Source organism: Rhinoderma darwinii, chromosome 5 (genome assembly GCF_050947455.1).
Source record: "Rhinoderma darwinii isolate aRhiDar2 chromosome 5, aRhiDar2.hap1, whole genome shotgun sequence".
NCBI lineage: Eukaryota > Metazoa > Chordata > Amphibia > Anura > Rhinodermatidae > Rhinoderma > Rhinoderma darwinii.
Window position 1 is genome coordinate 252,049,844 of NC_134691.1, and position 72,089 is coordinate 252,121,932.

The window sequence follows — 72,089 nt, forward strand, 5'->3', positions numbered from 1 at the left end:
TAAAAAAAAAGATGTGCTAGCCGATTTAGGTTTTCTAGAAGTAGAAAGTAGTGCCATTTGTGCTTCTTTCTTTCGATTCATCCTATTTATTTCGTTATCAGTGGATGAGTAGTCGCCGCTGATATTAGATTTATAATTCATTTTCGTTTGCCTAGTAAATCTCCGATCTTCTGCCCAGTAGTAGACTCTATTATGTTGATAATCAAAGGCGTCCCTCTCAAATTTATTTAATTTGTTCTGTAATATTAAGCTTTTCAATTTATCAATAGATTTTTTAAGGTAAGAAAATCAAGTTCATTATGTCCCTACTTGACCTTGTTTTAATTAAAAACTACTTCCGATTCGATAAAGATTATTATCTCAAGCTACAAGGCACCTCTAAGGGGCCTTCTGCCGTTCCAGGACATAGTCATATTTTTAGGACTTCCTTTGAATCCTTATTAATTTCTGAAAGCCAGTTCAATGAACCTATAGGATTATGGTTTTGTTACGTCGATTATGTGTTCCTAATGTGAAATGGTACCACAGACAGTCTTAATATATTTATCTCTTACATTAATGAATGTTTTAATCTCATCAAATTTTCACCCGAATATAATACCAGCAAAATTCATTATCTTGATATAGAAATTAATAAAACTGATTACAATGAATTAATCACTACACTATATAAGAAACCTACTGACAGGAACAACTTATTAAGAAGGGATAGTGCTCATGCCCCGCAAACTTTTAAAGGTATCCCCAAAGGCCAAATTATTCGTGCTCGTCGCATTTGCAGTACTGATGAAGAATATCATAAACATATAAATAGAATTATTGATAAATTCTCTGAAAGAGGTTATCAAAAAATTAAATGGTTAAAATAGGGTCTGAGATTAGATCATAATACAGAGATCTACAAAAACGAAAAAATAAAAATAAAGATAGTGAACAACAACCGCTATTTATCTTCACATATGATAGCCATTTCAACCTCATTAAAACTACAAAAAACAACAAATACTGGGATATGATGAGATATGACCCCAAATATTGTGTACTGTTTCGTGATAAACCCAGATTCGTTTATCGCAAAGGTAAATCATTATCCAATCAGCTTGTACGAGTTGACATAAAGAAGAAGCAGATTAACAAACAAGCCTTGTTAAACACGCCTAAAAATGGAACATACCCCTGCATGTCATGCCCAAACTGTAGCTCTATCATCAAAGGAGACTATAGTAACCACCCAACAAAAGGTCATAAAATTTATCACAAAGGATACTATATTTGCAATTGCAAATATGCTATCTATTTGTTAAAATATCCTTGCGGCAAAGTTTATGTCGGTCAGACGATGCAGTTGGTTAAAAGACGCCCAAAGAACATCAATCCGAAATTAAAACCTTCGGGCAAAAAACGAAAGAACAAATACTAACACCAGCTACCACATTAACTCCTTAATGACCGCCCACCGTCTTTTGACGTTAGGCGGTGTAGGTCCCCAGCCTAAAACAACGTATTTTGGCGTCGCTGTAGTTGAGGCTGATGAACGCTCGTGTGAGCGCTCATCCTCTAAGCAGGAGCTGTAACTAACAGCTCCTGATCTTAGAGGAGCCTCCTGAATACAGCTGGGGTCGGAAAACATTCTACCCCAGCTGTTTAACCCTTTGATTGCCGCGATCCCTGACCACGGCATGATCAAAGGGAATTCCCCTCTTGATCGCATCACCGGGATTCCGGTGATGCGATCAAACACCGGGGAGTTCCTCTGCAGTCAGCCCCGGGGACCTACAAAGGACCCCAGGGCTGTCTGTTCCATTTGCCTGCTGTTCGGGCACACTATGTGCTGCCCGATCAGCAGCATGTGTTATAGTGACACAGTGTAATGTATTAGCATACTGGAGTATGCTAATACATTACAAGTAAAAAATAAAGTTATAAATAAAGTTATCCCTTAATGGGATTTTAAAAAAAAGTAACAAAAAAAATAAATAAATAAAAAAAGTCCCAAAAAAAGGCATTATTTTGCATAAAATATATTTTATTGCCCCTACACTAAGTAAAAACAAAAAACCTACACATATTAGGTATCTATACGACCATAATAACCTGAAGAATTAATCTAATGGGTTATTTAGTGTGAAACATGACCGGGATAAAAAATAAACAAGAAAAACCATGGCAAGAATCGCTTTTTCCTATATTCACGCCGTAAAAAAAAATAGTTTTTACCCCCAAACTGTGGGGGAAAAAATAAAATTTCTCTCGCATAAAACAAGGCCACGTCAATGAAAAAATAAAAAAGTTATGGCTGCTGAAAAGCAGAGAGGCAAAAACAGATTACACAAATTGTTAAACAAATTTAGCTAGGTCTTTTCAGGCCCGGTCATTAAGGGGTTAAAAATAAAACATGGCGAAACAACGCTAGCTAAGCTATTTTTTTTAATTAAGCATAAAGTCTATGACTTAAAGTGGTGCGTTCTTGAGGAAATCACAGGGAATGATAGTGAACACATCAAGACCAAACTCCTCCAAAGGGAGGTCTATTGGATATACACTCTTAAAAGTATTAATCGAACGGGTATGAATGAAACTTGTAACTTTAACATTTTTCTGTAAATATAACCATCTTTACTCAATTATTAAGTACTATTTATGATTTAACCCCTTCAAGACCAAGCTATTTTTGGCCTTCAGGACCAGACCCATTTTTTCAAATCTGACATGTGTCACTTTATGTGGTAATAACTCTGGAATGCTTTTACCTATCCAAGCGATTATGAGATTGTTTTCTCGTGACATATTGTACTTTAGGTTAGTGAAAAAATTTGGTCGATAAATTTATTGCTTATTTGTGAAAAACACCAAAATTTAGAGAAAATTTGAAGAAATTATGATTTTTCTAATTTTAAATATATCTGCTTGTAAAACAGATAGTAATACCACACAAAATAGTTACTAATTAACATTTCCCATATGTCTACTTTATGTTTGCATCGTTTTTTGAACATTCTTTTATTTTTCTAGGACGTTACAAGACTTAGAACTTTAGCAGCAATTTCTCATATTTTTAAGAACATTTCAAAAGGCTATTTTTTTCAGGGACGAGTTCAGTTCTGAAGTGGTTTTGAGGGCCTTATATATTAGAAACCCCCATAAAACACCCCATTTTGAAAACTTCACCCCTCAAAGTATTCAAAACAGCATTCAGAAAGTGTTTCAACCCTTTAGGCGTTTCACAGGAATTGAAGGAAAGTAGAGGTGAAATTGACAAATTTCATTTTTTTTTACAAAATTCATTTGTAATACATTTTTTTCTGTAACACAGAAGGTTTTACCTGAGAAATGCAACTCAATATTTATTGCCCAGATTCTGCAGTTTTTAGAAATGTCCCGCATGTGGCCCTAGTGTGATAATGGACTGAAACACAGGCCTCAGAAGCAAAGGAGCACCTAGAGGATTTTGGGGCCTCCATTTTTTAGAATATATTTTAGGCACCATGTCAGGTTTGAAGAGGTCTTGTGGTGCCAAAACAGTGGAAACCCCCAAAAGTGACCCCATTTTTGAAACTACACCCGTCAGGGAATTTATCTAGGGGTATAGTTAGCATTTTGACCCCACAGATTTTCTGCTAAATTTATTCGAATTAGTCTGTGAAAATGAAAATCGACTTTTATTGTGGAAAAACTTAGAATTTTCGAATTTTTACAAGGAATAAAGGAGAAAAAGCACCCCAAAACTTGTAAAGCTACTTCTCCCGATTACGGAAATACCCCACATGTGGTAATAAACTGCTGCTTGGACCCACGGCAGTGCTCAGAAGGGAAGGAGCGCCATTTGGATTTTGGAGCACTGATTTTACTGGAATATTTTTCGGTGCCGTGTCGTGTTTGCAATGCCCTGGAGGGACCTAAACAGGGGAAACCCCCCAAAAATGACTCCATTTTGGAAACTATGCCCCTCAAGGAATTTTTCTAGTGGTATAGTTGGCATTTTGACCACACAGGTTTTTTGCTGAATTTATTAGAATTATTCTGTGAAGATGAAAATAGACTTTTTTTCTGAAAAAACATAGAATTTTCTAATTTTTATAAGGAATAAAGGAGAAAAAGCACCTCAACATTTGTAAAGCAATTTCTCCTGATTACGGAAATACCCCATATGTGGTAATAAACTGCTGTTTGGACCCACGGCAGGGCTCAGAGGGGACGGAGCACCATTTGGATTTTGCAGCTCAGATTTTGCTGAATTGGTTTCCGGGGGCCATGTCACATTTGCAGAGCCCCTGAAGTACCAGTATAGTAGAAATTCCCCAGGTGTGATCCCATTTTGGAGACTATACCTATCAAAGAATTAAATTAGAGGTGTAGTGAGCATTTTGAGCCCTCAGGTGTTTTATAGATTTTATTAGAATTGGGGCGTGAAAATGAAAATTTTTTTTTTCCAATAACCTATAGATTTAGCACATAATTTTTCATTTACACAAGCAATACAGGAGAAAAGACACCCCAAAATGTGTGACAAAATTTCTCCTGATTAGGGAAGTACCCCATATGTGGTTGTAAACTGCTATTTGGACATACAGCAAGAGTCTAAACAGAAAAAGCGCAATTTCGTTTTTGGAGATTTTACAAAATTTCTTTTTTACTCCATGTTGCATTGCGTTGAGGTACCAGTACAGTAAAAACCCCCGAAAAGTGACCCCATTTGGGAAACTACACCCCTCAAGGAATTCATCTAGAAGTGTAGTGAGCATTTTAACCCCAAAGGTTTTGTAGAAATTAGTGCACAGTGGATGTTGCAGATTTAAAATTGCCATTTTCCACATATATGCTATTTCAGTGCCCAATGTGTTGTGCCCAGCTTGTACCACCGTAGACACACACCCCATAAATTATTGTTAAGGGGTTCTCCAGAGTACAGTAATACCCCATATGTGGTCATTAACTGCTGTTTGGGCACACTGCCAGGCCCAGAAGGAGCTCCATTTGGCTTTTGGAGCGCAGATTTTGCTTGGTAGTAGTTTTGTTTAGTGTTTTACTGGTGTTTCAGCTTATAATATGGGGGCATATGTAAATTGGGCGGAGTGCATCAGGGTATATGTTAGCTGGGTGGAGTGTATCAGGGTATATGTAAGCTGGGCGGAGTGCATCAGGGTATATGTAATCTGGGCGGAGTACATCAGGGTATATGTAATATGTGAGGAGTACATTAGGGTATATGTAAGCTGGGCGGAGTACATCAGGGTATATGCAATATGTGAGGGGTACATCAGGGTATATGTAAGCTGTGCGGAGTACATCAGGATATATGTAAACTGGGCGGAGTACATCAGGGTATATGTAAGCTATGTGGAGTACATCAGGGTATATGTAAGCTATGTGGAGTACATCAGGGTATATGTAAGCTGTGCGGAGTACATCAGGATATATGTAAACTGGGCGGAGTACATCAGGGTATATGTAAGCTATGTGGAGTACATCAGGGTATATGTAAGCTATGTGGAGTACATCAGGGTATATGTAAGCTGTGCGGAGTACATCAGGATATATGTAAACTGGGCGGAGTACATCAGGGTATATGTAAGCTGGGCGGAGTGCAACAGGTCATAATAGGATGATGTAATAATGGGGAGAATGAATAATAAAATTAATTATCCATGGATAGTGACGTACGCTTTCAACCAATCCTTCATGCACAGGCCGGATTTTTGGGTGTAGGAGTCGCACTTCTAAAGGGTGTCCGTGGTATTGTACAAAATATACGCACTCCAGCATTGTCTAATCTTTGACTTCACTAGCCCCATATGTAGCACAGACCCCAAAATGTCATAGTTTCCGCTGCATTTACAGGGTCTACCAGTGGGGGCTGCAAATGATGACGTGGGGTTTTAGGTGAAGAACTGCTGCACATATAAATTAGTCTGGGTCGGCGTTTTGCATTATTGCGTTCCAAGAGTCATAACTTTTTATTTTTCCGTTGACGAGCTGTGTGAGTGCTTGATTTTCATGTGATGAGCTGTCGTTTTTATTAGTATCATTTTGGGGTAAATGTGATAATGTGATCAGTTTTTATTCAATCCAAAAAACAGAAATTCTCTCGCTGTTTTTTTTTAATCAATTTTTAACGGCGTTCTCTGTGCTGCATAAACAACATGTTTGCTTTATTCTGCGGTTTGATACGATTATGGCAATACCAAATTTATATAGTTTTTATATGTTTTACTACTTTTACACAATAAAAACCCTTTTTATAAATAAAATGTTTTAGTGTCACCATATCCTGAGAGTCATAACTTTTTTATTTTTATGTCGACGGAGCTTTGTGAGGGCTTGTTTTTTGCGTGACACACTGTAGTTTTTATTGGTACCAAGTTTGGGTACATGCGGCTTTTTGATCACTTTTTATTCCATTTTATTGGAAACAACGTGACCAAAAAAGGAAATTCTGGCATTGTTTTTTATTGTATTTTTTTTACGGTTTTCACCCTGCGGGATAAATAATATTATATTTTTATAGGTCACGCCGATACGAACGTGGCGATACCTATTATGTCTAGTTTTTGTCTTTTTTTCCATTTTTTTCTAATTATAAAGGACTTGATCAGGGACACAAGATGATTATTGTTTTTATTACATAAAACTTTTATTTATTTATTTATCTAAAACTTTTTTTAACCTTTTTTTTACTTTTTATTTTACACATACTAGGGGACTGGAAGATCTGATCTTCTGATCCCCTGTACAATACACTGCACTACTTGTGTAGTGCAGTGTATTATAACTGTCATTTTATAACTGACAGTTGAGCCTATTACGTCCTGCCTCGGGCAGGACCTAATAGGCTCCCGTACCTGGCAACCAGGAAGCCATTGCTAGGCTTCCTGGTTGCCATTGCAACCATCAGAAACCCGCGATTTTTCGCGGGGGGCCAACGGGGTACAGAGGGAGCCCCCTCCCTCTGTATCAATCACTTAAATGCCGCTGTCGCTATTGACAGCGGCATTTGAGGGGTTAAATGGCGGCGATCGGACATAACAGTGATCGCCGCTGTTGCAGCGGGATGTCAGCTGTATATTACAGCCGACACCCGCTGAGGATGAAGCGCGCACAGCTCCTGTGCCTGCTTCATCCTCAGGACGTTACTGTACGCCCATTTGCGGGAACGAGCCGCTAAAAAGGACATACAGTAACGCCCATTTGCGGGAAGGGGTTAATATACATTATACTTACTTCGTGGCAACTTTTTATATTGCTATCAACCATTGAATATAAGCTTTGCATCTTTATTAGAGATGAGCGAACTTTTCAAAAGTTCGGTTCGGCTAGTTCGCCGAATTTCACAAAAAAGTTCGATTCGGACCGAACTAGTTCGGACCGAACTTGTCACTTACGTGCGCCGAGCATGCTACTGTCCAGGGTGCTGATAGAGTTAATGGGCTGCACTAACTCTTTCAGCAACCTTGACAGTACATGCTCGGCGCGCGGAAAATACAATTTAAATGTAATAAAAAAATAAAAATTATACGTTCGTACTTACTTTCCTCCTGTCCATCCTCCAGCGATGACGTTTCATCCATTTCGCCGCTGCAGCCAATCACAGGCTGTAGTGGTGGTCACGCACGTCAGGATGACGCTACATCCCACGTGACCGCCTCTGCAGCCAATCACAGGCTGCAGCGGCGACATGGATGAAACGTCATCGCTGGAGGCCGGACAGGAGGAAAGTAAGTATGAACGTATTATTATTTTTTTTGGCATGTATGTATGTTTGCATGTATGTATGTATGTTGTATGTTGTCATGTATGTATGTATATATGTGCATGTATGTTTGCATGTATGTTGGCATGTATGTATATATGTGCATGTGTGTATGTATATTTGCATGTATATATTTGCATGTATGTATGTATGTTTGCATGTAAGTATGTTTGCATGTATGTATGTTTGCATGTATGTATGTTTGCATATATCTATGTTTGCATGAATGTATGTTTGTATGTATGTATGTTTGCATGTATGTATGTTTGCATGTATGTATGTTGTCATGTATGTATGTATGTATGTATGTATGTTGTCATGTATGTATGTATATATGTGCATGTATGTTTGTATGTATATTTGCATGTATATATTTGCATGTATGTATGTTTGCATGTGTGTATGTTTGCATGTATGTATGTATGTATGTATGTATGTATGTTGGCATGTATGTATATATGTGCATGTATATTTGCATGTATATATTTGCATGTATGCATGTATGTTTGCATGAATGTATGTATGTATGTATGTTTGCATTTTATGTATGTTTGAATGTATGTATGTATGTTTGCATGTATGTATGTCGTCATGTATGTATGTTGTCATGTATGTATGTATGTATGTGCATGTTTGTATGTATATTTGCATGTATATATTTGCATGTATGTATGTTTGCATTTATGTATGTTTGCATGAATGTATATTTGCATGTATGTATGTTGTCATGTATGTATGTTGTCATGTATGTTGGCATGTATGTATACATGTTTGTATGTATATTTGCATGTATATATTTGTATGTATGTATGTATGTTTGCATGTATGTATGTTGTCATGTATGTTTGCATGTTTTTATTTTTGCATGTATGTTTATATATATGTGCATGTATGTAATTATGTTTGCATGTATTTATGTTTGCATGTATATTTGTGCATGCTTGTATATATGTATGTATGTATCTTTGCATGTTTGTATGTATGGTTTCATGTGTGTGTGTATGCATGTATGTATGATAGTTTGCATGTATGTATGTGTGTATGTTTGTATATATGTATGTATGTATGTTTGCATGTATGTTTGTTTGTATATATGTCTGTATGGCCATGTATGATACTGTCTGCTGGCGCCCTGTATCTAAGTCAACTTCGTGGCAGGCTTCTTTCTATACATGGTATAACAGTCAGTATCACACATTAACCCCTTAAGGACGCAGCCTAGTTTGGGCCTTAAGGCTCAGAGCCCATTTTTCAAATCTGACATATTTCAATTTATGTGGTAATAACGTCGGAATGCTTAAACCTACCCAAGCGATTCTGAGATTGTTTTCTCGTGACACTTTGGGCTTCATGTTCGTGGTAAAATTTGTTCGATATATTTAGTCTTTATTTGTGAAAAATTGCAAAATTTAGAGAAAATTTACAAAAAATAGCATTTTTCAGAATTTAAATGCATCTGCTTGAAAAACAGACGGTTATACCACCCAAAATAGTTACTAGTTCACATTTCCCATATGTCTACTTTAGATTGTCATAGTTTTTTGAACATTATTTTATTTTTCTTGGACGTTACAAGGCTTAGAACATAAACAGCAATTTCTCATATTCTTAAGAAAATTTCAAAAGCCTTTTTTTGAAGGTACCTCTTGAGTTCTGAAGTGGATATGAGGGGCCTATGTATTAGAAACCCCCATAAAACACCCCATTTTAAAAACTAGACCCCTCAAAGTATTCAAAACAGCATATAGAAAGTTTTTTAACCCTTCAGGCATTTCACAGGAATTAAAGAAAAGTGGAAATTAAATTTTCAAATTTCATTTTTTCTGCTGAATTTCAATTTTATTAAAAACAATTCTGTAACAGAGAAGGTTTTACCAGAGAAATACTACTAAATATGTATTGTCCAGATTCTGCAGTTTTTAGAAATGTCCCACATGTGGCCCTACTGCGCTCGTGGACTAAAACACAAGCCCTAGAAGCAAAGAAGCACCTAGTGCATTTTGAGGCCTCTTTTTTATTAGAATATATTTTAGGCAGCATGCCAGGTTTGAAGAGGTGTTGAGGTATCAAAACAATGGAAACCCACCAGAAGTGACCCCATTTTGGAAATTACACCCCTCAAGGAATTCATTTATGGTTTTTGTTATCATTTTGACCGCACAGTTTTTTCACAGCACCTATTTGAATTGGGCTGTGAAATGAAAAAAATGATATTTTTTCCAATAAGATGTTATTTTTGATCAAAATTTCTTATTTTCACAAGGAACAACATACCCCATTTTATCATGCCCAAACTGTAGCTCTATCATCAAAGGAGACTATAGTAACCACCCAACAAAAGGTCATAAAATTTATCACAAAGGATACTATATTTGCAATTGCAAATATGCTATCTATTTGTTAAAATATCCTTGCGGCAAAGTTTATGTCGGTCAGACGATGCAGTTGGTTAAAAGACGCCCAAAGAACATCAATCCGAAATTAAAACCTTCGGGCAAAAAACGAAAGAACAAATACTAACACCAGCTACCACATTAACTCCTTAATGACCGCCCACCGTCTTTTGACGTTAGGCGGTGTAGGTCCCCAGCCTAAAACAACGTATTTTGGCGTCGCTGTAGTTGAGGCTGATGAACGCTCGTGTGAGCGCTCATCCTCTAAGCAGGAGCTGTAACTAACAGCTCCTGATCTTAGAGGAGCCTCCTGAATACAGCTGGGGTCGGAAAACATTCTACCCCAGCTGTTTAACCCTTTGATTGCCGCGATCCCTGACCACGGCATGATCAAAGGGAATTCCCCTCTTGATCGCATCACCGGGATTCCGGTGATGCGATCAAACACCGGGGAGTTCCTCTGCAGTCAGCCCCGGGGACCTACAAAGGACCCCAGGGCTGTCTGTTCCATTTGCCTGCTGTTCGGGCACACTATGTGCTGCCCGATCAGCAGCATGTGTTATAGTGACACAGTGTAATGTATTAGCATACTGGAGTATGCTAATACATTACAAGTAAAAAATAAAGTTATAAATAAAGTTATCCCTTAATGGGATTTTAAAAAAAAGTAACAAAAAAAATAAATAAATAAAAAAAGTCCCAAAAAAAGGCATTATTTTGCATAAAATATATTTTATTGCCCCTACACTAAGTAAAAACAAAAAACCTACACATATTAGGTATCTATACGACCATAATAACCTGAAGAATTAATCTAATGGGTTATTTAGTGTGAAACATGACCGGGATAAAAAATAAACAAGAAAAACCATGGCAAGAATCGCTTTTTCCTATATTCACGCCGTAAAAAAAAATAGTTTTTACCCCCAAACTGTGGGGGAAAAAATAAAATTTCTCTCGCATAAAACAAGGCCACGTCAATGAAAAAATAAAAAAGTTATGGCTGCTGAAAAGCAGAGAGGCAAAAACAGATTACACAAATTGTTAAACAAATTTAGCTAGGTCTTTTCAGGCCCGGTCATTAAGGGGTTAAAAATAAAACATGGCGAAACAACGCTAGCTAAGCTATTTTTTTTAATTAAGCATAAAGTCTATGACTTAAAGTGGTGCGTTCTTGAGGAAATCACAGGGAATGATAGTGAACACATCAAGACCAAACTCCTCCAAAGGGAGGTCTATTGGATATACACTCTTAAAAGTATTAATCGAACGGGTATGAATGAAACTTGTAACTTTAACATTTTTCTGTAAATATAACCATCTTTACTCAATTATTAAGTACTATTTATGATTTAACCCCTTCAAGACCAAGCTATTTTTGGCCTTCAGGACCAGACCCATTTTTTCAAATCTGACATGTGTCACTTTATGTGGTAATAACTCTGGAATGCTTTTACCTATCCAAGCGATTATGAGATTGTTTTCTCGTGACATATTGTACTTTAGGTTAGTGAAAAAATTTGGTCGATAAATTTATTGCTTATTTGTGAAAAACACCAAAATTTAGAGAAAATTTGAAGAAATTATGATTTTTCTAATTTTAAATATATCTGCTTGTAAAACAGATAGTAATACCACACAAAATAGTTACTAATTAACATTTCCCATATGTCTACTTTATGTTTGCATCGTTTTTTGAACATTCTTTTATTTTTCTAGGACGTTACAAGACTTAGAACTTTAGCAGCAATTTCTCATATTTTTAAGAACATTTCAAAAGGCTATTTTTTTCAGGGACGAGTTCAGTTCTGAAGTGGTTTTGAGGGCCTTATATATTAGAAACCCCCATAAAACACCCCATTTTGAAAACTTCACCCCTCAAAGTATTCAAAACAGCATTCAGAAAGTGTTTCAACCCTTTAGGCGTTTCACAGGAATTGAAGGAAAGTAGAGGTGAAATTGACAAATTTCATTTTTTTTTACAAAATTCATTTGTAATACATTTTTTTCTGTAACACAGAAGGTTTTACCTGAGAAATGCAACTCAATATTTATTGCCCAGATTCTGCAGTTTTTAGAAATGTCCCGCATGTGGCCCTAGTGTGATAATGGACTGAAACACAGGCCTCAGAAGCAAAGGAGCACCTAGAGGATTTTGGGGCCTCCATTTTTTAGAATATATTTTAGGCACCATGTCAGGTTTGAAGAGGTCTTGTGGTGCCAAAACAGTGGAAACCCCCAAAAGTGACCCCATTTTTGAAACTACACCCGTCAGGGAATTTATCTAGGGGTATAGTTAGCATTTTGACCCCACAGATTTTCTGCTAAATTTATTCGAATTAGTCTGTGAAAATGAAAATCGACTTTTATTGTGGAAAAACTTAGAATTTTCGAATTTTTGCAAGGAATAAAGGAGAAAAAGCACCCCAAAACTTGTAAAGCTACTTCTCCCGATTACGGAAATACCCCACATGTGGTAATAAACTGCTGCTTGGACCCACGGCAGTGCTCAGAAGGGAAGGAGCGCCATTTGGATTTTGGAGCACTGATTTTACTGGAATATTTTTCGGTGCCGTGTCGTGTTTGCAATGCCCTGGAGGGACCTAAACAGGGGAAACCCCCCAAAAATGACTCCATTTTGGAAACTATGCCCCTCAAGGAATTTTTCTAGTGGTATAGTTGGCATTTTGACCACACAGGTTTTTTGCTGAATTTATTAGAATTATTCTGTGAAGATGAAAATAGACTTTTTTTCTGAAAAAACATAGAATTTTCTAATTTTTATAAGGAATAAAGGAGAAAAAGCACCTCAACATTTGTAAAGCAATTTCTCCTGATTACGGAAATACCCCATATGTGGTAATAAACTGCTGTTTGGACCCACGGCAGGGCTCAGAGGGGACGGAGCACCATTTGGATTTTGCAGCTCAGATTTTGCTGAATTGGTTTCCGGGGGCCATGTCACATTTGCAGAGCCCCTGAAGTACCAGTATAGTAGAAATTCCCCAGGTGTGATCCCATTTTGGAGACTATACCTATCAAAGAATTAAATTAGAGGTGTAGTGAGCATTTTGAGCCCTCAGGTGTTTTATAGATTTTATTAGAATTGGGGCGTGAAAATGAAAATTTTTTTTTTCCAATAACCTATAGATTTAGCACATAATTTTTCATTTACACAAGCAATACAGGAGAAAAGACACCCCAAAATGTGTGACAAAATTTCTCCTGATTAGGGAAGTACCCCATATGTGGTTGTAAACTGCTATTTGGACATACAGCAAGAGTCTAAACAGAAAAAGCGCAATTTCGTTTTTGGAGATTTTACAAAATTTCTTTTTTACTCCATGTTGCATTGCGTTGAGGTACCAGTACAGTAAAAACCCCCGAAAAGTGACCCCATTTGGGAAACTACACCCCTCAAGGAATTCATCTAGAAGTGTAGTGAGCATTTTAACCCCAAAGGTTTTGTAGAAATTAGTGCACAGTGGATGTTGCAGATTTAAAATTGCCATTTTCCACATATATGCTATTTCAGTGCCCAATGTGTTGTGCCCAGCTTGTACCACCGTAGACACACACCCCATAAATTATTGTTAAGGGGTTCTCCAGAGTACAGTAATACCCCATATGTGGTCATTAACTGCTGTTTGGGCACACTGCCAGGCCCAGAAGGAGTTCCATTTGGCTTTTGGAGCGCAGATTTTGCTTGGTAGTAGTTTTGTTTAGTGTTTTACTGGTGTTTCAGCTTATAATATGGGGGCATATGTAAATTGGGCGGAGTGCATCAGGGTATATGTTAGCTGGGTGGAGTGTATCAGGGTATATGTAAGCTGGGCGGAGTGCATCAGGGTATATGTAATCTGGGCGGAGTACATCAGGGTATATGTAATATGTGAGGAGTACATTAGGGTATATGTAAGCTGGGCGGAGTACATCAGGGTATATGCAATATGTGAGGGGTACATCAGGGTATATGTAAGCTGTGCGGAGTACATCAGGATATATGTAAACTGGGCGGAGTACATCAGGGTATATGTAAGCTATGTGGAGTACATCAGGGTATATGTAAGCTATGTGGAGTACATCAGGGTATATGTAAGCTGTGCGGAGTACATCAGGATATATGTAAACTGGGCGGAGTACATCAGGGTATATGTAAGCTATGTGGAGTACATCAGGGTATATGTAAGCTATGTGGAGTACATCAGGGTATATGTAAGCTGGGCGGAGTGCAACAGGGTATATGTAAGCTATGTGGAGTACATCAGGGTATATGTAAGCTGTGCGGAGTACATCAGGATATATGTAAGCTATGTGGAGTACATCAGGGTATATGTAAGCTGGGCGGAGTGCAACAGGTCATAATAGGATGATGTAATAATGGGGAGAATGAATAATAAAATTAATTATCCATGGATAGTGACGTACGCTTTCAACCAATCCTTCATGCACAGGCCGGATTTTTGGGTGTAGGAGTCGCACTTCTAAAGGGTGTCCGTGGTATTGTACAAAATATACGCACTCCAGCATTGTCTAATCTTTGACTTCACTAGCCCCATATGTAGCACAGACCCCAAAATGTCATAGTTTCCGCTGCATTTACAGGGTCTACCAGTGGGGGCTGCAAATGATGACGTGGGGTTTTAGGTGAAGAACTGCTGCACATATAAATTAGTCTGGGTCGGCGTTTTGCATTATTGCGTTCCAAGAGTCCTAACTTTTTATTTTTCCGTTGACGAGCTGTGTGAGTGCTTGATTTTCATGTGATGAGCTGTCGTTTTTATTAGTATCATTTTGGGGTAAATGTGATAATGTGATCAGTTTTTATTCAATCCAAAAAACAGAAATTCTCTCGCTGTTTTTTTTTAATCAATTTTTAACGGCGTTCTCTGTGCTGCATAAACAACATGTTTGCTTTATTCTGCGGTTTGATACGATTATGGCAATACCAAATTTATATAGTTTTTATATGTTTTACTACTTTTACACAATAAAAACCCTTTTTATAAATAAAATGTTTTAGTGTCACCATATCCTGAGAGTCATAACTTTTTTATTTTTATGTCGACGGAGCTTTGTGAGGGCTTGTTTTTTGCGTGACACACTGTAGTTTTTATTGGTACCAAGTTTGGGTACATGCGGCTTTTTGATCACTTTTTATTCCATTTTATTGGAAACAACGTGACCAAAAAAGGAAATTCTGGCATTGTTTTTTATTGTATTTTTTTTACGGTTTTCACCCTGCGGGATAAATAATATTATATTTTTATAGGTCACGCCGATACGAACGTGGCGATACCTATTATGTCTAGTTTTTGTCTTTTTTTCCATTTTTTTCTAATTATAAAGGACTTGATCAGGGACACAAGATGATTATTGTTTTTATTACATAAAACTTTTATTTATTTATTTATCTAAAACTTTTTTTAACCTTTTTTTTACTTTTTATTTTACACATACTAGGGGACTGGAAGATCTGATCTTCTGATCCCCTGTACAATACACTGCACTACTTGTGTAGTGCAGTGTATTATAACTGTCATTTTATAACTGACAGTTGAGCCTATTACGTCCTGCCTCGGGCAGGACCTAATAGGCTCCCGTACCTGGCAACCAGGAAGCCATTGCTAGGCTTCCTGGTTGCCATTGCAACCATCAGAAACCCGCGATTTTTCGCGGGGGGCCAACGGGGTACAGAGGGAGCCCCCTCCCTCTGTATCAATCACTTAAATGCCGCTGTCGCTATTGACAGCGGCATTTGAGGGGTTAAATGGCGGCGATCGGACATAACAGTGATCGCCGCTGTTGCAGCGGGATGTCAGCTGTATATTACAGCCGACACCCGCTGAGGATGAAGCGCGCACAGCTCCTGTGCCTGCTTCATCCTCAGGACGTTACTGTACGCCCATTTGCGGGAACGAGCCGCTAAAAAGGACATACAGTAACGCCCATTTGCGGGAAGGGGTTAATATACATTATACTTACTTCGTGGCAACTTTTTATATTGCTATCAACCATTGAATATAAGCTTTGCATCTTTATTAGAGATGAGCGAACTTTTCAAAAGTTCGGTTCGGCTAGTTCGCCGAATTTCACAAAAAAGTTAGATTCGGACCGAACTAGTTCGGACCGAACTTGTCACTTACGTGCGCCGAGCATGCTACTGTCCAGGGTGCTGATAGAGTTAATGGGCTGCACTAACTCTTTCAGCAACCTTGACAGTACATGCTCGGCGCGCGGAAAATACAATTTAAATGTAATAAAAAAATAAAAATTATACGTTCGTACTTACTTTCCTCCTGTCCATCCTCCAGCGATGACGTTTCATCCCTTTCGCCGCTGCAGCCAATCACAGGCTGTAGTGGTGGTCACGCACGTCAGGATGACGCTACATCCCACGTGACCGCCTCTGCAGCCAATCACAGGCTGCAGCGGCGACATGGATGAAACGTCATCGCTGGAGGCCGGACAGGAGGAAAGTAAGTATGAACGTATTATTATTTTTTTTGGCATGTATGTATGTTTGCATGTATGTATGTATGTTGTATGTTGTCATGTATGTATGTATATATGTGCATGTATGTTTGCATGTATGTTGGCATGTATGTATATATGTGCATGTGTGTATGTATATTTGCATGTATATATTTGCATGTATGTATGTATGTTTGCATGTAAGTATGTTTGCATGTATGTATGTTTGCATGTATGTATGTTTGCATATATCTATGTTTGCATGAATGTATGTTTGTATGTATGTATGTTTGCATGTATGTATGTTTGCATGTATGTATGTTGTCATGTATGTATGTATGTATGTATGTTGTCATGTATGTATGTATATATGTGCATGTATGTTTGTATGTATATTTGCATGTATATATTTGCATGTATGTATGTTTGCATGTGTGTATGTTTGCATGTATGTATGTATGTATGTATGTTGGCATGTATGTATATATGTGCATGTATATTTGCATGTATATATTTGCATGTATGCATGTATGTTTGCATGAATGTATGTATGTATGTATGTTTGCATTTTATGTATGTTTGAATGTATGTATGTATGTTTGCATGTATGTATGTCGTCATGTATGTATGTTGTCATGTATGTATGTATGTATGTGCATGTTTGTATGTATATTTGCATGTATATATTTGCATGTATGTATGTTTGCATTTATGTATGTTTGCATGAATGTATATTTGCATGTATGTATGTTGTCATGTATGTATGTTGTCATGTATGTTGGCATGTATGTATACATGTTTGTATGTATATTTGCATGTATATATTTGTATGTATGTATGTATGTTTGCATGTATGTATGTATGTATGTATGTATGTTGTCATGTATGTTTGCATGTTTTTATTTTTGCATGTATGTTTATATATATGTGCATGTATGTAATTATGTTTGCATGTATTTATGTTTGCATGTATATTTGTGCATGCTTGTATATATGTATGTATGTATCTTTGCATGTTTGTATGTATGGTTTCATGTGTGTGTGTATGCATGTATGTATGATAGTTTGCATGTATGTATGTGTGTATGTTTGTATATATGTATGTATGTATGTATGTTTGCATGTATGTTTGTTTGTATATATGTCTGTATGGCCATGTATGATACTGTCTGCTGGCGCCCTGTATCTAAGTCAACTTCGTGGCAGGCTTCTATACATGGTATAACAGTCAGTATCACACATTAAACTGAATCTAAGCCTACGACATGTTTTATTTCATTTTTTTTTTTTTTTACAGGTTTGGTGTTTGGACTACGTCGGTTTCGAGGACTACTTCGATGACGGTTTTTTTTCTACAATAAAATGGTTAATGAGGGTTGTGTTGGGGGTGCTTTATTTCAATAAAATATTTTATCTATATCTTTGTCTTTTTCTTTTCAAATTTTATTACTGCCACTTTAGTAATGGCCGCTGTCTGAGTGACAACATCCATTACTAAGGCGAGGCTTAGTGTTAGCCGGTGCAGAGGCTAACACTAACCACCATTATTACCCCGGTACCCACCACCACCAGGGGTGCCGGGAAGAGCCAGGTACGATCCAGTACCCGAACATCTGTTGTGATGGTCGGGCTCTGGGGCGGCCGCAGGCTGGTACTATGAGGCTGGGAAGGGCCAAAAACAGTGGACCTTCCCACCCTTGTAATGCTAGGCTGCTGCTGCTGTGTTGTATCTGGCTGGTTGTGCGGGGTGGTGACTTGCCAATCATGTGAAGGTGTTATTGAGGACAGGAGTGGAGGAGAGGTAACAGACTGAGCTACGTAATGGTAAGAGCAAAGTTCACAACAGCACAGAATCTGCACGCTCCTCTCCTGAAATATTCTGTGCTGCTGTGAACTCTGCTCTTACCATTACGTAGCTCTCAGTATGTTACCTCTCCTCCACTCCTGTCCTCAAGAACACCTTCACATGATTGGCAAGTCACCACTGCGCACAAGATCCGCACGCTCATCTCCTGAAATACTCTGTGCTGCTGTCAACTCTGCTCTTACCGTTACGTGGTGACTTGCCAATCATGAAGGTGTTATTGAGGACAGTAGTGGAGGAGAGGTAACAGACTGAGAGCTACGTAATGGTAAGAGCAGAGTTCACAGCAGCACTGAATCTGCACGCTCATCTCCTGAAATACTCTGTGCTGCCTTAAACTCTGTGGACAGGTCAGGATCCTGTTTCTTTTAAATGCTGCACTGTAGCACAGCCTTATATAGTGGATCGAGCGGGTTCCCTAGCAGCATCTAAAAGAAACAGGATCCTGACCTGTCCACAGAGTTTAAGGCAGCACAGAGTATTTCAGGAGATGAGCACGGCCGGCCACAGGCAGCCGGTCGTTTTTCCAAGCCGTGCTCCCATTATGCACACGACCGTAAAAACACCCGTTATTGCGGGTCGTAATTACGACCGCAATAACGGGCTCATAGACTTCTGTTACCCACGGGTACCTTCCCGTTTTCTCACGGGAAGGTGCCCGTGCCGTTAAAAAAATAGAACATGTTCTATTTTTCTATTTTACTGGCCGTGCTGCTATAAAATTTAGGGTATGTTCACACGACAGCGTCCGTAAAGGCTGAAATTACGGGGATGTTTCCGCCTGAAAACATCCCCGTAATTTCAGCCGTAACGGCATGTGCAGGCACTTGAACGCCGCGTCCATTACGGACGTAATTGGCGCTGCTATTCATTGGAGTCAATGAATAACGGCTCCAATTACGGCCAAAGAAGTGACAGGTCACTTCTTTGACGCGGGCGTCTATTTACGCTCCGTCATTTGACAGCGGCGCGTAAATATACGCCTCGTGTGAACAGACAAACGTCTGCCCATTGCTTTCAATGGGCAGATGTTTGTCAGCGCTATCGAGGCGCTATTTTCGGGCGTAATTCGGGGCAAAAAATCCCGAATTACATCCGTAATTAGTGCGTGTGAACACAGGGTATGTTCACACGCACTAATTACGGACGTAATTCGGGCGTTTTTGCCCCGAATTACGTCCAAAAATAGCGCCTCGATAGCGCTGACAAACATCTGCCCATTGAAAGCAATGGGCAGACGTTTGTCTGTTCACACGAGGCGTAATTTACGCGCCACTGTCAAATGACGGCGCGTAAATAGACGCCCGCGTCAAAGAAGTGACCTGTCACTTCTTTGGCCGTAATTGGAGCCGTTATTCATTGACTCCAATGAATAGCAGCGCCAATTTCGTCCGTAATGGACGCGGCGTTCAAGCGCCTGCATATGCCGTAACGGCTGAAATTACGGGGATGTTTTCAGGCGGAAACATCCCCGTAATTTCAGCCGTAACGGACGCTGCCGTGTGAACATACCCTTATAATGACAGCACGGCTCGTAAAAGCAGCCGGCTGCCCGTGGCCGGCCGTGCTCGTAATTACGAGTCGTAATTACGAGCACGACCCGTAAAATAAAAAAATAGAACATGTTCTATCTTTTTAACGGCACGGGCACCTTCCCGTGAGAAAACGGGAAGGTACCCGTGGCTAACAGAAGTCTATGGGCCCGCTATTTCGGGTCGTAATTACGACCCTTAATAACGGGTGTCGTGCATGAGGCCCCGTAATGACGGGTGGCTACATGTGTGCACCCGTCATTACGGCAGCGTTGCTATGCGACGTCAGTAAATAGTCACTCTTCAGGGTGCTGAAAGAGTTAACTGATCGGCAGTAACTGTTTCAGCACCCTGGACAGTGACTACCGATCACAATATAGAGTACCTGTAAAAAAAAAAAGACGTTCATACTTACCGGGAACTCCCTGCTTCCTCCAGTCCGGTCTCCTGGCCGTTGCCTTGGTGACGCGTCCCTCGCGACATCCGTCCCGACATTCCTTGATGACGATGCAGCCCATGTGAGCGCTGCAGCCAATCACGGGCTGCAGAGGCCTCTACAGCCAATCACGGGCTGCAGAGGCCTCTGCAGCCAATCACAGGCTGCAGAGGCCTCTGCAGCCAATCACAGGCTGCCGCATCAGAAAAGAAGGTCGGACTGGAGGAAGAAGAGGGACTCGCCCGCAAGACAACGACCAGGTACGTATGAAATGCTTTTTATTTTATTTTTAATCAGCAGCCTCTTTTCTCTATCAGTGATTGATAGAGATAAGTGGCTGCCGATTTGTATAATATTTTTGACCGGATTTGGTCAAAACGGGTTCGGCCGAACCCGGTGAAGTTCGGATTCGCTGCGAACCGAACTTTTCCGGAAGTTCGGACCGAAACCGGGTTCGGTTGTCCCGGTTCGCTCATCTCTAATCTTTATGCATATATCTATGCCTAATACAGTTCTTTATGTAATATTTCTGTTACATCACTATTCTTAGTAGGCGTATATTGATAATGATATTCGTATGAACATAATTATCAATGTACTATTACCTTCTGATAAATGAATACATTATGTATTGTCTTATGCACCGCTAATGATCATCAAGACTGTTTTTAATATGTTTTAAATCACGTACTTTTATTTACATTTCTTGTTGCAAATCACTTGCTTCACTCCCACTACTTAAACCGGCACCGAATGTAACACCACATGCTTGAGAAAGGGGGAGCGCCCCCCGAAACTTCTCACCAGGTGTAACAAGATGCCGACTGTTCCTCCACGTGGGTCTCTGTCGAAGTCCTGACAGTATTCAACCCAGGAAAAGAGACCTCTTACAGGCCTTTCTGAGTTAAAGGACTTTAGCATATTTAATACAATTTTTGTACTTTTTTACAGTGTTGCCATAGTGTTGTTTTGTATATCCCAAGAAAAATACAAAGAATATATATTTTTGCTTAAAAAGTAATTGTTTCTGATTTCTATACGTGCCTGAAAATTCTATACTGTTAAAGGAAACCTGTCACTAGCATTTCACATATTAAACCAGCAATCCCTGGTGGAGATGGGGAAAAAAATCATACCTGTACGTTTAGTATTACATTTTTTAGTGTTCCCATGCCGTATGTTAATGAGCATAAAAGAGTCATATCTTCATTCCTCAAGCCTTTCTGAGTTTACCCCGCCTCCTTACATTTGATTGACAGTTCTTCGCCTCCCCCCAGTACACTTGAAATCATGCGCAGAAACTAGATTTGAGGCCCAGTCGAAGCAGGGAAGGGTATCGGACCATACATGACAAGTGCATGCGCTATCTTAGATGAGATTTTGGCATTCAGGGTGGGCCAGTTATGAGCGGTGGGCGGGCATAAGAAGAGGAACGAACAAAACCGCCGGGTTATTACAATAAAAGGTGCAAAATGTTTGCGGACCATTATTTGTCAGAGGAGGAGTTTAGGAGAGGGGATTATGGCAATGAACTTTTGACAGTAGTGGCCAGCGAGGGGTGAGTACAGTTCAATAGGTGAAATGCTGATGACAGGTTCCCTTTAAGTGCCATAAAATCTAGTGACAGGTTCCCTTTAAATTACTTTTGTTTTATTACAGCTGAATATTAGTTTAGGGAGACTGATTTTGATGGAATATTCGCAAGTGAATGGGAAATTAAAAACTTGGGGGCATACTGTACTTTAGAGGTGTTTTCCAAACTGAGCAATACCTGTCCATTTTCCTATTAGGAGACATGGCTGTCATAGAGGAGGATTTCCTCCTTTGTATTAGTTAGAGGGGAAAGCCATTTTTTTGGCAGAAATACTGGCAAGTATTTGCACCAAAAGGAGTCACTGTTTGTGCTGCATGCACATTTTATTATTCACTTAGCCAAGTAGGCTGGTTTTGGCCTGAGTTACTTTTTAAACATATATATAATATGTGCTTTTAAAAAGTCACAAAAAAAGGTCACATTTGCATGTGTCTGGTGTAAAAGGTAAGATACAAACCTAAGGCCCCATGCACATGTCCGTAGTTTGTATCCGCAATTATAGATAAAATACTGACACATTCATTTCTATCGGCCACGGACACCTTCCCATATATTTATGGGAGTGTGTCCGGGCCGCATTTACGAACCATCCTCCTATGCTTATTAGGGCATGCCCCCACGTGGCGGATTTCCTCCGCAACTGTCCGCATCAATGCCGCACAGAATCCGCATTGCGGATTACGGTGCGTTTTTGGCCAAAGTGCTGCGGATTGCATGGCGGATTGCGTTGCGGATTTAGTTGCGGATTTTCAAAACAAGTCTTCCCAATTAGGCACTGACCTCATTTGTGAGGTCATTTCCTTTGAGCACGTGCTGGACACACCCATGGCATGTATAAGTGTGGCCCGAAGGAGAAGTGAATCTGCCTGGCGAAGTCTACTAGTCCGAAGTGTTGGACAATGGCTTAACTTCAGGAGCGACCAGTTCAATGACGGCTGCAAAATTTGAATAGGGGGCTGCGCACCATAGTGAGCATTGTCCTTCGTTGGTAATGGCAACGTGTAAGTAATATTTTTGCACCTTCACACGTCCAACGCCAAAGTATATGTTTTTGTCTGCTAATGAGATAGTAACATGTTTCTGGAATTTCCCTCTCCTTTTGTTCACGCAGGCTCAATAAAGAGGCCGTGTCCGACTGTGGGTTGACCCTTTGGTTGCTGTAAGAGCAACCCAAGGTCATTGTGCCTTTTTTTGCCGCGAACTAAGAAGGTATATATTTTGGAGAGAATCTTTCATTGTCACTGCCCCTGAGGTTCTGTTGGGTGGGCCAGTCGTGGTGTACCAGTTCGAGATATGTTCTTGTATATTTTCGTGACTTCTGAAGGGGCCGTGCCTTTGCAATACTCCTGGGTTGCTGGTGTGCAGCCTACCCAGCAGTAATCCATCTCATGTCCACACAGTAGGCTATTCTGGCAATGATAATCCTATGGATTGCCAAATTGGCTGTTGGATGTGCTTCCGTTGGCCCTACAAAAAAAATATTGTGATTGGCCCTTAAGTGTGTGTATTAGCGAAAACACATGTTGGAAACGTGAGTTGGATGTTCCCATTATGCCCTTCCCCATTTTGGCGCCCACACCTAAAAAAAAACAAAGACACAAGGCAGAGTCATAAATGTAACTTAACTTTAACCCAAGTCTCCAACTCTCAATTAGACGCCCTGAGAACATTCAGGGAACAACTGTGACCATAAATACGCTCACTGGTACAATGGGTAACCAAACAAACACCAAACCTAATGCAAGGTCTGGTAGCGAAGGGGGCTCAATGGGGGATACGAGGAGGGGGCAGAGGAGGAGGTCGAGGTCGAAGGCATGTATGCCGCAGAGGTGGGAGGATTGATCTGAAGTGGTGGGAGAGCGGAAGAGTATGGGGTGGGCAAAGGGTTTGGGACATTGGGGTAGGGACGGTAGGAGGAACCTGATGGATGTCCATGTGACCATGGCGAATAAAATGTTTCGGCCTGCAATGAGGGTGCAGAGGCAGGAGGTGGGGCGTGCGGCACAGCGGCAGAGGGGTCAGGCCTACGGCCAGTTAGGGTGCGCATATGAAAAATCAGATCTGCGACATCGGGTAGGGGCTGTGGGGCCTCAAAAATATCCGCCAGTGCAAACACACAAGTCATATATGCTGACCGGCGACTTGATTCCATCCCGCGACAGCGCCCACCGACGGCATTGCCAAAGCTCTGATATTCATCCTCCGCCTCCACCCTCCGAATCATGCTGATCGCTTGGCCCACGACGGTGTCGCTTGTATCCTCAGGGGCAAGACGCTTTCGGCCACCCACTCTTTGCCGACGACGGGACCTTTCGACCGGGGGGGCTGGAGAGGTGTGGGCAGGAGGAACAGCTGGGGCCGGGGTTGCCTCGTGGGGGACATCATCCTCTGGCACATTTGCAGACGAGGCTCTGACGGACTGCTCCTGCACCTGGGCACGGGTACTCACGCGCGGCGTCCGCGGTGGAATATTGCCTTGAGTTCTGCAAGGAAAAAAGAAGGCACTGACTTTGGTGATTGAGAAGACATTTTGCGGACTGTTTGTCAGTCGCTAATCTCATTTACATAGGCTTTGGACATTCTACACACACACAAACTGACACCAAGCTTGGGGGGGAATCTAAAGAGGCTTTCTCTTCATGAAGAGAATGAGTTACATAAGCAACGCAGAGTGATAGTTGATAATGTGTAAGGTTAAGGGACATTTTCGTGACGACACTGGCCAAAGCAAACCAAACATGTCCACTGTAATCGTCAAAGACGGGAACTAGAAATCCTTTCAATTGGAATCACGTGGTTCATGCGCTCCCTTTTAACACAGGTGTGTGTGCGCAAAGAGACTCACCTTCTGTGCTCCCTACAGGGAATGAGAAAAGCAAGTTCCTCGTAGTAGGCGATCCCTGCGCCCCGTGATGGAGAGTAGCCACTTGCTGGTGTTTTCGACACCTGCTTCCTGAATCGGTCGCGGACTGTCCGCCACCTGTTGCACACATCATTTTCTTTAAAAGGAGGGATGTTTTTTAAATTAGGGCATAGGGGATGAAGTCAGGTGTATACAGATCAATCGCTTCCTATGGCCTGTCGTGAGGAGATATCATCAATGCAACCACATCATTGGGGCAGAACTTGAGTAGCCAGTGGTTATGGCTACGGCTGGGTTCCCACGACCTCTTGCCATGCCAAAAGTAGGCATTTCACGCCTATTTTACGCCGCATGCCACGACGCCGCCAATACGCTGGCAAACATCTGCCCATGCATTTAAATGTGCATATGGTTGTCCACGCTCGCAAAACTTACTTTATGTCGTTAAATGGAGTGTCTAACTCAGGATTTAGTGCCGTCAATAGGCCATGTGCACATACCCTTACAGTCTGGAAAAAAGTGATCAACAACTGCGCACGTGCCATAGTGACATGACAGAAGTTGGGGTATGGTTTAGCTAGGCTGGGAAGGCAAAATTAGTGCAGATATTTTGCAGCATGCTAATGATGCTAAACAACCTAAGCAAACAGTGTTTTTACCTCTCTGCATTACAAACTAAATGCAAACTTACCAATCACTCCCTGCTCCCTCTACAGCATCCCGTCCCACTCGGGGTACAGACCGCGGCACACGAACGTCCATCCCTCGTCACGTGCGTTGCGGTCGCTATAGGCAGCTATAGATGTGTCCCATATTTCGGGCCTACTATGCACCTATAAAAAAAAACACAGTGCATATTGCAGTTTGCTTGGTACTCTGGAATCACGGTGGAGCTGTTACATGGTGATCTGCCTTAGAATATGGACATTCTGCAGGTGCTGCTAGTGTTAAACCATACATAGTAGACCTCTTGAAACAACATAACACAAACATATACATGTACTTACCAGATTTATGAGGGACGAAACCTCCATGTCCATGCGTCGATATCTGGACATTGCAGCCTGGATTCAGAGTTGTCAGTTTACTTTTTGAAAAAATCCCTGTCAAGCTGCAAGCCGAAAATGGCGTCTTCCTTTTCTATACTGAATGATGATGTCATATCCTGCTCCGGCAGGAAATACGCACCGCAACAGACACGAAATCCGCACCACACATAACATCTGCGGACTTCATTGCGGAATTTAGAATCTCCATAGAAGTGAATGGAGAACTTCCGCAATGAGTCCGCAACCAGTCCGCCACTGGTCCGCAACAGACAGAGCATGCTGCGGACACCAAATTCCGCTCCGCAGCCTATGCTCCGCTGCGGAATTTTACGCATCGTCTAAACGAACACTGCTAAATTAAAGTGGAAGTCAATGGAGAAACGGCTCCGCTGCGGATTAACGCTGCGGAGTGTCCGCAGCGGAATTCAAGTGAAATTCCGCCACGTGTGAACCCAGCCTTACTATGAGCACAGTTCGCAAATGCGAATGACACTCCGCGGCCGTCCGTGCATTATTTGCTGACCGTAAATACTGCACGGACATGTGCATGGGGCCTAAACCAAAAGCATCACACCTTCTTCAATTAAAAATGCTACTAATTTAACAAATGACATGCAAAAGAAACAAAAATAACTGTCTCAAAAGAAAATAAGAATGGTACAGATTCAGCCAATATCGCTTCTAATTTAAATATATTCATGTATATTTAAAACTTATCACAACAAGTAACAAGTGGTTAATATTTACTTATTTTAATGCATTACATTGCTAAGAAAGTAGTTGTGTAGCTAAAAATAAGAGGTTATATATTGGAAGGTGCAAGTTGAAAGTTCATTTTACACAGTCGTTCAGCACCCTCTACTGGAATTAAGTGGAGTGGCTGAGCCCTGCAAATTGCAGCAATCACTGGAAGTCATAAAGAGTACATACACACTGATGTATATACAAAGTATATCCTGTAGCCTGATCAACATGACCAGCATGGCTTTACTTAGAAGACTGTTTAAGTAAATAGGATGTATTTGGCACTCTCTTTGTTTTTGTGCAATTAGACTAAAGTTTAACTGTTTTCTTTTTAAGAACTCTTGTTTTATTTGTTTTCTAGCAACAATAATCAGGTGAAACAAAGACGTAAGAGATTTCATCAAGACTTGCTGTGTTTATTTTACTAATCGGATAATTTATTTGGTACTGCAGGTTAATGTTCTTCCTTCCTGATTTAATGTTCCTTTCAGTGTAAGGCTGTGTTCACATCAGTGTTCCTTTCCGCCTAAGGTTTCTGTCGGGATAACCCCTCAACGCAAACTGAAACCTTTGCTTCCGTTTCCCTCACCATTGAACTCAATGGTAACGGAAACCTAGCTTATTGTTTCCGTTTGTCACCGTTGTGACGGGGTTCCGTCGTTTTGACGGAATCAATAGCGCAGTCGACTGCGCTATTGATTCAGTCAAAAACTACGGGACCCTGTCACAACGGTGACAAACGGAAACCATTAGCTAGGTTTCTGTTACCTCGCTCTTTGTAGCTGCTTTGCTCATGCTAGTTGATAGAGGTCCGATCTTAAATAAAGCTTTCCTCTATTAAATCAGATGCTGTTAATAGGCCGTCAATGTTTGATCGCTGGTGCTCTGATTTCCGGGACCTCTGCCAATCAGCAAAATTATTTACACAAGCACCATACATACAAATGTGTAGTCCCATTTATTTGAATAGGACTGAGTTGCTTTATAAGGCTGGGTTCACACGTGGCGGAATGTCACTTAAATTCCGCTGCGGACACTCCGCAGCGTTAATCCGCAGCGGAGCCGTTTCTCCATTGACTTCCACTTTAATTTAGCAGTGTTCGTTTAGACGATGCGTACAATTCCGCTGCGGAGCATAGGCTGCAGAGCGGAATTTGGTGTCCGCAGCATGCTCTGTCTGTTGCGGAGCAGTGGCGGACTGGTTGCGGACTCATGGCGGAATTTCTCCATTGACTTCAATGGAGATTCTAAGTTCCGCAATGAAGTCCGCAGCTGTCATGCACATGTTATGTGTGCTGCGGATGCGTCTTGCTTTTTTGCCATGACATTTCTTCATTCTGGCTGGACCTATGTATTTCTAGGTCTACAGCCAGACTGAGGAAGTCAATGGGGCTCCCGTAATGACGGGAGCGTTCCTAGGAGACGTCTGTAAATAGTCACTGTCCAGGGTGCTGAAAGAGTTAAGCGATCGGCAGTAACTGTTTCTGCACCCGGGACAGTGACTACCGATCCCAATATACAGCAACCTGTAAAAAAATATAAGTTCATACTTACCGAGAACTCCCTGCTTCTGTCTCCAGTCCGGCCTCCCAGGATGACGTTCCAGTCTAAGTGACGGCTGCAGCCAATCACAGGCCAAGCACAGGCTGCAGCGGTCACATGGACTGGCGCGTCATCCAGGGAGGTCGGGCTGGATGCCGAAAGAGGGACGCGTCACCAAGACAACGGCCGGTAAGTATGAAATTCGTTTACTTTCACTAGGGAAAGTGCTGTCCCTTCTCTCTATCCTGCACTGATAGGGAGAAGGGAAGCACTTTTCCCGCAGTCCGCAGCAGCTAGTCCGCATCAATTTTCTGCACATTTTGTGCAGATCCGCAGCCGTAATCCGCAACCCGGATTAGGTGCGGCATTGATGCGGACAGTTGCGGAGGAAATCCGCCACGTGTGGTCATGCCCTTAGAAACAGCAACTCATACTGATGCGCTGTGGCCTCTTTATAGTGCTGATTGGTGGCGATACAGGGACTCAGATCAAAGAGCATAGGCCATCAATTTTTAGGTCCTTGAAAACCCTTTGACAGCTGTCCCTTTATTGAGAAAATTGAGAAAAATTGTACCAATCAAATTTGAAACTGGAAATAGCATTTTCACATTTCTACCAATATTGTACACTATATAGTAATAGAAAGTTGTTGTTTTTTTTGTGGTACCAATCGTGTACACTTAGATATTGAAAAAAATTGTTTGGAATGTTGTACTATATGAACGATTTATCGGAAAAGAACAAAGCTTTGCCCCCTCAAGTCATTAATTTGCTTACCGGAAATAGAATTTTCGCATTGCTACCAATCTTGCACACTATATAATAAAAGAAAGTCGTTTTTGTATGCGGTACTGTAATAAAGCTGCATTTAAAAAAACAAACAACAAAAAACAGTAAAAGTAATTATTTCATTTTGTAGCGAGGCATTGACCCCTCCAGTATTGCAGCAGTTAAATAACATTTTATAACCCTGCGTAACATATTTCTGTACATTTTGCTATTCTAGTGTTGTATTTTGTATACGTTTGTGTACTGTATTGTAGTGGAGTTCTTTCTTTTTCATTTTTACATTATACTGTACAAAGCTTTTGAGCGATGCTTAGTGATTGTACAGTAGTTTTCAGTAAATTGCTTGCTGTCTTGTCTTCCCTTGTCTTACATGCATCAGGGTGGTCGTATCTTGTGTGAAAGTATATATTATGGCCCACATATTGTAAAAATAAAACACATCTGGGATTTAGAGGACAACTTTCATGTGTATATACAACTTGTTTTCCCTTTGTTTTTATAAAATGTATGTCGCTTATATAAACAAATGTAAACAAATCTACTCAGTACCTCTACTTAGCAGTTTTCTATTTTGAGCATCTATTTTATTTCTTTTCCGCTTTTCTTTCTACCATATAAGCTTATTTTAGTGGATGTTTCATTAAAGGGGTTTTCAGGGACTAAAACAGTAATGGTCAATATTTAGGATAGGCCATCAATGTTTGATCTGTAGAGGTACAGATGTGTCCTCCCTTACCGCTCCACATATCTTAGTATATTCTGAGATGTGTGACGCAAAATGACCAGCTTTAAAAAAACAACATTAATTTGCTACACTCTGTTACAAGATGTCTATGCTATATGTAGCTATGTGTGGCCACCCAGTGGTTGTGATGTGAATTGCAGCCTGTCAAAGGTTTTGCTATCATGTCACAATATTGTATTGAAGTCCTTAACCGAAATGAAGTAAATGTAAGGGTGGGCACATCTGTACTGTATGACCCCAGGATCCCTGCCTATCATCAGAAGTAAGGGGCTTCGCCACTCCAGCAATAGTATGTGCTGCTGTGCCTGGATAAACATTGAAGGGGCAAGCGCTGCCGCCATTTTATTCGAATGATCATCAGGAATACCAGGGTCGGTTCCCCACAGATAAAACATTAATGGCCTATTCTAAGGACAGGCCTACAGCAGTAAAAAAACAAACTGTGAAATTATTGATCTAAGAGTTTTACTTATTTTTGCCTTACAATTTTTACACTAATACAAAAGACAGAAACTGAGTTCCATTAAAAAAAGCACTAGACTTTTTTTTTTTTATTACACCCTCCATTTGTACATTGGTGTTTCAGTGGGGTGCTGTGTTTAGAAATACTTACCGATCCCCGCATCTTGTCGTTTTTTGAGTCCAGCGCCGCTCACGTGATCTTCATTCTGACCGGGTCTGGAATCGCTGCTTTTCAGAAAACCAGAAGTAAGGCTCCCAATGCATTCCCACGGAGCCTCGTTCTGGCCCCCCATAGGAATGCTTTGAGAGCCTGAGTTCCAGTTTACTCTAAAGCACAGTGACTCCAGATAAGTCAGAATGAAGATCACGTGAGCGGCGCTGGACCCAAAAAAGACAAGATGCGGGGATCGGTAAGTATTTCTGCACACAGCAGCCCACTGAAACACCAATGTACAAATGGAGAGTGGTATAAAAAAAAAAAGTGGAGTGTGTCTTTAAAACTATAAAATGATTTGCATTATGGTGCTTTCCTCAAAAATTTGCAATCATTTTTATTATCTATTAATAGAGTCAATATTAGTCAATATTTAAAGAGAACTTGTCTCTATAGAAATATATATGTGAGCATCCACTAAACCACTTCTGGGTTCAGTATCAAATTAAACCTCTCTGCCAAACAACAGCTCTGAAAAGGATCATGCGATGTGGACTGTGACTCCTGTTTCTGGCAAGTGCTGGAGTGACACACTAACCTACATTCAAGTCCATCATAGTTGCCCTGCAGAGCTGTCATTAGAATTCAGCTGCCATTTTGAGCACGCTGTAATATGTCAATAGACTTGCAGGCACATTATATGGAGATGTTTAATTGACTGATCAATTGCCTTTATAGCTGTCATTAAACACTCTTTACACAATGTACAATTAGCTGTAAACTAGTAAATGAAAATCACCAGAGTGGAGTTGTGCTCACAATGTATGTACAGTGTACACACACTGCTCTGTAAAGTAACAGCATTACACAGAAAATTGGTGGGCCATGGAGATTAAGATCCAGTGACTATTCAGCAGAGGGGAGGGGGAGCATGATCCTTTCAAATAAGGAAGCCACTGTTGAACTGGATTATACACATGGGGGTTGCGGTTAACAAACACCTAAATCATACCATGTCAATCACTTCACATCTGTATATTCTATATGGGCTTAGAGTTCTGTGTTGTGTTTTGTTCTGATGAAAATCTCTGTGACATTAATATTTTAGTTTAGCTATATATATATTATTTATAATCATTCTTTTATATTCATTATTTAACATTAGATAAATATATTGTATATTAAAAATATACTTGCTTACTAAATACTAACAGTGAACTTAAAATTTGAGCAGGCTTTGGGTGGTTGGCTATACAATGCATTATTTTTTTCTTCTCTATACAGAATTCTAAAACAACATTTATGCTCAAAAATCTAAACTTAGCCACGCCGAGAATTCCTCTTATTCTATCGTTGAGGGCTGGGACTTTTCTTCCTGTGCTAGACCTTTTCTTCTTTTTCTCCCATGTTAAAGCAGCTGTGAAGTTATAGAGATGTATAACCTATGTTTTGGTTTTGTTTCTAATTCATCGCCTGGCTTTTGGTTTTGCCTGTATTTTTAGGTGATTTTAAACAACATTTAAAAAGAAGATATAACAAAGTGTACATACAGATGTAGAAAAGTTTCACTTGACTCTGCTGACTTGCATGGTACTTTAGGTACTTTAGGTCACCATTTTACTATTAAGCATAAGTAAGGGTATGCTGAGGTATGATGTTTCACAGATAATGGATGATCAGATGCAGTCAGGGGCAGAATAAACAATAACATTTAGGGACTCACAGGTGACATCTTCTCTGATTGCAGATGTTCTCTTCCCTTTTCCATTTGACCCAAACTGTCATGATGAAGTCTCCCAGTCACCACTCGCCTCTGCGCAGGCATATTTGTATCCTCACTCTTCCTGAAGGTCCTGACCCTCTATGGCAACACAAATTTCTCAGTCAAAAACTACTCCCAATTATGTATCTACCACTACTAATGTACCCCAGTAAGTTATAGTCATAATACTTGTCCCAGAGATATACATTGTGCCCCAGCTACACTATGCCCCAAAGAATTATAGTGCCACCAATCCTTTGTCTAAGAGATATACTGTGCCAAACACATGCACCCAGATATATATTGTCTTACCATATGCTCCCTAGAGAGTTACTGTGCTGTCATATGTAACCTACAGATAGACTGTTTTGCCATATGTGCCCCCAGGGATACACTGTGCCGCCCATATGTGCCCCAGGGATATTCCTAAAAGACTAGACCCCAAAATTAATTCAGACCCCAGACAAGACACCTAAATTAATTCATACCCCAGATCAGACTCCAAAACGAAATCAGCACCCATAAATAAATTCAGACCCCAGACCAGACCTCTAAATTAATTCAGACCCCAGACCAGACCCATAAATAAACTCAGATCCAAGACCAGACCCCAGAATTAATTGAAACACCAGACCGACTCCTAAATAAATTCAGACCTCAGATCAGACCCTTTAATAAATTCAGAACTCAGACCAGACCCTGGATTTACTTACCTCACCTTGCAGCAGTCCTCTTTATTCCCGGACACCGTCACAGAAAACTTGCTGACGCCAGCCAGTTCAGTATATTGTGTGCTGCGGCACCCCAGGAACAAAGAACGATAAGTATAAACCTCTCCTCAAAAGCTAAACAGCATGGTAGGAAGCCAATGGCTCCCTTGCTCTGTTATTAATCAATCAGTTAGGAGTAAAGTCCAATAGGAACTGAACACTCGTTAGGTTTCAGGTGTCTGTTGTCAATTTCACCCGAATCCAAAGCATTCATCTCTAATTATAATCACGTTACATTTTTGCTCATGCTCAGCCTGGAAGCAGCCCTAAAATGATCAAGAAATGCCCCTTTTTATGTAACTCTACCTATGCCCCGTCTATTTGTGCTAACTTTTGCTGGACAGTCCCACAAAAAATGGGGCTGTTGGAAGATATGGATCATGTACTCTCTTTTCTCTTTCCTGATCTGTCTACATTTTACACCAAATTCAATCCATTGCATGATCTATGTAAACCTGTAAGCAAAAATCTAAAAAGTTCAAAAATTTTGACAATAAACACATGGGGTCATGTATGGAGGCTGGTGTACTGACTGAGTTGTTCACCAGCACTGTGCCCTGCCAACTACAAAAAAAAATTAGCTAGCCCTAGTGACACACAGGTATCTGCGATTTAGCAGAGCCCCATGTATACTCAGAAGCCCTAACTATAAGAAAATATCAACAACAAATTATGAGGTGGATGGGAGTATGCTATTTTGCACAGGTATCTGTGTGACAGAGCATAGGCCCATGCTTCAAAAATTATACAAAAAAAATAAATTATTATATACTTATGGCCCAATGTCCATCACATCACTGAGGAACCTCAGATGCTCGATATATAAATATGTTTTATTTTATCTACTACAATCTACGGTCCTCCCCTTCATATTCAGTTCCCTCCTTGGTCGCGGCAGGTATTCCACCACGATTACGCATATTTGCCTGTGTAAAAAACAAAGTATGAAAAAACAGAAGAAGAAAAAAGAGGGTGGGGGAATGAAAATGAAAACGTTTGGGACAGGGTGTCTACTTACAGAACCTGACCCGCATCTTTTTTTACGCACTTTCCCACTCCTCTTCATGTGGCTCTTGCACTACCTCCGTCCTCGTCTTGTTCTTCTGTAGTGCTTTTTTATAGTTCTCCAGCCTTTTGCCCCATATCACTGGGCGGTCCTGAATGGCTTGGCTGAGCTTCTCCACCTGTTTTCTGCCCAAGGACATATTGGCACTCTCCTCAGCTCTGCAGGACAGCTCTTGTGTGCAGGACAAAAAAACAACACTTCCGCTATGGATGCACCTCCGTAGCCATCCGCAATTTCGACTCCCCCATAGACTTCTATGGGGAAGTCTGTGCCACAATTGCGGGCAAAAAAAGGACATGTTCTATAATTTGCGGTTCAATTCTACAGCATGGACACCCATCCGGAAATATACGGAAAGGCGTCCGTGGCCCACAGAAATTTATGGGTTTGCAATTTCATCCCTAATTACGGTCCGTAATTACGGATGAAATCTACTGTCGTGTGTATGGGGCCTTATGAAAATGAAGTACTATGTGTGCATTCTCCAACACAGCAAAAACACAGCACTATTTTTCAATAAAATTAGATAACTGTCGTAGTTTCATTCATACATGACTCCCATTGTGTTGTAATAAACCAACAAGTGGGAGATTTCACCTTAAATTGTACTGTAAATGAATGAATGAATGAATGAATTAATTAATTAATTAATTAAAAAGCACAGCAATATATGTATTAGCAGAGGTGGATTATAATGAGAGCAATCTGTGCTACCCAGGGGCGTAGCTAAAGGCTCATGGGCCCCGATGCAAAAATTCTTACTGGGCCCCCCCCCCCACGCAAACTTCTCATGGCCGACGGTCCGCAGCTTTCAGCTGTATCGCTGGGTCTCCTAAGTGACCCAACAATGCAGCACTAGCAGCCGGGGCGTCACTAAGGCTGGGTTCACACACCCTATTTACGGACGTAATTCGGGCGTTTTAGCATTGAATTACGTTCGAAAATGCGGCTCAAAAGCGTTGGCAAACATCTGCCCATTCATTTGAATGGGTCTTACGATGTTCTGTGCCGACGGTAATTTTTTTTTACACGCTGCTGTCAAAAGGCGGCACGTAAAAAAGACGCCCGCGTCAAAGAAGTGCCTGTCACTTCTTCAGACGTAAATGGAGCCGTTTTCCATGGACTCCATAGAAAAACAGCTCCAATTACGTCCGTAATGGACGCAGCGAAAGACGCCTGCACATGCCATTACGGCTGAAATTACGATGCTGTTTTCTCCTGAAAACAGCACCGTAATTTCAGCCGTAACAGACGCTGCCGTGTGAACATACCCTCGGGGCTTAAAATGTCAGGGAAATAGCCCCAATACATATGTGTCCGCCCAAAAAAAAATGTGTGTATAGGAGACAGCATAGCATATCTATAGCACTACGACCCTATAAACTATGGATAGGATTAGATACAGTGGCTCAGCAGACAGTATCACACATGATAGGATTAGATACAGTGGCTCAGAAGGCAGTATCACACATGATAGGATTAGATACAGTGGCCCAGCAGACAGTATCACACATGATAGGATTAGATACACTGGCTCAGCAGACAGTACCACACATGATAGGATTAGATACACTGGCTCAGCAGACAGTACCACACATGATAGGATTAGATACAGTGGCTCAGAAGGCAGTATCACACATGATAGGATTAGATACAGTGGCTCAGCAGACAGTATCACACATGATCGGATTAGATATAGGGCCCAGCAGACAGTATCACACAAGATACGATTAGATACAGGGCCCAGCAGACAGTATCACACATGATTGGATTAGATACACAGCTCAGCAGACAGTATCACACATGATTGGATTAGATACAGTGGCTCAGAAGGCAGTATCACACATGATAGGATTAGATACACTGGCTCAGCAGACAGTACCACACATGATAGGATTAGATACAGTGGCCCAGCAGACAGTATCACACATGATAGGATTAGATACACTGGCTCAGCAGACAGTACCACACATGATAGGATTAGATACACTGGCTCAGCAGACAGTACCACACATGATAGGATTAGATACAGTGGCTCAGCAGACAGTACCACACATGATAGGATTAGATACAGTGGCTCAGAAGGCAGTATCACACATGATAGGATTAGATACAGTGGCTCAGCAGACAGTATCACACATGATCGGATTAGATATAGGGCCCAGCAGACAGTATCACACAAGATACGATTAGATACAGGGCCCAGCAGACAGTATCACACATGATTAGATTAGATACACAGCTCAGCAGACAGTATCACACATGATTGGATTAGATACAGTGGCTCAGAAGGCAGTATCACACATGATAGGATTAGATACACTGGCTCAGCAGACAGTACCACACATGATAGGATTAGATACAGTGGCTCAGCAGACAGTACCACACATGATAGGATTAGATACAGTGGCTCAGAAGGCAGTATCCCACATGATAGGATTAGATACAGTGGCTCAGCAGACAGTATCACAAATGATCGGATTAGATATAGGGCCCAACAGACAGTATCACACAATATACGATTAGATACAGGGCCCAGCAGACAGTATCACACATGATTGGATTAGATACACAGCTCAGCAGACAGTATCACACATGATTGGATTAGATACAGGGCCCAGCTCGCTGACATTGCGTCTCCAGCGCTCGACCCAGGATAGGTAAGAATAATAATTTTGCTTCTTTGTGTTACTGATTATTTTTGTGGGTTTGTGTTTTTTTACAGGTTCGGTTGTTGGACTTCGGATTCGAGGACTTCAATGACGGCGTTTTTTTTATTCTCAATAAAATGGTTAATGAGGGTTGTGTTTTTTTATTTAAATAAAATATTTTTTCTATGTGCTTGTATCTTTTTAAACTTTATTATCTCCGCCTTAGTAATGGCCGCTGGCTGATTGACAACCTCCATTACTAAGGCGAGGCTTAATGTTAGCCGGTGCAGAGGCTACACTAACCCCCATTATTACACCGGTACCCACCGCCACCAGGTGTGCTGGGAAGAGCCGGGTACGAACCAGTACCCGACCATCTGTAGTGACGGGCAGGCACCGGGGTGGCCGCAAGCTGGTAGTATTAGGCTGGGGAAGGCCAAAAACAGTGGCCCTTCCCACCCTTGTAATGCTGCCTGCCGCTGCTGTGTTGTATCTGGCTGGTTATGAAAATTGGGGGGGACCCCACATCGTTCTTTCCAATTATTTTTTATTATTTTTTTTTTTAAATGACGTGGGGTCCCCCCCATTTTTCATAACTAGCCAGATACAATAAAGCAGCAGCAGCCTAGCATCACCAGGGTTGGAAGGGCCACTGTTTTTGGCCTTTCCCCTCCTGATAATACCAGCCTGCGGCCACCCCAGTGGCCGACCATCACTACAGATGGTCAGGTACTGGATCGTACCCGGCTCTTCCCAGCACCCCTGGTGGCGGTGGGTACCGGGGTAATAAGGGGGGTTAGTGTTAGCCTCTGCATCGGCTAACACTAAGCCCCGCCTTAGCAATGGATGCTGTCAATCAGCCGGCGGCCATTACTAAGGCGGTAGTAATATAGTTTAAAAAAAAAACACAAAGACATAGAAAAAATATTTTATTGAAATTAAAAAAAAAAACACACAACCCTCATTAACCATTTTATTGATAATAAAAAAAAAAGCTGTCATCGAAGTAGTCCTGGAATCCGACGTAGTCCAACGACCGAACCTGTAAGAAAACACACAAAAAATTATTAGTAACACGTGTGTTAGGCTTAGATACAGGGCCCATGTGTGATACTGTCTGTGGGACCCTGTATCTAAGCCTACCACAACGTAGGCTTAGATACAGGGTCCAGCAGACAGTAATCTTATACAGTATAAGATTACTGTGTGCTGGGGCCCTGTATCTAAACCTACAGTGTGGTAGGCTTATATACAGGGCCCATCAGACAGGATCACACATGGGCCATGTATCTAAGACTACCATGTGATTGGCTTAGATACAGGGCCCAGCAGACAGGATCACGCATGGGCCATGTATCTAAGCCTACCATGTGATTGGCTTAGATACAGGGCCCAGCAGACAGGATCACACAATCTGTGATCCTGTCTCATGGGCCCCTAAGCCTGCTACATCGTAGGCTTAGGGATTGTACAGTCCCTAAACATTGATGGCCTATCCACAGGATAGGCCATCAATAGCTGATGTGTCTCTCGGGACCCGCAAATCAGCTGTTTTGAAGGGGCCGCAGCACTCGTACGAGAGCTGCTTCCCCTTTATTTCACTACTCGCTCACACTGTGAATCGCCGACACCGATTCACAGTGTGACCGGAATGAAGTGACAGGAATGAAGGGGAGCAGCTCTCGTACGAGTGCTGGGGCCCCTTCAAAACAGCTGATTGGCGGACCCCGCCAGTCAGGGTTAATCTTACCTTCCTCTTCAGCCGCGGCGGTAGTTCTGTAGTCTCGATGCTGTGCGCGGCGCATAGCGCTGTGACGTCATGCGCTGCGCACAGCGCTTGACGTCAGGACCTCCGCTGCGATCCGGAACCAGGAAGGTAAGTAAAGTATGTTACTATAGTAACAGGGGCCCGCGGCCCGAGTTACTATAGTAACTTTTTATTGATGGGGTGCGGGGGGCCGTGGGCCCCCTGGTTTCGGGCCCAGTCGCAATTGCGACCGTTGCGACCCCTATAGCTACGCCAGTGGTGCTACCGCCTAGGGCCAGAAATAAATTGGCACCATTATAATCTAAATTGTTTGCTTTATTTGGGTGCCGTATGTCCATGCCTGTGCTTAAATTCCAGCACCTCTGAGTGAGAGCCCTGATGATGCAGAATTATAGAGAATGATGACGTCAGCGGCATAGTGAAATTAGATTGCCCACACTGCTTCACCTCCAGCATGTTGAATGTCGCCTCCCAGTTCGCCTCCCAGTTCCCACCCACAGCTTATTCCCGCACAGGAAAGCTTCATTCATTGGTGAGTGCGTGTTGTAAATAGTATAGCCTGTCTTTCTCAACTCTCTACCCCAGGGAAGTAGGCAGCAGCATTGTTCTTGTTCCTGCATGCCCATTCCTTTGACTCGCACTTTAACACAACCACTGTGGTTCCTGCAGGCTGCAGCTGACTGTTTCCACACTAGTCTCCAGTGTCCATTTACTTGGCAAGCAAGCTGGCAAGCCTGGCCACACAACTGCAGCTCCAGTGCCTTTTTTTTTTTATCACATCACAGCAGCCAGGTAGGTATTATATGTAAAAATAAAATTTCCCTGCTGTATTATACTATTTGATACATTTCACCTAAAAAGCAATTGCCTACTTTTATAATAATACGCCCTCTTGGCAGGGCAATACAATTTTAATAAATTAGGGGTTTGCAACATGTACACAAGGTGTATTACTGGTCAATACTGAAGAGGCCACCAAAACCCGTAATGGCCTAAGTACCCAGAGCTTCAACAATTGGTGCTCAAACTATACGGCAGCTGCACAGGATGAAGACACATTACCTAATTTAATAACTAGGCAATGGTATTTGGGCACTACATGATAGATTACACCCCTCTGTGTCCATAAAAGGAATTCAGGGCACCAAGTAACCTAAGGCCAGCCCTAGCACAGGATCTGCATGTGTATTTGTTAGTAGCTATTGAAAGGTACTGATTCTCCTTGCGGAGATCTAGCAGGTAGGGTGTCTTAAGGGCAATGTTATCTGGGAAGATTATGCAAAATAGCTCGCCAGAAGGAAGAAAACCATTTCTTTAAGTGCCACCTATTGGTCACTAGCCTGTAAATTATTATCTGACCAATGTTAGAGCCTTATCTTCTCTAATACATTCCTGAGGCTGTATACCGTATATGAGAGATTTACAGCTTCTCCTCACAGATACACATGCAGGTCCTATGTATGCAGGAAGGGTATAGAGACAGCCAACAGCACAGAGTATAAAGTGGACTCTACTCTCCCAACAAGCAGCCTTTTTGAAATCTATTTCCCTGCCGAAATGGGGCTTATTGTAATGTAAGTAGGGATTTTTTATAGTTTTGAGATTATATGACATTTTCTTATATTTCTGTGTACTATCCTACTATGTTCTAAATGTGTGTTTGCTGGGATAGGTGTCTTTAAAAAACAAAAGACTAAAAACTGCGCTTTGCAAGGAATAGGCTATGTAATGTGCAATAATGGTCTCGCCCCTGTCTCTGTATGGTACTTTCATTACTATGTGTGACAGCAAAACCTATACTGTGTGTATCTGGTTATAGACCACACAATGTTTTTATTTAAAGGGGTATTCAAGCTAGAAACACTTGTCACCTATTCACTGGGAGTTACAGAGACAATCAAGCGCTGCACTCGGGTATTTTTGTAACTCCCATGTACTTTATATGGAGTGCCAGTATGCCTCTAAACCAAGGGCCGCCACACCTGCCATGAGGCGAGGTGAACCTGCTGCCTTAGGCGGCGCCACCAAGCTAAAAAGGGAGAGACAGCATTTTGTTGGGGGGGCATTGTCAAAGTGGGGGCAGGGCAAGGCAGCACTTATTTAGCAGATATGCGGCAGGATGGGTGCACGTCTGCTAGAACACTCCTCCTCTATGACTCTGCACGCAGCACGCACTGCCAGAGATGAGCAGGTTAGCAAGAGGAGCAGAGCGGCCTGTGATTTTAAAGGTGAGACTGAGCGGCAGGCAGAGCTCCACTTACTGCGCTCAGCCTCTTGCACCCACTCATTTAAAAGTCATCGGCCGACGGTAGAGGGGGAGGTTTATACCACAAGGGGGTTCTAAGCATCTTGCTGACATTAGAAGGCTCTGTGGGGGAGAATAATCACCGCATAGAGCCCTCAGTAGTTGCTATACTGCTTCAACTGTAACTAAACTTATAAAAAACTACGGATATGTCATCGGTGGGGGTCCGAGCACTAAGACCCGCACTGATTGCTAAAACAAAGTGGCAGAAGTGCTGGGGTGAGCGCTGTGCTGCTTTGTTTCCGACTGGCTTTTCACGGAAAGCCGATTAGTTGGTGTACGGGCTCATAAACTTTCTATTGAGTCCGTACACTGCTCCGAGAAAAGCCGATCAGAAACTAAGCTGCTCAGCACTCACCCGAGCACTTCTGCCGCTTCATTTTAGCGGTCGGTGGGGGTCTCAGTACTTGGACCCCCACCGACCAAAACTTCTGACATGTCACTAAGACATCTCAGAAGTTTTTTAAAAGTTTAGTTACTTTAAAGGAAAGGTGTTATAATTTTTATTAGGAGTCCCTGCATAAGCTTTTTATGACGCACAGGACCTTCCAGATGCACCAGAATTATAACTATCTATTAATATTTCTGTTGCATTTCTAGGTCCTCTGCGCCGCAATAGAAATTAGAGTTCATTGAGGTCAGTTTCTATTGTGGCACAGGGGAGAAGAAAGAAGACAGAAGACTGCTGTGGGTGAGCATAAGTTTTTTTTATTTTTCATTCAGCTAATTTTGTTTTGCTGGTTCCGCTTTGTGTATTTGTTAGTAGCTATTGAAAGGTACTGATTCTCCTTGCGGAGATCTAGCAGGTAGGGTGTCTTAAGGGCAATGTTATCTGGGAAGATTATGCAAAATAGCTTGCCAGAAGGAAGAAAACCATTTCTTTAAGTGCCACCTATTGGTCACTAGCCTGTAAATTATTATCTGACCAATGTTAGAGCCTTATCTTCTCTAATACATTCCTGAGGCTGTATACCGTATATGAGAGATTTACAGCTTCTCCTCACAGATACACATGCAGGTCCTATGTATGCAGGAAGGGTATAGAGACAGCCAACAGCACAGAGTATAAAGTGGACTGTACTCTCCCAACAAGCAGCCTTTTTGAAATCTATTTCCCTGCCGAAATGGGGCTTATTGTAATGTAAGTAGGGATTTTTTATAGTTTTGAGATTATATGACATTTTCTTATATTTCTGTGTACTATCCTACTATGTCCTAAATGTGTGTTTGCTGGGATAGGTGTCTTTAAAAAACAAAAGACTAAAAACTGCGCTTTGCAAGGAATAGGCTATGTAATGTGAAATAATGGTCTCGCCCCTGTCTCTGTATGGTACTTTCATTACTATGTGTGACAGCAAAACCTATACTGTGTGTATCTGGTTATAGACCACACAATGTTTTTATTTAAAGGGGTATTCAAGCTAGAAACACTTGTCACCTATTCACTGGGAGTTACAGAGACAATCAAGCGCTGCACTCGGGTATTTTTGTAACTCCCATGTACTTTATATGGAGTGCCAGTATGCCTCTAAACCAAGGGCCGCCACACCTGCCATGAGGCGAGGTGAACCTGCTGCCTTAGGCGGCGCCACCAAGCTAAAAAGGGAGAGACAGCATTTTGTTGGGGGGGCATTGTCAAAGTGGGGGCAGGGCAAGACAGCACTTATTTAGCAGATATGCGGCAGATTGGGTGCACGTCTGCTAGAACGTTTTGCTGGTTCCGCTGCACCATTTGGACTATGTCGAAGATTCGTTGGGCTACGTAGATGATTTGCGCTTTATTTTTATTTTTTTCAAATAAAATGGTCAAAGAGGGTTGTGTAGGAGAGTTTTTATTTCAATCGTATGCCTCCTTGTTTTTTTAATACTTTATTACCACTATAGTATTGGCAGTTGTCTGTCTGACGACGTCCATTACTAAGACAGGGCTTAGCATTAGCCAGTTAAAAGTCTAGTACTAACCCCCCATTATTACCCTGGAACCCACCGCCAGCAGGGGTACCGGGAAGAGCCGGGTACGATCCAATATCCGACCATGTGTAGTGATGGTCGGGAATTGGGGCGGCCACAGGCTGGTATTATCAGGCTGGAAGGGGACAAAAACCTGGTAATGTTAGGCTGTGGCTGCTTTGTTGTATCTGGCTGCTTATAAAAAATGGAGGGGCTCCACTTAAATATATATTTTTTAAATAAATAAATAATTTTAAAAACGACGTGGGGTCCCACCATTTTTCATAACCAGTCAGATACAATAAAGCAGCCGCAGCCCAGCATTACCAGCGTGGGAAGGGCCACAATTTGTGTCCCTTCCCAGCCTGATAGTACCAGCCTGCGGCCGCCCCGGTGCCCGCCTACCCCTTCAGATGGTCTGGTACTGGATCGTACCCGGCTCTCCCGGGTACACCTGGTGGCAATGGGGGGTTAGTGCAAGCCTTTTTACTAGCCAACACTAAGCACCAGCCTTAGTAATGGAAGGCTGTCAATCGTTACTAAGGCGCTAATAAAGTATACACAGAGACATAAGAATTTTTTTTTATTGAAATATGAAACCCTCTTTCACCATTTTATTGAAATAAAAAAAGGTAGATCATCGAAGTAGTCCGACGAATCTACGACTTAGTCCAAACGTGCCAGCGGAACCTGCCAAAAAAAGAAAAGTTAGCAGTATGAACTTTTTTACTTCATACAAACTCGGACCTCCACCAGTCTAATATTTATCACCTATCCAGTAGATAGTTGATAATTTGTAACTGGAATAACCCTATAAGATTGATACCTTCAATAGGTGTATATGAGATTAAAAAAAGGGTTTGTTTCCCCAGAAATAGCGCCACTCCATGAGTTGTGTAAAAAAATTATTTTGCTACATGCAATTTGGATTTTATAAACCCCATTTACATGTATTGTATTGTATTGTATTGTATTTCTTACAGATTTTATGTGATCAGCAAGTTAAAAAAAATCTGTTGAGACATCCTAATAGTTCCAGAGGGGGTCCCACACAATCTGAACAGTACAGGGCCCATGGTACCCTTCATCTGCCCCAGAGTATTAGTATTATAATTTGGACTGTCTTCTTGGAGGCTCTCTATCGTTATTGGTAATTTTACATCCTTTTTTATTATCAATATTCCAGAATAATCAGATCCCATTAATGTTAGATTAATGATGGATTTATGAAAATTACTGCACATGGAATAAAAGGACCTTTTTAACCATAATCTTATAAAACAACTATGGGCCATAGTAATGACTAGTTATATCAACTGGTTAATCACGTTTATTTTAGATGATAATCTGATACATTATGGTTCTAACAATGTCCAAAACAGGGTACATTTTTCCCACTGGAATTAAATTTCCATTCTGTAAAAATTCTGTTACCCCTCAAAGTCTGCTGCACTTTTCTTCCCAGTATGAAACACGGAAACTAGTTGTAACCATTATACGTGTTAGGAAACACCCGTCCCTTTAAGAGTACCATGACTACTAGTCTAGCTTCTGGGCGGTTCTGGTTTTAGTTGTTGAGCCTATCCCTATGCCTTTCTTCCTATCTCATTAACCCCTTCCCGCCGCAGCCCTTTTTCAGACTTTCATTTTAGTTTTTTCCTCCCCACATTCCAAAAGCCATAACATCTTTATTTTTCCATGGATAAAGTACTATAAGGGCTTGATTTTTGCGGGACGAGTTGTAGTTTTTTGTAGCACCATTTATTTTGCCATATAATGTACTAGGAAACGGGAAGAAAATTATTTGTGGGGTAGAAAATGAAAAAACAGCTATTCCTCCATGGTTTTTTACGCGCCGTTTTTAAGGAATTCACTGTGCAATTAAAAAAACATGTTAACTTTATTCTCTGGGTCAATATGACTATGGCGATACCAAATATAAATAGTTTTTTTTTATATTTTACTACTTTTACTAAGTGTAAAAAAATTATTTTGTGTCGCCAAATTCCGAGAGCCAAAACTTTTTTATTTTTCCGTCAATTAAGTGGTATGAGGGCTTAGTTTTTGCGGGATAAGCTGTAGTTTTTAATAATACCATTTTGATATAAATGCGACAGTTTGATCACTTTTTATTTGTGTGGGTGATTAGGTGACCAAAAAATAGAGATTCTGGCGTTTACAATTTTTTTTTTTACGGCGTTCACCGTGCGGGTTAAATAATGATATATTGTAATAGTTCAGACTTTTATGGATGCGGCGATACCAATTATGTTTATTTATTTATATTTTTACTATGCTCTAGGGGGAGAATGGGAAAAGGTTTTTTTTTTTTACTTTTAATATTTTTTTGCTTTTTACACAAATTTTTTTTTTATTTAACTCATTTTTACTTTTTTTATTAGTACTTTATCCAGTGATCGTTAGATCACTTGCAAGATATAGTGCAATACTAATGTATTGCAGTATATCCTGATTCTGACAGGCAACTATTGAGCTGTTAGAGGAGGTCGCCCCCTCTTTCTAACGATTTAAATGCTGCTGTCTCTGTTGACCGTGGCATTTAACGAGTTAAACTAGTGGGATCGCGATGCCGCTAGTTACTCTGAGGTGTCGGCTGTAACAAACAGCCAACACCGGCATCGTATGAAGCGAGTTCACTCCGTGAGCCCGCTCTATACTTCCCCTACCCGACTTTGGCGTATGGATACATCAAATGTCGGGAAGGGGTTAAAGGGTAGAGTATGTAAAGCTGGGTTGGTTCTGTTTTCTTTGCTTGTAAATTTCCTAGCTGCATGTGTTTGACCAAGCTTCTGACTATACCATGTACCTTTGACTATTTGGACGTTTTGGAACTGGAGCTCGGCTTGTCTCTGGATTACCCTTTGTCTATTGATTTCGACTTTCTGTTCCCGGCTGGTTTTGACCTGTGCAATTCATGATATCCCCTAGCTTTGTTATTTGGACTTTCAGTTTACCCTCTGGCTGTCTTGTTATATGTTCTGGTTTTGCCTGTATTGCACCTCTTATCCATCACCAAACTCTGTTAAAACAACCTGAGATCTATTCTGCAAAATAGCGGTGGGCTCTGGCAAAAACCATGGAGTAGCCTTAGACTTTGTTGATCAGAGTTGTGATGGATTTGGGGTTGCGGATTTACTTGCACGCTACTTGCACGCTCATTCCTGACAGTCTCCAGCAGCCTTTGGGGAATCACTCACATAGCAATTCCATAAACTTCCACCCTGGGAATTGCTCAACCATTGATTCCATAACAATACGTCAATGAAAATTATTAGGATTTGTTAAAAAAAATGTATCAGCCATATTTATCATGGATCCTTTTAAAATGGATACCATGACACTAGTGTGAATAGAGCTTTGTTTTACCTTTAGACTACACATTATTTATTTTAGTTAACTTTATTTAGATTGTAATTATTATTATTATTATTATTAGTATTACTATTATTATCCCTCAAATACCTCATTTGGAGTTATGGACCTATATAAATGCCCACAGTCTGCCACCCCATGCTTTTATGGTCGTGGAACACTTTGGTAAAAAAAAACTAAAAAAGTAATTGTCATTTACAGTAGCGGGATACATTATCTTCTATAATATCTTATATAATAATAAAAATCATTATCATAACCTTTTGGGACACCAACATATTCCACAATATTTTACATTGGGGAAAACAATTACAAAGAAACAAAACATAAACATTCTAAGAGAAAAATTAACTAAAACTCAAACTATAAATAATAATAGAAAACAACAGACTCTCTTCTCTTACAATTTGGGGGCGATAAGGGCAATAATACAGTATACAGCAGTGCTTCTAGAGAGAACTGGCCACATGTGAGGACAAAGGTTGTTTTTTGTTTTTTAGAAATAATGAAACATGAACCAGTCTCCCAGCTGTCACCTGTGCAAGCACAGATGTAAAGTGCCCTTAGCAGCGGGTAAGTTAAAGGACAGGAGAATGCAGTGTTAAGAATTCTGAAGAACTACGTGTTAGAAAAAAGGTATAAGATGTGTGGTGTCAAAGATTAGCCCAGCTGCCCCATTTAAGGTTATTTGCAATGGAGTTAGTTTGGTAAGTGGAATAGCAATTAGTAAGACATGACAGTTAGCAAAATGATAATTAATAGGCCATACATGTGTGTTTTAGCTGGACCAGTAGTGGGTTAGGGTCAATGAGGAAGGATAGTAAAAGGGGTTGTACATTTTTATGTAAGTACAGTTTGAATTGTTTTCAGAGGCTGACCTAATCCTGCTTATACAACTGGTTTAGTTACAATGTATCAGGAAATAGGAGCTCAGTCTAGAGTGCAGGATAGGAAAGAGATTTGTTTCTGTGCTGTAACAAACTCATCAGCTGTGTGAGCGGGGGGATTTTAAGTCTCTGGATGTAAACAAAAATTAGATTTTGCATGTAACGGTGGAATATCCCTTACCTCCGCTGTACTTACTGGATAGAAGGCCCTATTCCAGATATGCACTACTGCTGTCTTCTTCCCTCAGCCTGAGGGAGTCTGCTCATAAGATGGTCGGGAAGAAGTGCCAAGTCAGGACATGTGATGCAGTTGTAGATCTTCATAAATGGGACCTCAGATCAGGTAAGTACAGGGGAGGTGAGGGATTCTCCACACTTCTAGGAAAATATTGTTTACATTTTGCCACACTACACATTCGCTGTATACTGTAGACAGAGTTTTGTATCACTTCTTTTCTAAACAGACAAATCGATGTTTATATACCAATAAGTATTACTTAGCTATGCGATGGAATTTAAAGGATTATTTTTTAGTGTAAGGTGCAGGGGCGTAGCTAGGGGGGCAGGCGGGGCATGTGGCCCAGGCGCAACTAGGTGGTAGGGAAGGGGGGCACTGTGGCAGAGCAGCTGATCGCTGCTGATAGGCGCCCTGTATGTAAGGAGTTCATGCGACGGCATTCTGTCTGGGGTCTGTGACGGCCCTGGAGTGGACAAGTCCAGTCACCTGACCTGTCACCTCACCTTACTGGTCCACTCCCGGGCTGTCACCGACCCTAGTCAGAAAGAACTCCGCCGCTGCCTGCGCCGCATGACCTCCTCGGCTCTTCTGGTGAGTCATGTCAGGCAGAGCGGAGAGTGGTAGAGGTAGACTACCGCTCTCCGCTCTGTTTACAGTGTGGCGCTATATACAAGGGGTGAGGAGTGTAGCACTATTTACAAGGGGGTGGCGGGCTGTGTGTGGCACGATCTACAAGGGGGGAGTGTGGCGCTATTTACAAGGGGGAGAGTGTGCCGCTATCTACAAGGGGATAGTGAGCTGTGTGTGGCACTATTTACAAGGATGGCTATGTGGCACTGTTTACAAGGGGGGCTGTGTGTGGTGCTATCTACAAGAGGGGCTGAGTGTGGCACTATTTACAAGGGGGGCTGTGTGGTGCATTTTACAAGGGGGGCTGTGTGTGACGCTATCTACAAGGGGGGCTGTGTGTGGCACTATCTACTAGGGGGGCTGTGTGGCGCCTTTTACAAGGGGGGATGTGTGGCGCTATTTACAATGGGGTCAGTGTTGCGCTATTTACAATGTGGGGCTGTGGCGCTATATACAAGCGGGGCTGTGTGGCACTATCTACAAGGGGGGCTGTGTGTGGCCCTATTTACAAGGGGGGCTTTGTGGCGTTATCTACAACAGCGGGGCTGTGTGGCGCTATCTACAACAGGGGGGCTGTGTGGCACTAACTACAGAAGGGGGCTGTGTGGCGTTAACTACAAGGTGGGCTGTGTGTGGAGCTATCTACAGGGGGCTGTGTGGCGTTTTATACAAGAGGGGGCTGTGTGTGGCACTATATACAGGCAGCTGTGTGTGTCGCTATCTACAGGGGGCTGTGTGGTGTTATATACAAGAGGGGTCTGTGTATGGCACTATCTACAAGGGGCTGTGTGTGGCCTCTTTAATTTATTTTCTTCTAATTTATTGTTATGGCAACTCCCTTATAGAACTATATCACTTGTAAGATGTACAAATAGTTTTATGCTCGAGTTACATAAAAAAATGGTGAAAAGAAAATTACAACTCATTAATTGGTAGAGCAAGCAAACACGGCGAGGGGGAAGGAGATGTCGGGAAAGAAGTTGGGGGGGCGCCAATCTGAATCTTTGCCCCGAGTGCAGGAGAACCTAGCTACGCCTCTGGTAAGGTGTGACAAGAAAAGATTCTACCTATATACCACCACCACTAGCCAAAACTGTACACACAAGGTAGAATAGATTCATTCTGATGCTACTGTCTGCTTGGTACTGGAGACATCATTTTTGGCAGACTTGGAATTTGTTTCACCATCTTTAACTGTCCAGTTATTGTGAGCCTGACCCCCCTGTACCCTCATCTTTCTATTTTTAGCTGAGATGTTTATATGCTCTTCAGCTTTGCACTATTGCATTGCAAACTGTGCTATTTCAACAAAGGTTAAAACACATGGGAGGACTCCACTATTTGTGAAATAACACAAGAGGTGATAAATCTCATCAACAGCTGATTTGTCCTTGGGATGTCTATCTTGAATCTTATTGGCCCTGATGTAACTTGCCTTGTGTTAGAACCTGGGCTCAAAGGTGGATCTTTATGTCCTCCAGTAGACAATCAGCCGATTCTAAGATATTCAAACCACGTCTTCTTGCACCAACAATCATTACATGGTCATAGTTGTATTAGTTACATTTCTTTCTCATGGTGGTTTGGTTTAAAGAACAATTGAAGCTCTTGACCCTGTCTCGATTCTTGACTTGCTGTCACATACTTGGCCGATTAGACATTTTCATCAACAGGCAGGTGTATTGTATGTTATAAATCGGACAATGATGATAAATATATGTCCTCAAGCTGATAAAATATATCTTTGTTTTATTTCCTTTACAAATGTAGACATTGTAAAATTAAAGTAAAACCTGACAAACATGCCATTCAGTCCTACATATTCAAACTCTTGGAACTTGTGAGGATAAACATCATATTGTATTTTCATATATTTTTGATATATTCACAAATACAGTGAGGCCTCAACTTTAAGACCTCATGGGAACATTATTATAATACTGATTTCATGACGCAAAGCCATATGAGGATGTTTCTCAACGAACTAATATGGACGCCTTCTGTTTGGATGTCTTTCCTAAAATCATTGCACATCAGCAATGCATCATATCTTTTATCAAATAGTTTTCTGTTTCAGACCAAAATCTAAATCAACAAATGAATGAAAAAGACATGAGAATTCCCTGGGAATGCTGCTCCTTTAAATAATAATAACAATGATGGCATAATAATATACAAACTGTATGTTTTCTTCACCACAGTGACCTTTTCTTCATTAGCCTACAGTTCCTTTATCGGCTGTCTTATAAGAACATTTTATCTGGAATGAATTAACTATCATTGTAGTGTTGTGATTGTATCCATTATAAACACCCACATTTAGCGTCATCGGTCAGATTGGTGCATGTTTGTGTAAATGAACGTTTGCAGAGAGGAAGAAAAAAGGAAAGGAACAACAGATGTTTACAAAATTCTTGTGGTAGCAAATTTCAAACGTTCAGAATAATAGATGACATGAACATTTAAGTTAAAATAGTGCATCAAAGCTTTGGAGTAATTGGTCTTTTAAGCTGGTATTTAAAAACATACCACTGCGTTTATTTTTAAAAACAATTCACTAGATTCAATGGTTCCATCATGGTCACTATGCCCTACATCTTGTTGTGTGAATATGATGAACATGTTGTTAATTAGCCATCTTTAATATATTTTCTAATTTAAGAATCCCAAAAATATTTTGTTGTTGCTGTACAGGCTGAATCTGACATAACTTGGAATATCTTTTTAATTTAACCTCTTAGGACCAGTTGTTGTTTGCTTATTTGACAAAAATAGCTCCAAAATTATCAAGAAAATCTGAAAAATGTATTTCCAACTATTCCTACTTGATATTCCACAAGGTTAAAGAAACTAGATTGTACAATAACCCCTTGAGGACCAGACCTCAGGGTTCAAAATAATTTATTTTTATTTGCCTCTCACCATTTCAGCGGTCATAGCTTTTTCTCATTTTAAGTCAACGTGTTTGTGTGAGGCCTTGATTTTTGCAGGACCAGTTGTACTTTCTTTTGGTACCATTTATGGGTACGTTTATGTTATTGATTATTTATAACATTATATTTTGACAGAAATGCAGAAAAAAAGTAATTTTTACTTACTGTACTTTTTTTCTTTTAAAACATTAAAACATTTTCTTTCATTAAAGTTTCAAAGTATACAAAGCAACAATATGGGATGGAATGACAATAAAAAAATATGCAACTGGGACACATCAATATTCCAATAAAATTCGCAAAACTGGACTGTATATGGCACTCCAGACTGGTAGCATAGTGCAATTAGGTCTGGGACAAGTAACCAGACTGGGACATAAATCATGAAGAGGATAAAATAGGGGATACAAAAGGGGAGGGGTGAAGAGTGGACCACTCAAGCTATCAGGTTCTGTGGCTGGGGCATTAATTTGTCTTATTTTTATTTTATATTTTTTTCTTACAACATTCATCATTGATGGACATGTGTCTTTTTTCAACCGTACTAACTATGTAACTATGTAACTATAATCATTCACCCTAAATAATACTATAGATTTATAAAATATAGGGTTATGATTATACCAAATATGTATTTATATTTTAGTATTTTGTAATAGCTGTGTAGTAAAATGTATTAAATGTAAAAATATTGTGTTTATTTTCTGGGTTTTTTCCACTGTTATTTTTCATTATTTTCTATCAACAGTTTTTTTAATTACATAAAGGTATTTTTATGAAGTAAATATGTTTTTATATAATAATGTACTTGCATATTACACAGAAATATGTGAAAGAAAACGTGATTCATCATACGACTTGTAGCGTCCATGGCCGCGGGCCGTCGGGTTCACTCACCTCCCGACGCCCGCAGCCATGGATCCGTGAGCGCTGGTCCCCGTCTCCCTCCTAGGAGATGCCAGCGCTCACTTCCGCTCCGTTCGGCTGTGTCCCGTAGGGTGCGCGCGCACGCTCGCGCCCGGCCTTAAAGGGCCAGCGCGCGCAAATAGGAAGTCGTCATCATCATCAACTGCCACGATTTCCTGGTCTAAAAGAAGGCCCCAGGCCTAATCCTTGCCTGAGCGTTGTTAGTTTTCCCAGTCTGTCTTGCAAATGGTCCCTTAGTGTTTCCCGTTCCAATTGTTACTCGTGCCTTGTTCCCCGTTCCTGTTTCCCGTGCTGTGCCTTAGTATCGAGTCGTGCCACGTCCTGTGTCATCTGCCACGTCCGGAGGAATCCGCCACGTCCTGTGTCACCTGCCACGTCTGGAGGAATCCGCCACGTCCTGTGTCTTCTGCCACGTCCGGAGGAGTCCGCCACGTCTGGCGCATGTTGCGGCTCCTGTGTCATCCGCCACGATTGGCGCCATCTGCTGCACCCATCTCCATCTGTGCCAGAGCTGTGGCCACCATCTGGACTATTCAGGTACCCTTGTGCGGGACATTGTATTTCTGGGGTGTCCTGTTGTTTGGCCAGCTGCCCTCCCGCTACGGCGGTACGGCCTAGTGGGTCCACTAACCCGCTCCGTGGCAGTACGCTCAGGCCATGGACCCCGCTGGTCAACCTGAGACTTTGACGGAACAAGCCATCTGGACTATTCAGGTACCCTTGTTCAGGACATTGTATTTCTGGGGTGTCCTGTTGTTTGGACAGCTGCCTCCCCGCTACGGCGGTACGGCCTAGTGGGTCCACTAACCCGCTCCGTGACACGACTACTACTACTTTTCTCCATTGCTCCATGTTCCGATGCTAACATGCCAATTGTAGGATAATTCAGCGTTGGACAGGGGTCAGGATGGGCACTCCGACAGGTCTGCAGCTACGCAGTCCCAAACCAAGGAAGCTGTGATACACTGTGTGTTCTGACACCTTTCTATAACAGACAGCATTAACTATTTTAGCAATTTGTGCTACAATAGCTCTTCCGTGGGTTCGGGCTACACTGGCTAGCCTTCACGTCTTATGCACATCAATGAGCCTTCAGCACCCATTAGCCTGTTAACGGTTCACCGGTTGTCCTTTCTTCCCACTTTTGGTAAGTACTAAACACTGCATACCAGGAACACATCACAAGACCTGCCGTTTTGGAAATTTTCTGACCCAGTCACCTAGCCATCAAAACTTGGCCCTTGTTAAAGTTGCTCGTATCCTTACTCTATCTGCACATTTTCCTGCTTCCAACACATCAACTTCAAGAACTGATTCTTCACTTGCTGCCTAATATTTAGGTAATTGACAGGTGCCATTGTAACGAGATAATTAATATCATTCCCTTTACTTCTCAGTAGTTTTAATGTAATGTATATTTACTGCCGGACAGATTAGTAGGATTTTGATCAGAGGGTGTCAGATTGTATAAGTAAATGTTTGTTTTTTTAAGATCCATCAATCTCCTGAAGCACCATTACATTAAACCATATTGCATCCAATTTAATCTAGATCAGTATATTTCTCTTATGCAAACTGATGTACAGTACTTGAGACATTGAGACGCTTCAAGCCTAAACTGAACAGCCATGGCTCCTCTAAGAAGCTACTGAGCATCTGAAAATAAATATTGACTAACCCAAGTAGTAGAAGGCTATAAAAGACACCAAAATTCTTCCTGCTTGCATTTTTAGGGTAACTGTTGAAGTCAAGATAAGAAGATCTCAATAAGTATGCCTTCAATTGCTTTTTTCTGCTGAGATTCTGGAAGAGTCGGGGGAAAATCTAAAAGTAGATACAAATATTTTTAAGTGTAATGACAAAAAGAACCCTGAAAATTCATCTTTAGGCCACATCCAAGAACTGTAACATTTCCCAAAAAGTGTTAGGGTATGTTCACATGAGGGCGTCCGTTACGGCTGAAATTACGGGGATGTTTTCAGGCTGAAACATCCCCATAATTTCAGCCGTAACGGACGCCCTCATGTGAACATACCCTAACACTTTTTGGGAAATGTTTCAGCCGTACCGGCATGTGCAGGCGCTTGAACGCCGCGTCCATTACGGCCGTAATTAGCGCTGCTATTCATTGGAGTCAATGAATAACGGCTCCAATTACGGCCAAAGAAGTGACAGGTCACTTCTTTGATGCAGGCGTCTATTTACGCGCCGTCATTTGACAGCGGCGCGTAAATATACGCCTCGTGTGAACAGACAAACGTCTGCCCATTGCTTTCAATGGGCAGATGTTTGTCAGCGCTATTGAGGCGCTATTTTCAGACGTAATTCGGGGCAAAAACGCCCGAATTACGTCCGTAAATAGGCCGTGTGAACATACCCTGAGTTACTTGAATATCATAATTTTTTCCCCCACTAGGCTACAGCTGAAGTGTCGACCATGACAACCAAGTAGCACTTGCATGAGCCACCTGGCATGTAGCACAGGAAATACTACAACTGAATACCACTTCCTTTCAGTGCTTCATATACTAATAGCCAAGTGACTCATGCCAGTACAGCTTGGTTGTCATGTTGTCAAGGCAAGCACAGGCTTCAGCTGCAGTCTAGTAGAAGACAGCAGGTAATCTCTAAGATGGCAGCATTTAGGTAAGTAAAACAGTTAGGAAACGCCCGTCCCTTTAAAATTATCATGACTACTAGTCTAGCTTTTGGGCGGTTCTGGTTTTAGTTGTTGAGCCTATCCCACTTCTCTGTCTTTCTTCCCATCTGATTGAAGAGTGGAGTATTTAAAGCTGGTTTGGTTCTGTTTTCTTTGCTTGTGAATTTCCTTGCTGCATGTGTTTGATCAAGCTTTTGACTATTCCCTGTACGTTTGACTATTTGCACTTTTTGGAACTGGACCTCGGCTTGTCTCCGGATTACCCTTTGCTTACTGATTTGGACTTTCTGTACCCTGCTGGTTTTGACCTCTGCAATTCCTGATATCTCCTAGCTTTGTTATTTGGAATTTCTGTTTACCCTTGGCTGTCTTGTTATCTGTTCTGGTATTGCCTGCATTGCACCTCTTATCCAACACCGAACTCTGTTAAAGCAACCTGGTTTCTATGCTGCAAAATCCAATTTGCGTTGCGGTGGGCTCTGGCAAAAACCATAGCATAGCCTTTAATACTCCAGATGGTCATTATGAGTATTTGGTCATGCCTTTGGTTTAAGTAATTCTCCAGCAGTTTTTCAGAACCTGGTTAATTATATTTTCAGAAATTTTAAGGATGCTTTGTGGTTGTGTATCTGGATGATATTCTTGTGTTTTCTTCCGATGGGTCCTCTCATGTTCAACATTTAAAATCCATCCTTCAAGTACTGAGGGATAATTGTCTTTACGTGAAACTTGAAAAATTTATTTTTAGAGTTCAGGACGTTAATTTCTTGGGATATGTTCTGTCTCCTCATGATTTTCGTACAGTTCAGGCAACTCTTGATTAGGTCCAACCCACTTCCCTAAAAGCTGTGCAGAGGTTCTTGGGTTTTGCTAATTATTACAGAAAATGTAATCATAATTTCTCCTCCATTGCTAAACCTTTCATGGATCTTACGAAAGTGGGTTCTGACCTTGTAAATTGGAAACCTAGTGCGGTCTCCACCTTCGAAACCTTAAAATAGGTGTTTAAGGCTACTCTAAGGTTTTTGCCAGAGCGGACCGCAAGTTGGGACGGCCTTTACTGCATAGAGCCCGGATTGTCTCAGCACAGTTCAGTGTTGGATAAAAGGTGCAATGCAGGCAATACCTGAACATGATAACCAGACAGCCAGAGGATAAATAGAAAGTCCAAAACAGTGCAAGTGGATATCAGGTAAAGCATAGGTCAGAACCAGCTGGGAGCAGATAATCAAAATCGGTAAACAAAGTGTTATCCAAGTATACACTGAGGTCAATGTCCAAGAAGTCCAGAAGTCAAAGGTGAAGGGTAAAGATAAGTAGCTTGATCAAAATGCATGCAGACAGGAAAATCATAAGCAAAGCACAGGTGGAGGAAGCAAGGTATAAATACAACCCTGCACCTAATAGGCAGAAGGACAGAGACAAGAGATAGGCTCAAATAAAACAGAACCCCCCAGAAGCTAGAACAGTAGTCATGGTGATCTTAAGGGAACAGGCATTTTCCTAAAAGGTGGAGTATTTAAAGCTGGGTTGGTTCTGTGTTCTTTGCTTGTGAATTTCCTTGCTGCATGTGTTCTGCATCAAGCTTCTGACTATACCCTGTACCTTAGGACTATTTGGACTTTTTGGAACTGGACTTCGGGTTGTCTCTGGATTACCCTTTACTTACTGATTTGGACTTTCTGTTCCCGGCTGGGAAATGATGAGATGTAAACAATTAAGGTCATAATTTATTTCTTGGATGGTGATCAATGCAAAACTTAGTTTTCTAAATTTACTATACAGGATAAGTAGTCACCACACATTCTTTCCATGAATGGATTCAAATAGCACATTTCCCGTTAAAGGATATCTGCAATATTACTCAAGAAGAAAATATATTTTCAACAGAAGACACAGTATTAAACACCTGGAATTAAAAGAAATCACTAGAATTGTAAAGAACATCCTGTACTCTACATGACACTAAGCCCGTAGTTATCTTACCCATGTTACATATATATATATATATATATATATATATATATATATATATATATATATATCATGGAATACAATAGGGCCGTGTATATTTGGAGAATTGGAAAATGTTTCTGTGTACACTGGTTTTAAATTAACAGACCTCAATGTGTATTTAAAGGCTATGTACACCTTTGAAGTCTATTTATTTTCATTTTTTTTTATTTGAAGGCATTTATTTAGTGAAAAATAGAAGTTTTTTAGTTGACTTTTATTTAAAAAAATTTACCGTTTCACTTCTGTAGCTTCTATGTATCACAGAGCTCCTAAGTGATATTCTAAGCTCTGTTCTGATCAAGTTAAAGTAGATCCGTTTTGACTTGATCAGAACAAAGGTTAGAAAATCGCTCAGGAGTTCAGTATGGCTCTCTGCAGCTTCTTTGTACTGTTATACACTTTATTTCTGCAGGTTATATATATCTAAATGTTCAACAAACTTTCCGAAAAATTACGACAGAAACTAAGCAGCTAAGCGCTCACACGTTTCAGCGAATGGTGGGGGTCTCAGTGCTCGGACGCCCACCAGTCGAAACGTCTGACATGTTACTATGACATGTCAGAAGTTTTTGGATTTTTTTGTTACCCTTTAAATGGTACATTTGTTCAATACATTTTTATTTTATAAATGTCAATTACAAATCTTGTTTTTATTTCTAAATAAGTATTTTCCAATGAAAACAATCTATCCCAAAGGTTTCTGTAGCTTTTACGCATAATTCCACTTCTAACAAAATTGTACAGTTTAAAAGTGTAAAACAATTGTATCTTTGTAAGCACTATTGCTTTACTATTTCTGTGTTGAATTCAAAGTGAGACCTTTTAACACCCACTTTTTATTATAGCTAGGTCGAAAATTCTGTGCTGATTATTTTCTTAATATACCTTTAGAGCATATTCACACAATATATGTTTTAGGCAGAAAAACACGAGGTTGAGTGCAAGTGAAAACAGCGCCTGAACCCAGGTGTTTTTGAGGCTGACTTTAACCCCTAGCCGCACCACTCAGTAGCTATATGTCGTCACAGGAGGTTACTTCCCGCATGAGAACGTATAGTTACTGAGTCTTCGACAGCTGGCCCTCCACTCTTGCCGGCCAGTGGTCCTTTGACGCTCATTTTGGCAAATAACTATTTAAATCTCAACCGATCGCCGCATTTTAGGGGTTTCTAGCACATCAGCAGATCCCGGTCTGAAATCAAGGAGTTTGCCAATGGTTATCATGCCAAACGGAGGCCAAACAATGGCCTCCGTGTCTGCCATGGACGGATTGCCTATCAGGACCAGCCTTCGGCTGGTCCTGATAAGCTTCCTGTCAGAGTCACAGGAAGTCACGGTGTCGTTCCAGATGCACACTGTCAGTGACAATGTGCATCGGGAACCAGGAAGTCAGCTGTCCCCGACAGCTAACACTCAAGTGTTGCCGATCAGCGGCTCATCGCCGCTAATTTTGGCAATTAACCCCTTTAAAAGCGGCAATTGATCACCGCATTTAGGGGGTTTGTAGCACATTAGCAGCCCCCATGCAATCGTGGGGCTTGCCATGGCAACCGGAGACCAAACAACAGCCTTCGGGTCTGCCATGTATGGAAGCCTATGAGGACCATAGGCTTGCTGTCAGAGTGACAGTGACGTCACACTGACAGTTGGAATACATTACACTACTAGGTAGTGTAATGTATTCTAGCAGCAATCAGTGCTGAAGGTAAAAAAAAAAGTGTCAAAAGTAAAAAAAAAAAGTGAATAAAAATGTTTTAGAAAAGTGTAAAAATAAAAGTCTTTTTTTCCTATAATAAGTCTTTTATTACAGGAAAAAAATGAAAACGTTAAAAAAAAGTCCACACATTTGGTATCACCGCGTTTGTAACGACCAAAACGATAAAATATATATAATATAAGATATAATTTTTCCCGCACGGTGAAAAAAGTTATGGCTCTCAGAATATGGCAACACAAAAAATAAATAATTTTATAAAAATGTGATTTTATTGTGTAAACGATGCAAAACATAAAAAAAAAACTATGTACATATGGTATTTCCGTAATCGTACTGACTTGCAGAATAAAGTCAAACGCAATTTATTGCGCACTGCAAACGCCGTAAGAAATAAAGAATTTAAAATGCCAAAATCTCTATTTTTTGTTCATCTTATCTATAAAATGTTTTAATAAAAAGTGATCAAGAAGTTGTATGTACCATAAAATGATACCAATAAAAGCCAACACTTGTTCTGCCAAAAATAAGCCCTCACACCGCTCAATCGACCAAAAAATAAAAAAGTTATGCCACTCAGAATGTGATGATAGAAATGTTTAGTCTTTTCTTTGTAAAAGTAGTCAAATATTAAAAAAAACCTATATAAATTTGGTAACCCCAAAAACAATGGAAGAATCACAGTTTTTTCCAATTTCAGCCTGCAAATACATTTTTTTCAGTTTCCCAGTACATTATATGGTACTTTAAAGGGTGTCAATACAAACTACAACTCTTCCTGCATGAAATAAGCCCTCACACCACTCTATTGACAGAAACATTTAAAAGTTATGGATCTTGGAAGGTGGGGAGTGAAAAACGACAAATGAGAAAGCAAAAAAGGATCAGTCCAGAAAGGGTTAATTAATTTCTAATAAACAAAAACATTTATTACCACATGTGGGGTATTGCCAAACTCGGGAGCAATTGCTTTTCAAATGTTGGTGTGTTTTTTCTTTAATCCCTTGTGAAAATGAAAAAAATTCAACATTTTATTGGACTAAAACGTTGATATTAATTTTCACGGCCTAATTCCACTAAATTCTACAAAAAACCTGTGATGTCAAAATGCTAACTATACCCCTAGAAAATTTCCTTGAGGGGTGTAGTTTCCAAAATGGGGTCACTTTTGGGGGGTTTCCCTAGTTTTGGTCCCTCAAGGGCATTGCGAACGCGACATGGCACCGGAAAAAATTCCAGGAAAATCTGCGCTCCAAAATCCAAAAGGCACTCCTTCCCTTCTGAGCACTGCTGTGGGTCCAAACATCAGTTTATGACCACATGTGGGGTATTGCCGTAATCGAGAGAAATTGCTTTAAAAATGTTGGTTTGCTTTTTGTCCTTTATTCCTTGTAAAAATGAAAAAAGTCTTTGTTTTAGCAGAAAAAAAAAGTAGATCTTCATCTTCATAGACTAATTCCACTAAATTCTGCACAAAAACTGTGAGGTCAAAATGCTAACTATACCCCTAGAAAAACGCCTTGAGGGTGTAGTTTAGAAAATGGGGTCACTTTTGGGGGGCTAAGATTGTTTAGGCACCACAAGACCTCTTCAAACCTAACATGGTGGCTAAAATATATTCCTAAGAAAGGAGGCCCCAAAATCCTCTAGGTGCTACTTTGCTTCTGAGGGCGGTTTTTCAGTTCATTACCATTCTAGGGCCACATGTGGGATATTTCTAGTTGCTTTTCAAAAAAAATGTAATTTGTAAATTTCACCTCTACTTTGCTTTAATTCCTGTGAAACGCCTATAGGGTTAAAATACTTTCTGAATGCTGTTTTGAATACTCTGAGGGGTGCAGTTTTCAAAATGGGGTGATTTATGGGGACTTTCTAATATATAAGGCACTCAAAGCCACTTCACAACTGAATTGGACCCTAAAAAAATAGCCTTCTGAAATTTTCTTGAAAATGAGAGAAATTGCTGCTAGAGGTCTAAACCTTGTAACGTCCTAGAAAAATAAAAGGACGTGAAAAAAACGATGCAAACATAAAGTAGACATATGGGAAATGTTAACTAGTACATGTTTTGTGTGGTATTACTATCTGTTTTACAAGTAGATACATTTAAATTTAGAAAAATGCTAATTCTCAGAATCACTTAGATAGGTTAAAGCATTCCAAAGTTATTACCAAATAAAGCGACACATATCAGATTTAAAAAAATCATCTGTGTCCACAAGGCCAAAACAGGCTGCGTCCTAAAGGGGTTAAATGTGTGTTTGATTTTTGCAAGCAGACTTGAAGCATTTTTTAAGCATATTTTGAAGCGTATTTTGAGGCGTATTTGAATAATTTTTTGTAGTGTCAATGGAAAATCAGCTTGTAAAACATTTCCTTCAAAAAGTGACATGCCACTTCTTTTCATGAAGCATATTTTTATACGGCGTACTTGAATTTAGCGGCATAAAAATAAACATCGCCTGAGCTTTGTAGTGGAGTGGACGGAGATGGACGGTTGGCTGGTCCCCGTCCCACCTCTTTGTCCATGGTTGCATTCAGCTTTTATTAAGAGAGGGAAGGGCATGCTTTCTACTTTCGAGTGTTACTAATGAAGCAGGAGATTTTGTTTTGAAGACTGGCTAACCTGTTTATGTTTGTTCCCTCCCTTACCTTCCCCTTTCCCCCGGCTAATGATACAAGAAATTCTGATTGATTGCTGTGTATTATATAAAACCTGTAATCTCTTGTAACCATTCTTTTCTTCTGGGGATCCCCCCCTTTCTTCTACTTTTATTTGTTTTTATCCCCCCCCCTTTTTTTTCTTCCTGTATCCCGTATTTGAAAAAGTTTAATAAACATAATTGTAAAAACCAAAAAGAAAAACATTGCCTGAGCTACACAGCGTATTTCCAATTAAATTCTATTGAAGTTGTTTCTAGGCATATTGCAAGAGTATATTGAGCCTGCAATTTGCCCATCTGAACATAGCCTTAGGGTAGGATTCATTGCGGAAAATCCGCAGAGTATCACAGTAGCAGCAGTGTGGGTGGGATTTCAAGTAATCTCGTCCTCACACAGCGGAAAAAGCCACCAAAAAATGCACATAAATTGACCTGCGGTGCGATTTCCTCAAACTCAGCATGTCAATTAATGCTGCAGAATGGCAGCTCTTCTGTTGCGGGTTTTCCCCGTTGAATTCAATAGGGTGCTTAAACCCGCAACAAAGTAGTGTGTGTTGCGACATTTTCGGCCGCCGCCGCAAAAATCGCAAGTAAATTAAACTTGCCCAGAGTTCCCTGCTTCTTCTCCAGTCTGGCCTCCTGGGATGACATTTCTTCCCATGCCACCACTGCATCCAGTCACAAGCTGCAGCAGTAACATGGCCTGCAACGTCATACCAAGAGTATGAATGTTTTTTCTTATTTTTCCGGTGCTGCTTTATACAGCGAAAATTCGGTAGGAAAAACGCACCACTATGTGGTGCGGTTTTTTAGACAGCATTCCCTGCGGTGTTCAGGGCGGATACGCTGCGCAGCTTGACACAGCGTATCCGCCCTGAACACGCTGTGTGTATTCCTACCGTTATAGTGTTTGCATCTCATTCTTTCTTATAACGAGCTCCAATTCCCTTGCATAGACATAGTGATAAATGATACAATTCTGTCTGCCTGCAGTCACCAACAATGAGGAATTTAGGAGCTTAATACATTTACTAAAATCATACATAGCTCCTTAGCTCCCCATAGTAGCAGTTAGAGCAGACAGAATTTGAAATAAGCATTTTTATATTTTTTTCAAATAATTACGACCTAAAAATTCTTATGTTTTGTAAGATTTAAATGTTAATATTTCTAGTGTCACTAGAAAGACAGCAGGAGTTTAGGGAGTTAAATAAGTGGCATATAAATTGGTATAGGAAGGAGGCTTTTGGGTTCATGGAGTACTGGCCTAAAGTCTCTGTTGGCTACAGACTCTATGGTAGGAATGGGCTGCATCTAAATGGGTTAGACTAAATAAGGTAGAATACAGTTAACTTGTTATTTTTATCGCACGGTGAAAAGCAGATTTCAGGGTGTATAGAAAAAGATGAAAACCTGTTATCCCAAACTAATATTACCACCCTATACTGTAAATCCCTTGTAAGACCATGCTGTAACTCTAATATGGAATTCAATTTCAGGCTCCACAATTTAAAAAGTATATAGGAGAGCTGGAGAGGGTTCAAAGGTGGGTGACTTGATTATTAAATTAAATGTGAGGTCTCTCTTACCTTAGGGGGCTATAAAAATTTGGCTTGTTCAGTTTGGAATAAAAAGACCTTAAAGGTGATCTTATCAACATGTTGTTAGCCTGTGACTAGGAATGAGGGTCTATTTCCCACCTTGCTGGTAAGAATGGGTGAGATGAGGAATGCAGGAAAGTAGTGTTTTTCAGCAAAACTTAGTTTGCTGGGGCTTTTGGTAAATCTGTTTTCCTGGCCTGGACTTCTATGGAATGGCAGGTAGAATTGGTAGAGGAACTTGCCATTCCCTTCCGCTCCAGTATATGGTTTTTCCTTAGCCCAAATCAGTACAGATGAAGCTACTGGGCTCGTTACTGAGCCATACAAACTCTGCAGCAAGTGCAAAGAGTGTCAGAGCCTGGGAATCCACACAAGGCTAATGTGGAAAGCCTGATCCAAGGAACACTGTACTCATGATTTATAATAGGTGAGAAACCCTGCTTTTTAGTTCATGCCAGAATGACCAGGTGTTTGTTTGGTTTATATGCTACAAGTCTTGTATGCTGGATAAGCACTTGTTTATTTCTGGACTGCAATAAAGCCAAGTGTGGACTTTAAGTTCAACTGTGCCATCCGCGATCTGCCCTTCCATATGTATTGATTCTGTCAATGTATAAATATATATGTGTATTCATACTAAGAACTAGAACATAATTTATTAATTACAAGAACTGTACAAAGTACCAGAGGACATTCCTTAAGTTTGGAGAAAAAGCGATTTAGACATCAATATAGGAAAATATTCTTTACAGTTAGAGCAGTCAAGCTGTGGAATGCCCTACTCCAAGAGGTAGTAAGGGCAGATACAATGACAGCATTAACAAATGGCTAGATGTTTAATAACAAATGACATTGGGACTTATAAATATTTTAGCATGGCATGATGTATAAGTGATGTGGAAAAGGTTGAACTCGATGGACATATGTTTTTTATTAACCTACAGTTAGGGTCAGAATCATTTGGATAGTGGCACAAGTTTTGGCATTTTAGCTGTTTACCAAAACATATTGAACATACAGTTATATAATCAATATGGGCTTAAAGTGCAGACTCTCAGCTTTAATTTGAGGGTATTCACATCCTGATTTGAGAAAGGGTTTAAGAATTACAGCTCTTTAATAGGTAGCTGCCTCTTTTTCAAGGGACCAAAGGTAATTGGACAATTATCTGAAAAGCTATTTAATGGGCTGCATGAGCTATTCCCTCGTTAATCCATCATCAATTAAGCAGATAAATTGTCTGGAGTTGATTCCAGGTGTGGCATTTGCATTTGAAAGCTGTTGCTGTGAACCCACAACATGAGGTCAAAGGAGCTCTCAATGCAAGTGAAACAGACCATCGTTAGGCTGAAAAAAATGAAGAAATCCATCAGAGTGATAACACAAATGTTAGGAGTGGCCAAATCAACAGTTTTGAACATTCTTGAAATAAAAGAGTGCACTGGTGATCTCGTGAACTCCAAAAGGCCTGGACGTCCACGGAAGACAACAGTGGTGGATGATCGCATAATCTTTTCCGTGGTGAAGAAAAACCCCTTCAAAACATCTACCCAAGTGAAGAACACTTTCCTGGAAGTAGGGGTATCAGTATATAAGTCTACCATAAAGAGAAGACTTCATGAGAGCAAATACAGGGAGTCCACCACAAAATTAATCAGCCTCAAAAATAGAAAGCCCAGATTAGACTTTGCCCACCCACATCTAAAGAAACCACCAGCAGAAAAAAATGGGACATAGATAACTTCAAAACCACAAAAAAGGCCATACTTACTAAGTGGGTGGGTGAAAACCCGTTCCCAACAGGACACAGACAGGTCAAAAATGCTGCAGAAGGAGGGTGCATTAAATAGTGATAGCCACTCCCACTAGTCTTGAGGGGAGTGGCGAACTAAGTGCTCACAAGTGTGTGATAAATGAGTGTCAGTGTTAGTGTAGTGCTAGGGTGTGAATGTATGGTAAAAAAGAAATGTGTATGTATGGAAGTGTCAGAACTGTGTGATAATGTAATAGAAAATAAATAAGTGTGATGAATAGGGATCAGTGCTGTGAATAGTACATGGGGTGTCGAAGTACGAAGTGTAACACGTGGAGGGATAATGTGCTAGTCATAAGGCAAAGCATATCTTGCCGAATCACAGCCTATTTGTAACGCCCCTACTGTTAGCTAAGGCGGGCTGCTCTGCATGCCAAACCAAACACCAGCACATCATGCCCTCCCAGCATATAAGACCTGGCCACGTCCTGAAAAAAAGTATACATAGTAAAAATATCCATGAAACATGGGGTATTAGTTGTTATTTTGGCCAAAATACGCAAAGCTCGCAACCCAACATCAAGGGTCCCCAGTGCCTTCTAAAGAAACCAGCCCAGTTCTGGAACAGCATTCTTTGGACAGACGAAACTAAGATCAACCTGTATCAGAATGATGGGAGGAAGAAAGCATGGAGAAGGCTTGGAACAGCTCATGATCCAAAGTACACCATATCCTCTGTAAATCATGGTAGAGGCAGTGTGATGGCATGGGCATGCATGGCTGCCAAAGGCACTAGGTCACTAGTGTTTATTGGTGATGTGACTGAAGACAAAAGCAGCCAGATGAATTCTGAAGTGTTCAGAGATATACTTTCTGCTCAGATTCAACCAAATGCAGCAAGGTTGATTGGATGTTACTTCACAGTACAGATGGACAATGACAACATATACTGTGAAAGCAACCCAGGAGTTTTTTAAGGCAAAGAAGTGGAATATTCTACAATGGCCAAGTCAATCCCCAGATCTCAACCCGATCGAGCATGCATTTCACTTGCTTAAGACAAAACTTAAGGCAGAAAGACCCATAAACAAGCAACAAGTGAAGACACTGCAGTAAAGGCCTGGCAAAAAAAACATCACAAAGGAGGAAAACCAGTGTTTGGTGATGTCCATGGGTTCCAGACCTCAGGCAGACATTGCCTGCAAAGGATTCTCTACAAAGTATTAAAAAAAAAACCATTTTATTTATGGTAATGTTAATTTGTCCAATTACTTTTGAGCCCCTGAAATGAGGTGGCTGTGAAGAAAAATGGTTGCAATTCCTAAACGTTCCCCAGGATATTTTCGTTCAACCCCTTGAATTAAACCTTAAAGTCTACACTTCAATTGCATCTCAGTTGTTTAATTTCCAATCCAATGTGGTGGCACGCAGAGCCCAAATCATGGAGATTGTGTCACTGTACACATAATTCTGGACCAAACGGTAAGTAACTATGTAAGGGTGGGCATTGCCTTTGAGCAAGATAGTGCATAATAATTATGGAAAGCAGGTTCCATTATGAAAAATGTAGCCAGTATGATTAGTATATCCAACTTACAAACGTTAATGTACTTATCTAGTACCATCAGCTTTGGACTGAAGTGGTGCCAGTTGCTGGGCATATAGGTAAAGCACTGCAAATTGAATACTGCTTTATTTACACTTGTCTTAAACATAATTGACATGTAATTGTGTTCCTTAACTCCTTAATGACCAGCCTATTTTAAACCTTAATGACCAAGCCATTTTTAAAGTTTTTCCATCGTCTCATTCCAAGAGCTATAACCTTTTTATTTTTATGTCGACATAGCTGTATAAGGTCTTGTTTTTTGCAAGTTGTATTTTTTAATAGCACCATTTTGAGGTACATATTATTTATTGATTAACTTTTATTAACTTTTTTTTGGGGGGAATAGAAAAAACCTGACATTTCGCCACTCTTTTTCGCTTCTTAAATCTACGACGTTTACCGTTTGATATAAACAACACAATAACTTTATTCAGCGGGTTGTTACAATTGCAACGATACCAAATTTGTATAGTTTTTGTATGTTTTACTACTTTTACACAGTAAAAACGCTTTTTTTTCAAAATTATTTGTTTTTGTGTCTCCATATTTGAAGAGCCATAACTTTTTTATTGTTCCGCCGATGCAGTTGTATGAGGGCTTTTTTTTTGCGGGAAGACTTGTAGTTTTTATTGGTACCATTTTGGAGTAGATGCAACTTTTTGATCACTTTTTATCACATTTTTTTTAAGTCAGGATTCACAGAAAACAGCAATTTTTCCATAGTTTTTTATTACATTTTTTACGGCGTTCACCGTGCGGGTTAAATAATGTAATAGATTTATAGTCGGGGTCGTTGCGGACGCGGCAATACCAAATATGTGTAACTTTTTTACTTTATTGTGGTTTTTTAATAGTAAAGCATTTTGTAAGGGGAAAAGGTGGGTTTTTAAAAAATTTTCACATTTTTTTTTTTAATTAACTTTAAACTTTTTTTTTACTTTTTTACTAGTCCCACTAGGGGACTTTAATATGCGATTCTCCGATCGCTATTATAATACACTGCAATACTTTTGTATTGCAGTGTATTACTGCCTGTCCGTTTAAAACGGACAGGCATCTGCTAGGTCATGCCTCCGGCATGATCTAGCAGGCATTCGCTCCAGGCAGACCCTGGGGGCCTTTATTAAGCCCCCGGCTGCCATTGGAGACACAGACACTCGGCGATCGTATCGCCAGGTGTCGGTGGGAGAGAGAGGGAACTCCCTCCCTCTCTCCAAAACCACTCAGATGCGGTGCACGCTATTGTGCACCGCATCTGAGGGGTTAAACGGGTGAGATCGATACTTATATCGATCTCACACGCCAGAGCAGGGACGCCCTCAGACCTCAGCTGCCTCTGAAGCAGTGCCGTAAAAAAGCATATGCATCAGAATAAAGCCCGTTAGTGACTGACGTGAAAAGGCGTATTGGCGGTCACTAACGGGTTAAAATATATCTTTTATTTTTATTCGCTTACAATATACTTATCCTTCTCAATGAATTAGTATATCATCAAAAATAAATTAATTTCAGTAATTCAAATAAAAAAGTGAAACTCATATTATACAGATTCATTACACACAGAGTGTTCTATTTCCAGCATTTTTTTTATTTTAATGTTGATGATTATGGCTAACAGTTAATGAAAAGCCAAAATTTAGTCTTTCAGAAATTAGAATATTATATAAGCCCAATTGCAAAAAGGATTTTTAATACCGAAATGTTGGCCTACTGAAAAGTATACAGTGAAGGAAATAAGTATTTGATCCCTTGCTGATTTTGTAAGTTTGCCCACTGTCAAAGACATGAACAGTCTAGAATTTTTAGGCTAGGTTGATTTTACCAGTGAGAGATAGTTTATATAAAAAAAAAAAAAGAAAATCACATTGTCAAAATTATATATATTTATTTGCATTGTGCACAGAGAAATAAGTATTTGATCCCTTTGGCAAACAAGACTTAATACTTGGTGGCAAAACCCTTGTTGGCAAGCATAGCAGTCAGACGTTTTTAGTAGTTGATGATGAGGTTTGCACACATGTTAGATGGAATTTTGGCCCACTCCTCTTTGCAGATCATCTGTAAATCATTAAAATTTCGAGGCTGTCGCTTGGCAACGCGGATCTTCAGCTCCCTCCATAAGTTTTTGATGGGATTAAGGTCTGGAGACTGGCTAGGCCACTCCATGACCTTAATGTGCTTCTTTTTGAGCCACTCCTTTGTTGCCTTGGCTGTATGTTACGAGTCATTGTCGTGCTGGAAGACCCAGCCACGAGCCATTTTTAATGTCCTGGTGGAGGGAAGGAGGTTGTCACTCAGGATTTGACGGTACATGGCTCCATCCATTCTCCCATTGATGCGGTGAAGTAGTCCTGTGCCCTTAGCAGAGAAACACCCCCAAAACATAATGTTTCCACCTCCATGCTTGACAGTGGGGACGGTGTTCTTTGGGTCATAGGCAGCATTTCTCTTCCTCCAAACACGGCAAGTTGAGTTAATGCCAAAGAGCTCAATTTTAGTCTCATCTGACCACAGCACCTTCTCCCAATCACTCTCAGAATCATCCAGATGTTCATTTGCAAACTTCAGACGGGCCTGTACTTGTGCCTTCTTGAGCAGCGGGACCTTGCGGGCACTGCAGGATTTTAATCCATTACGGCGTAATGTGTTACCAATGGTTTTCTTGGTGACTGTGGTCCCAGCTGCCTTGAGATAATTTACAAGTTCCCCCCGTGTAGTTTTCGGCTGAGCTCTCACCTTCCTCAGGATCAAGGATACCCCACGAGGTAAGATTTTGCATGGAGCCCCAGATCGATGTCGATTGACAGTCATTTTGTATGTCTTCCATTTTCTTACTATTGCACCAACAGTTGTCTCCTTCTCACCCAGCGTCTTACTTATGGTTTTGTAGCCCATTCCAGCCTTGTGCAGGTCTATGATCTTGTCCCTGACATCCTTAGAAAGCTCTTTGGTCTTGCCCATGTTGTAGAGGTTAGAGTCAGACTGATTAATTGAGTCTGTGGACAGGAGTCTTTTATACAGGTGACCATTTAAGACAGCTGTCTTTAATGCAGGCACCAAGTTGATTTGGAGCGTGTAACTGGTCTGGAGGAGGCTGAACCTTTAATGTTTGGTAGGGGATCAAATACTTATTTCTCTGTGCACAATGCAAATAAATATATATAATTTTGACTATGTGATTTTATTTTTTTTATTTTTTTTATATATAATCTATCTCTCACTGGTAAAAGTAACCTAGCCTAAAAATTCTAGACTGTTCATGACTTTGACAGTGGGCAAACCTACAAAATCAGCAAGGGATCAAATACTTATTTCCTCCACTGTATAAGAGTATATGCACTCAATAATTGGTCCTTTTGCATGAATTACTGCATCAATGCGGTGTGGCATGGAGGTGATCAGCCTGTGGCACTTCTGAGGTGTTATGGAAGCCCAGGTTGCTATTGGGTCTGGTGTCTCTCATCTTCCTCTTGACAATACTCCATAGATTGTCTATAGGGATTAGGTCAGGTGAGTTCGCTGGCCAATCAAGCGCAGTGATACTACGGTTATTAAACTAGGTATTGGAACTTTTGGCAGTGGGCAAGTGCCAATTCCTGCTAGAAAATGAAATCAGCATCTCCATAAAGCTTGTCAGCAGAGGGAAACATGAAGTGCTCTAAAATTTCCTGGTAGACGCCTGTGCTGACTCTGGACTTGATATAACACAGTGGACCAACACCAGCAGATGACATGGCTCCCCAAACCATCAATGACTGTGGAAACTTCACACTGGACCGCAAGCAACTTGGATTGAGTGCCTGTCCACTCTTCCTTCAGACTCTGGGGCCTTGATTTCCAAATGAAATGCAAAATTTACTTTGTGAAATTTCCACAGTCAGTGATGAAGCAACCTGGGCTTTCATAACACCTCAGCAGTGCCACAGGCTTCATTGATGAAGTAATTCATGCAAAAGGAGCCCCGACCAAGTATTGAGTGCATATACTATACATACTTTTGAGTAGACCAACATTTCGGTATTAAAAATCATTTTTTAAATTGGGCTTATATAATATTCTAATTTCTCAGAGACTACATTTTGGGTTTTCATTAACTGTTAGCCATACTCATCAACATTAACCCCTTCCCGGCCACCCCACGTAGATAACCGGGCTACAGAACTTGTGCCTGCAGCCCGTTACTCTACGTATGCTCCTAACGGAGCTCACAGGCATTCCCCGCAGCCCGGCATCTCTCAGTACTGGCTGCTACTAGCAGCCTTAGTACTGAGGGAAGACATCAGGTGGGATCACAGCTGTGATCCTCGCTGATTAACTCCTGAAATGTGACGGTCAATAGCGACCGCCGCATTTAAGGAGTTACAACAACATTGGCATCCCGCTACGTGATTGTGGGATTCCGATGGTTGCTATGGCAACTGTAGGCCTAACAAAGACTGCCTCCGGGTCTCCCATCTACGGAAGACGATTAGGTCCTGCCTCTAATTCGCTGCCTATCAATGTCAGACTGACAGGTATAATACCCTGCAATACATAAGTATTGCAGGGTATTATAACAACTAACCAACAGTTGGATCTTCAAGTCCCTAGTGGGGCTAAAAGAAAAAAGTAAAAAAAAATGTAAAAAAATAAAAAAAGTAAAAGTTACAAGTAATAAAATTAAAAATCGCCCTTTTCCCTTCTCTTTTAAAATTGTCATTTTATTGTGCAAACACCGTAAAACATAAAAAAACTATATACATATAGTATCGCCGTAATCACAACGATACGCAGAATAAATTTAATTTGTAATTTACAGCACACAGTGAACACCTTAAAAAAAAAAATACAAAACAATAGAAGTTTTCACTGCCTAATTCCCCTAAATACAGAAAAATACTTGTGGGATCAAAATGCTCACTATATCTCTAGATAAATTCTTTAAGGGCTGTAGTTTCCCAAATGGGGTCGCTTTTGAAAGCATCTCCACTGTTTTGGTATCTCAGGGGCTTTGCAAATGCAACATGGCACCCGAAAACAATTAGAGCAAACTTGAGCTCCGGAAGCCAAATGATGTTCCTTCCCTTCTGAAACCCTGCCATGTGTCCAAATAGCTCACTATACCCCTAGATAAATAAATTCCTTGAGGGGCTTAGTTTGCAAAATGGTGACTTTTTGGGGGAGTTGTAGCAAGGTTCGGATAGCACTAGGTTTAAGCCTGGGTGCATGCGTAGGGTCCTAACCCGATCCAATAGAGAGAAAGTACTATGCACACCAGAGGGGAAATTCTTTTCCAAATGAATGATTTATTTATAGCCAGTGACCATGACCTTCCTCAGGCACTGCGTCAATGCTGGATCCTGTTTGATGGCGCATTCGTATGGCAGCTGACTGCTAGAGTGAGGTCAGCCGCCATACGAATGCGCCATCAAACAGGATCCAGCATTGACACAGTGTCTGAGGAAGGTCATAGTATTGACAGAAACGTCGGACTGTCACTGGCTATAAATAAATCATTCATTTGGAAAAGAATTTCCCCTCTTGTTTGCGTAGTACTTTCTCTCTTTTTTGGGGAGTTTCCACTGTTTTGACACCCCAAGCTCTCTTCATACCTGACATGGTGCCTAAAATATATTCTAATAAAAACTAGGCCCCGAAATCCTCTAGGTGCTTCTTTGCTTCTGAGGCCGGTGCTTCAGTCCATTAGCACACTAGGGCCATATGTGGGATATTTCTAAAAACTGGAGAATCTGGGCAATAAATATTGAGTTGCGTTTCTCTGGTAAAAACTTCAGTGTTTCAGAAAAAAATGGATTAAAATGGATTTTCTATAAAAAAAAAAAAAAATTTATAAATTTCACCTCTACATTGCTGTAATTCCTATGAAACATCTAAAGGGTTAGGAAACATTCTAAATGCTGTTTTTAGAACTTTGCGGAGTGTAGTTTTTAAAAAGTGACTTATCTTTTTCTTTTAATATATAAGCCTCTTAACCCCTTAAGGACACAGCCTGTTTTGGCCTTCAGGACACAGCCAATTTTTTCAAATCTGACATGTTTCAGTTTATGTGGTAATGACTTCGGAATGCTTTTACCTATCCAAGCGATTCTGAGATTGTTTTCTCGTGACACATTGGACTTTATGTTACTGGCAAAATTTGCTCGATACATTAAGTATTTGATTGTGAAAAACACCAAAATTTTGCAAAAAATTGCAAAAATTAGAATTTTTCTTCATTTAAATGTATCTGCTTGTAAGACAGATAGTAATACCACACAAATTTGTTGCTAATTATCATCGCCCATATGTCTATTTTAGATTGGCATTGTTTTTTGAACATCCTTTTATTTTTCTAGGACGTTACACGGCTTAGAACTTTAGCAGCAATTTCTCACATTTTCAAGAAAATTTCAAAAGGCTATTTTTA